Source organism: Tiliqua scincoides, chromosome 5 (assembly GCF_035046505.1).
Source record: "Tiliqua scincoides isolate rTilSci1 chromosome 5, rTilSci1.hap2, whole genome shotgun sequence".
In the NCBI taxonomy this organism is placed as follows: domain Eukaryota; kingdom Metazoa; phylum Chordata; class Lepidosauria; order Squamata; family Scincidae; genus Tiliqua; species Tiliqua scincoides.
Window position 1 is genome coordinate 60,036,681 of NC_089825.1, and position 72,089 is coordinate 60,108,769.

General features: G+C 42.3%; 1 protein-coding gene and 1 pseudogene across 1 annotated transcript; both read right to left on the minus strand.

Moving 5' to 3' along the window:
• Window positions 1–16,855: 16,855 nt before the first annotated feature.
• Window positions 16,856–33,088, minus strand: INHBA (inhibin subunit beta A). Its single transcript, XM_066628763.1, has 2 exons — window positions 32,515–33,088; window positions 16,856–17,736 (listed from the first exon to the last, which is right to left on the minus strand). Exons 1-2 carry the CDS (start codon window positions 32,900–32,902, stop codon window positions 16,856–16,858), a joined length of 1,269 nt encoding a protein of 422 aa, XP_066484860.1. The 5' UTR covers window positions 32,903–33,088.
• Window positions 33,089–60,766: 27,678 nt separating this feature from the next.
• LOC136654675 (5S ribosomal RNA) lies at window positions 60,767–60,886 on the minus strand (annotated as a pseudogene).
• Window positions 60,887–72,089: the final 11,203 nt, after the last annotated feature.

The following is a 72,089-nucleotide window of genomic DNA, read 5'->3' on the forward strand; positions in this document are numbered from 1 at the left end:
ACGTTTGGGAACCACTAAACTCGGGCCTTCTAGAATGAATGTTTGCTGATCTGAAAAAAGAAAATTGTTTGCAATATCAGAAGGTTTCCACCAATTTTAAATAAGAGCCAAGTCTGATGTTATATTATCTGCAAAAGCAAGTGAATAGATAATGTTTTACACATTTGTATGTCTGAACATTTTGCATGTTATAGTCAATGGGGTTTACTCCCAGGTAAGTGTGAATAAGATTGCAACCCCAGTGAGCAACTTAGATTGGGCTGCAGTTGTAGGCACTCACTGGCTAAACTTTTGTCCCCCTCCCTCATGCTGGTCCCAGCGCCGATTGTCTGGTTGCCAGCTCTTCCCTCCCACCTGACAATGTTTGGAGGGGAAGATCGTGGCGCCCGAGCCCACCGCAACTGACATGGGCAAGATTGAAGGCAGGGAGGGAGGAAGGCGAGGGGAGAACAGAAGAGGAGCAAAATCAAGCAGTTCCCTCTTGGCTGCCAGCCTGCGCCTACAGCCAAACCTAGGCTACAGTACTATGCAGTTTCCTGGGAGTAAGCCCCATTGAATATAATGGAACTTACTTCTGAGTAGACATGCATAGGGCCCCCCACGCTGTAGCCCGCTCATTGTAGCCCCTCCCACCCTGTACATTTGCAACCCTGTGCACCTCCTTAGCTACGCTACTGCATGGAAGTAAGTTTCAGTGAAATCAATGAGATTAGCTCTTAGTAAATGAGTTTAGGATAAAAATTGCAAAATTATAATGCTTTTAAATCTCTAGGGTAGGCTTTAAAACCTTGTAATCCACCAAGCTGAATGCAGCCCAACACACCTTCCATTTTTGCTATCAGGATCAGGAACTGAGAGGGGATGGAGTCAAGCATGTCATAGGTTTCAATACAGATCAAGTGAACTGTTTTATTTTGGTGGGTCACAAGTTGCACAGGCCTAAGCCCTGCACATCCATGTTGCTCCCATTGCTGTCTGTGTGATTTATTGTTTCCCATAGTTAAAACCAGGAAAGACCAATTGTGTATGTTGACCAACTCTACTGGATTGCAGCCATCATCTTCACATTTATTTGAAAAGCATTCATATTAAAGTTAGAAGACCTACAATTACTGAGGGACCTACCTTTTTAGTTATTTCCCAGGATAGAAGACCACAAGTCTTTCCAGGTTTGTCTCAAGAAGAATCTGAGACTGTATTTGCCCAAATAGCCCTGACAGATGTACTCACCCTGAAGGTAGAAAAAAAGGTTAGAATTAAACTGATTCCTTTTCAACAAATACAGTCAGATCTCATTTCTAGCCTTTAGACAATGCTTCATCTTGAAATCTTGCCATATAGCTATGCTAGTCCTTTGGAATAAGATCATAGAAGTGGACTGGAAAAATTAGGCTATATTCTAAACTACACAATAACTAGACTCAGAGATACAAATATCTCCTGACAAGACCTGTGATACTTACCTAAAATATTAAACAATAATGAACCTGTTCACTATGTGCAATAAATGGAGAAATTGCAAACATGAGCAAAGACCAACCTCTGGGTTTTTTTTTTACAAGATGTTCACATATAAATTGTTGCTCATCAGCATTCTGTGTGTGCATAGTGAATACTCTTGTTTCTGAACAGGGGTGGCCATACTTCCTTAACATAAGAGCCACGTATGATAAATTTCAGATGTTTGAGAGGCACAAGGGAGATGTTTGAGAGCCCAATATTTAAGACGCATTTAAATTATTAAATATATTTAGTCACCATAAACATTAAACATGTTTTAATCCAGTAGGCTCTCAGTTTATATCCAGTAAATAATTATAAAGCTCAAAATGTTTTAATTTACCTTTTATATTAATTATGATGCAAAAAGGAGTTCATCCAACATTTTTCTGAGAGCCACACATTATATGTCAAAGGGCTGCATGCGACTCACGAGCCACAGTTTGGTCACCCCATTTCTATGCATTAAGTACATTATTTTTGGTTACATTTATATCTCTTCCATCATGAAGCTCAAGGCTGCTTACATGAAGCCACCAGGAGGTTACCATCCAGACACTGACCCAACCTTGAGCTGCTTAACACTATCAAAGTGGCTGTCATGTGCCTTCAGATCATGCTCCGATGCCTTGGGCATTAAAAAAATATTTTAAATAGAATCATGTGTAAACTAGTGGCACGGTCACAAATTCATATAAAACCAACGTTAATTTGGGAAGAAAAAAAAATTCTGACCCTCAGTTTCACAGGCCTGCTTTTAAGAGAACCTCAAGTGCTTGTTAAGGGTCTGTGAGCAGTTGTTCAAGGGATAGGAAGCTCATGCCTAAACCACTTATTTAGAGTCTCAGGGACTAGGACTTTTTCTTTATGAAAAAATAAAGGATCTGATAGTTTTTTTGTTTTGTAATAAATATGTATGTGCTGCTTTTCTAAAGGTGAACACCCACAATGTCAAGGAAGCAGGTTAGCCCAGCTGAGTATACAGCATCAGAGGTTCCATGTGTGTATATTATGACTAAATTCCTCACGTTTTGCTGAAGTGCCGTTAGTTTGGGTTAGCAGGATGTGCGTTGAAAGATGAATTGGCCCATTGGCCAAGCAACATAATAAATCTGTTTGAGTGGGTTTGTCACACCCAAGCGCTCCCTTTCCTTTCTTAGCATGGAATAGGGCCTAATGCAGTACAACAGCTGCCAGCAGGAAAAAGGTGCAAAACCTGTAGAAAATGATTTATACCCACTGGTTCAGGGCTACTACAATTAAGAAGGTGAGACTGAGGGTCCCAGCAAGCAATTATTCATGAAACACAGGAATCTGTGAAACGTTCCAACTGACAGTGTAGTACTCCCTGGGTATCCTCTTGTAAGTCTGATCTAATCGCACAAGTAATTGGTGGTGATAGTTGTGGGCATTCAGAACTGACTAGATGACATAGCTGCTTATTTTGAAATGTCAGAGAAAGTAAATTAAAGTCACTTCAGGTTGTAACTGCAAAGATCCTTGTTAAGTTTTTTTTATCGATGCAACAACTAGACCTAAAGCAATGAATGGCACGTAATAGGTGCTATTAGATTGTTGACAAAGTGCTGAATGGAACAGCTACACAATGGGATGTTTAAAGAATGTGAACTAAAATACCATAAGTCCCATTCTTCATTTTGAGAGTTTTGTCACTGTCTCTTAGTGAGTCTAGTGATGATGAAATAGAGAAAACTTATGACATTGTTTCTGTGCTGTTGAAGTATCTTTAAACAATTTTCAGTAAATATAATTAATGATAGCTGAGCATAATTCACTCGGCAGTGTAGGAGGTGGATCCAGTAGCAATGGTGCATGCCAGATCCTATCCTCTCCATCAGCAGCCTGCCCGCAATCTTTCTCTCTTCGGAGTTGTGCCAGATAAAGAGCGGGAAGCTTATGGAGAGGTAAGGGAATTTAAATCTCCTTTCCCCTCTGAAACCTTCTGATCCATCCACCCCTGCTGGTTACAGCATCCTCCTTTTCCACGTGGCTGCACCAGCAGGGAGAGATAGCATTGGGCCTTCAATTTTTATCTACTGTACTTATTTTAAAAAAATGTATAATGCAGTTTATCTTCCTCAAAGTCAAACTCAAGACAGCTGGCAAAAATAACAACCAATGCACAGAGGGACAACAGAGAGAAGGGACAGATGGGACAAAAGAGTATCTGGATGATGTGTGCAAATGTAGGTACATGTACTTGGGCTCCACTTTCAACAACATAAACATAAACAATTGTTTATGGGGTTTTCATGCAGATGGGCAATCCAATCCCAAACGCGACTTTGGCGGCACCAAAAATGGCCGCATCATCCCCTTCCCCGGGTAAGCGCAGTAGCCCCACAATGGGGTTACTTGATTGGGTGAATCAAACGCCTCCGTGTCAGTCGGTGAGCCCAACATGGAGGCTTTGGATCTGGTGGAGCATTGCTCCACCGGTCCCGCCTCCCTCCCTCCCTGCTTCCTCTCCTGGCACGCATCCCCCCACCCTCTCCCTGCCTCCCACGTCCCCAGAGCGCCTCCTCCCCACCCTCTCCCCACCCTCCGCTCACCTCGCCCCTCCCCGGAATGCCTCCTCTTCACTTCCCCCATGCCCCCACTCATCTCTCCACTACTCAGCAGTCTACGCGACCGCTGAATGGTGGAGGTCGGGTGCCCGACCTTTCAGCACGTTTGTGACAGTGTGCGCCAGTGGTGGGCCAGCATGCCGAGCCCAGAATTGGGCTCTGAGTTAGGCAACTATGCAACATTTATTTTTGCCTTTCTTTCTCTTTTTACATTCCCTGAGTAGAATGGCCATGTACCATATATAGATCAAAGTAGACAACTTTGTATCAGAAAATCTACATATTTTTAGGATGCTCCAAGTTTAATAAACCAAAAGACCATGGAAAATGAAAGACAGCTCTGGGCTTCTGAAAACCTGTGGTCAGTTTTCCACTTAGAATGAAAGAAGGGGTCATGTTTTGATTGCAGGGGAAGGATTATTGCAGAAGCTTCAATTTACCCTGTGGTCAGTTTTCCACTTAGAATGAAAGAAGGGGTCATGTTTTGATTGCAGGGGCAGGATTATTGCAGAAGCTTCAATTTACCCATTTCCCTGTTTGTAATGTAAATGTACTCGCAACTGGAGGATTCAAATGGGCCACTGTTCTATGACAATGTTGCTGTCATTTCTTCCTTAAGCAAAACCACTCTCAAAATACATGGATATTGTGCTTTCCAATGTTTATCCCGATCGTCCAATTAAAGGGTGATCAGAATTTGTTTAGCCTGGCCTGGAACACAAGAGTCTCCTCCCAGTTGGGGAGTGGAGGAGGGCTGGAACTGGCTGCTACAGAGGCCTTTTAAAGGGCACAATGCCCAGCCCTCTTCCTCCTTTACACGTGGGCACTATGCGGATTAGGAGGCGTGAAATGGACTTCAGGCATGCACCTTCAGGAGGCATAGGCAGGGCAGAACCCAATTGCAGTCCTCAGGGGCTTGGTGGCACAAGGACATAGACGGGGCCCTGGCCGGGACCGTGGGGTCTGCCTCAGAGGTTCAGTGGCTTGAGGTGGCACAGCCCTTAAGGGACAGACCTGGATGATCTGCGCCGGGGCACGGCTTGTAGTCGGGTGCATACCCGCCTGGGGGCAGATGTGTTCTGGTACCGCCCAGTGGTCCCGCCTCCGCACACAGGGGGGCTTCGCTGCCTCAGATGCTGGAGGTCTCAGCCTCCTCTTCTGTTGTAACTACTAATAAAGTGGCTCTTTCTCCCATATCTGTTGTCTCGAGTGTTCATTGGACGGTGCGAAAACAAACAACTCCTTCCCCCGTCCTGCAATTTTATCTTAGTTCTTTAGAATTCCTTTTCTCTCTCACACACACACTCACACTCTGCATGGAAGCCCCTTACCCTGTTACCGTTGAACACTAGTTCTGCATCAGATAGTATACATGAACATCAAAGTATATATATACAATTTTACATTAAAAGTTTGGAAACCCCTTGTCCAAACTATGCATTCTGTATTGAATGCCAAGTTCCTTTTCCTATATTATTCATCACATGGGAAAAATTCATGATAGTATGATATTTAACCTTGGTAGTAAACCAAGGTTAGTTTCAAGAGATGGTTTCAAGAGTATGCTCATTCAGAAAACCTTGCCATTTCTGCCTATTTAAGTGTCTTCTCATCACGGTTTCTTTTTCCCTGGATAAAAGAAGAAGTGGGGACAGTGAATGGATGGTTAGAAAACTAACAGCGCAATCCTGAGCTGCCTGATATGCGGGGCTGCAGCAATGCTGAAAATGGCTGCTGCGGTATCGAGCATGCTCCAGGCAGCCACCAGCGGCTCCTCGGGAGAAGGGGACTTTTGTCCCTTCGCCCCAGGTAAAGTGAGTAGCGCCACAAAGGTCATTGTAGAATTAAGAGTCTCTGTGTTGGGTGGCCAGCCCAACACGGAGGCTCAGGATCCGGTAGAGCAATGCTTCACCGCTCCTGCCTCCTTCCCACCCCACTTTCTCCCCCTGGAACGCCTCCTCCCCTCCCCCTCCCAGCCCTCCCGCACTCGCCCGGTGCTAGCCCTTATGGCATGTTTGCAACAGTGCGTGCCTGCAGTGAGCAGGCATGCCAAACTCGGGACTGGAACAGAACTCTAAATCTGGAACAGAAGAAAGGAATCATTCTTGTCAGCCAACCTCTTTTTATTCTAATACTAATGAATGGAAAGGTTAGTAAAGCTTTGATAATCTAAGATTGAACCTTTTCATTTTGTACAGATGGAGAGATTGCTTTGTTTGTGTGGATATAATCATGTGTTCTAAAAGTGATATTATGGATGAGAAGGATCTCGACCCAGAAAGGATTCACTCTTCCTCTGCACTCTGGAGAAATGCAAGCACCCTCTGACATTAAAAGTTATGGCCTAATCCTTGGCTTTCTAATGCCCTTTATAGACTGTTGCAAAATACAACACACCATTTAGCACAGTGAGTGGCCACATCCATGCTCCAGTGGTTTGAAGATTTCTGCTGGTGCCTATAAACCAATATAGGGGATGGGAGGGAGGGGGAAAGGGGGTGAATGGGGTGAGGGAGGAGATGGGGTGGGAGATCAAGACTGGAAAGAGAGTTCTATTGGCAGCAGCGACACCACTGATATCCTATCCCCCTTCCTGGCCTTGATCCACTGACCTGGGTCCACTCAGGGAAGCACCAGTGAAATTGCTGGTAAAGGTCCAAGCAGTGACTGTCCAAGTTGACCAAGCAGGCCAGCGTGAGCTTACTCTGAGGAGGCCTTCAAGGCCCCAAACTCCAAAACTGTGGAGTACAGTGTGTGCTCTGTTAGTGCGGCTGCATTAGTGTGCAGGGAATTACATAAAATTAGGCTGCTAGAATAACTTCCCTCTGTAATGATGATTCACATTTCCAAGATGTGGAAATTTATGTTGCATGAATTACAACCAAAATGTAGGGCTGGGGGCCTTGGATTCTGACTTATTTCTCAATCTTATCATCTTGTTCTGCCGGTGGAAGTTAGAGGATACCAGTGGAAGGGACTTTCCGCTGGTGAATGCAATGGTTGGTGGGTTGCATGTATGGTCCAGCAGAAAGGCCACTAGTGTCTACTGGCAGCAGTGAGTTGGCAGTGAGGGTGGGTGATGGGAAACATGGAGTGGGGCAGGGGAGGGAAGGAGGCAGAATGGGGTGGGGTGAGAAGGGGCAAATACCAGCAAAATGGCTGGAGCAGAACTAAGGAAACCCTTTGATTTGGCATCTTTGTCTCTTTTTGGAGTCTCATTTCCTTCTAGCCCTAAGAAGAAAGAACTGAAGTCTAATACTTAGGTTTATTCAAGAAAAGCTTACAGGCTGTTCCCAATGTTTTATTCCCACCTTTCAAAGAATCTTCTCTCATCACTCATCTTTTGTTTTTTTCCTCCCAGGACAACACGGGCCAGGAATAGCAAGCTAAGCAATAGAAACTCTTTTTCTGGTAAATTCATGTAATAGAGCTAAGCATGTTCATATGTAGCAGGTTGGCCTAAGCCAAGCCTCACAACTGGTGACCCACAAAGTTGAATGCAACCCACTAGCGGCATATTGTAACCTTCCAGGTTACACCCCAAGCAGCCAGCAAAACTCGCTGCACAAGACTTCATTAATATTACCAGGTATGCTTTTAAAGTATGTGTCATGTGTGCACATGGGGTAAATGTGTTGCATGCGCAGGGCCAAGTTAAGTGGCTCATGGCGCAGCTCAGTAGAATGGCATGAGAAGAGGAGGGAGGCAAAGTTCAAATTGCAACAATAGATAGCATTTCTTTGGGAATTAAAAATACAATAACTGAGAACTGTAGATCAAAAGTGAACTATAGTGGGCCCTCCTTATCCATGGGCTTGGTATCCATGGATTTGACTCAAAGCGGATTCCGAACCTGCACTGGAGAGCCTCAGAGGACCTCTTGGACGTGACCACAAGTGCCTTCCAGTCACATCTTCAAAGTCTTCTGAGGCACAGGGAGGTCGTGTGCTGCCTCCCCGTGACTCAGAAGGCCTCCCAAAGACTTCTGAAAGGCACTTCCAGTTTGCCAAAGAACTGGGCATGGCTTTCAGAAGTGTCTGGGAGGCCTTCTGAGGCACATGGAGGCACATGTGGCCTCCCCACTCCTCAGATAGCCTTCCGGAGGCTTCTGAAAGACACTTCTGGTTTACTGGCAGGCTTCCCCCTCCCCCCACCCCAAATTTCTCTATCCGTGGAATTTGGAATTGCACTGGCAGCCATTTTCGGCACTGCTGTAGCCCCAAGTGCTGGGCAGCTCAGAATTAGGCTGCCCTTCCCTTGTAAGAGCCACATGGAACTGATTCATAAGTTGATTGGAACACATATTTGGATTATGGGCAAACGAGCTCAACAAGATTTTAAAAAATATGTTTATGAATTTATTATTGGCCCATGACACAAATGTATCTTGGACTCTCCATGACCTCATAGTTCCATGCAGATCAAAGCACAGGATGTTAGGAAACAATAACCTTGCAATGAGAGGGAAAGGTTCATGTGATTCCAACCTGAATGTACATCTAGTCTGGTAAATAATTGCACCTGGTGAGCCCCATTTTCTGATCTGATTTTAACATCCAGATCATCAAAACATTCCACTCTCCCTTTTTAATATTCTACATACATCATCATTTATGTTCTAATTCAACATTCCCCTCTCTCCCCACTAGGGAAACTCCCTTTATTTCTTGACGTGGATTTTGCTGCTATTGTTTAGAAAAAAAGCAATGCAAACAAGGAGAAAATTGTTGCTGATCCAACATATCAAATTTACTCACAATTCAGAGTCACCAGTATTATCGTTTTGCCATTTATATTATGGAGGGAGATGCACAGAATTCATTTCCTGACACTTTCTGCCTTTTCCATTATGCCATGTAGACTCTCAGTGGAGCAAGCTCATTCCTGATCTAGCTTTGCTCAAAAGGTTAGCTAATTTGAACCAGGGAAAAATTTGGAATCCTTTTTCATGTAAATACAATAGGAATTTATTGGTCTGACAATAAATGCATGGAGTTACTCCTGTCAAACCAATCAAAATAAATAAATAAATAAAGTTCATAAAGAAATTCCAAACATGTCTTTTATTTATTTAAGAAACTACCGGGAGCTGATGAAAACTTTTTGCTAACTGTACAAAGTATAGATTGCATGCCTTCCAGGTATAAAATATCAGATGGAATGCTATGAAAATAAATAACTTCTAACACAAACAAGGAGAACGTATCAAACTGTTACTTCTTAAAACATACTGTAAATAAAAAATTACCAGTCCTTCTACACAATAAATATTAAGAAACAATGACATTGTTGAAATGTACTCATATAAATTAACAACTTTAATTACATTAGCCGAATGGACATTGGTTAAAGCGCTGCATGTAGTATGCAAACAAAAAAACAAAAAAAACCCAATTATAACAACAAAACATGTTTTAAAATGTCATATCTTGACTTCATATATATATATATATATATATATATATATATATATATATATATATATATATATATACATACACACACACACACACACACAAGCATACATATATATGTATCACATATATATGTGTAGTGTGCAAGGTTTTTCCCATCTACTGTCACAAATACATAATCAGCATTATCTGTTCCGACACAACTGATCTCTTGTTAAGAGACACAGAAATAAGTATCTACATTTAAATCTCCTCCTCAGATGTTTAGTTGTGCATGTGCCTGAGATGTACCCCTCTGGAGGTTGAATGTAGGTTTTTCCCCCCCACAGCACCCTGCATGTGCAGGATCAGATCCAGAGGGGCAATCTATACACACAAACTTGTTTCAGCACTCAAAAAGCCCTTGTTGGATTTGGGGCTAGTGTATACATATATATGTACATTTATATATATATATCTTCAGTCCATCTGCTTCAAAAGAGTTTAAATACAAACTAAACCATTGCAAATTAACAAAAACTCACAGAATAAAAAAAATAAATAATGAGATATGCTAGAAATGTTGATTGCTTCTGCTTATAGAAACATGTTGATCAGAAGGTGTTTCTGGCCTTAACCCCCTCGTATACTGAAAAGCATATTAAAGAAGTTGACCAGTTACCAAGATTCAGTGTAAGTAAGAGAATCAGAATCTGGTTTATAATCTACATTGTAGATTTGCTGAAAATTTTTAATGTCGTTACTGTACATTGATTTCAGTGGGGCAAGTACCAAAATAAACAACTATGGGTGCAATCCTAACCAAATTTCCAGTACTGAGGTAAGGGCAATGCAACTCCAAGGTAAGGGATCAAACATTGCCTTACCTTGAGGAGGCCTTCGTGACAAACCCCCAACTGCAGGATGCAGCACATGTTCCACTGGATGGTAGTTAAGCCAGTGCTGGAAAGTTGGTTAGGACTGCACCCTAAAAGAGTTATCCCTAGTTAACAAAACACTGATTTGTACAAAGGTTTTGCAAGTATCTCCAGCAAAGACAGGAAGCCCAGTGTCCTCTTAGTTTTGTGATATATGTTTAAATGATCTCAGTGACTGGAATCTTGAGGGAATTGAAATAATTTATTAGCTGGGTTCCAATACAATTAAAATTGTGTTTCAGTGCTGTGATGAAAGAATTACTACAGGACTGCACCTGTTGAAGTCAAGAGCTAGGCACCCTCTCGTTCTGAAAAGTTCAGGAGTGGACCATCCATAGAACTCAGGCCACATAAATCTTCTGCAAGATTTCCCCCTTTGGCTTTGTGTTGGTCTAATGCTGCCCCATCTCCTACCCATGGCTGAAAATTGGAAGTGCCCCGAGTCTTAGAAGGCATTCCCCTGGTTGTTTTGTTTTTCTCCTGTTTCAGAGCTAGCTGCTCTTAGCATTATGTCTGCACCAGATATTTTGCTATACCAAACTGTGGTGTGGCACTAACTATGGTGAGTGCAAAATACTGGTGCAGATGTAACATTCTGAACCAAAGGGAGATGGGGGAGCATACACAAGACACGAGGAGAGACATGCATGAGAAAGTGGACAACATTATATCTGCACCAAGCCATTGTAAAGCATATAGACCAATATGTCCATATTTTCATCTCATTAGGCAATATTGCACACTATCAGGTTCTTAAAGAGTTTAAATATCTACCTGCCATGTTTCTTGATAGGTTTGGACACTGCACTTAGGATGGCCTGGAAAACATCTGAGCCTAGCAACAGATACTGAACAAATGTGTTACTATTTTAAAACCTTCTTAGGGCCCAATCGTATGCATGTCTACTCAGAAGTTAAGTCCTATTTAGTTCAAAATGGTTTACTCTCAGGGAAGTGCATATAAGATTACAGCCTCATTCTCTTTTTACTGTTACCTTGAAATGGCTATTTTTGCCAAGTCTGTATGCCCTCTAAGAACTTGTCAAATATGATAGCAATCGAAAACTCTATTTTAAAGATGTATCCATTTAGTTAAAACAAATATCTGGGTGTTTGTTGTTTTTTTTTGGGGGGGGGGAGGTTGTATTGGAACCACAGTCAGCCTTGATTAATGGCCCAATTTCTTATTTTAATTATTAGTATATATTTCAGCTCCCTCTGCTTTGAATAACTACAAATCAAAAGCAGAAAATAAGGAAGAGAGAAAGCCCTATATAGTTGGAAACAGACTATACATATGTATGAAAGCTACTGGATAGGGATGAAAAACACTTGTTTATTAATTTAAATACCTCCCACTCTTTCCAATATGCATATCATAACATAACCAACCACATCTAAACTTTTATTTTTGCATTCATTTGAAAATTATAGATAGATTAGATGGAACGATTTGAAGAGCCGAGATATACGCATATATGTCCAGTTCTCAACCCTAGTTAGTGTCTATGACAGAAGGAAGAAGTGGTTGCATTCAACTGGAGCAGAATTAGATTTTCCCAATATCTTTTCAGCAAAACTAATAAAAATATGGTCATTGCTAGCATGAATTTGCCAATGCTGTTGTCCATGACAATGAGGTACTAATAATCATGTGATTAATTAATAAAAGAGAAGTTTGTTAGTACTGGATGTGGCCTTGTTTATGGATGTTATTGATAATTACTTCTAAAATAATTTACTCTTATTTAACCTTACAACTCTCATGTGAGTTAGGTTAGGCTAAGCTTTAATGACTTGCCCAAGGAAAGCTGGGTAGAGATATGAACCTGTTTTCCATGCACAAATCTCACATTAGCCATTGCAAGTTGTACTGCATTGGCCAACATCAACAGCCTCTTTCCCCCTATTCTGAGTTGCTCTCCATTCTAACTTTTCTTTATGTAAACAGGCTGTGTTATATATATATTTATTTATTTAGTCATATTGAAGACTTAGGAGCTACTCACATGAGTTGGAACTACTAAGGATTCTGGGTCTAGTTCCTGAGAGGACTTTTTGAGCTTCACAGGAATGATAATTCCAGCTGATGTGGCCTCTTCTATCACTACAGCACTGCGATAAGGAATATATGAACTGAAATTCTCCCCTGTGTACAATTCTTGAAGACGCTTAGGTTATCTCAGGACCTTGATCTGTCAACCTTGATTACTACACATATAACTTATAGACCAGATCAAAATATAATGAAGTCATTTGAGTACTTCCATTGACATAAATATTTCAGGACAGTCACCTCAATTTCAAGGTTATTTTACCTAAGAAAATTTGAAAGACTTGATATCTTATGGAATATATTTTACGCGATCCAATTACAACAACAATCTCATTAAGTTTTTTGGGATTTTTTTTTTTGCTTATTTTACAAATTATTTAAAGGTGTGGTATAAAAAAGCCCCAACCCTAATAAATCTATAAACCGTTAGCTGTAATATGCAGACTAAATACTGTGGAATAAATTAGACTTAGCTATAAGCAAGGGTTTTGATCTTTACCAAAAAATGGAATACATATTTTCCTTTTTTCCTCAAGACATACAAGCATGTGCAGGCACTTGGAAACACCCAAACGTGTGCCACACACACTGACCCTGAATGAGGGAATCACAAGTGTATCTTAAGGCTGCTCACCTGCATTCATGGATCTGCTTTCACCACCTAAAATGACAGTGCTGGTACCTTTCTGGGTATATGATCCTTTTCTGGGTATATGGGAGGTAAAAGGGGATTTGCTTCTTCCTCACTGCCCTATACCTAACAGGTGCATAGGAGTGACCATGGCTATCATATGTTAAGCACTAGTTGCCACCTATGATTTCCACATGCTAGATGCAAGACTCTAACCTCTTCCCCAATCCCAACAGGCTAATATACTGATAGTGTAGCCAATTTATGGGCAGAAAGAGGTTTCTGGCTGCACACATTGTCTTCTTTGGATCATGGTTAACTAAATTTTGGCTACCAAAAAAGGCTCTGACGACACTTTTTTATCACCCTTCTTGCCCTTAAGGTGCTAAAATGCTATTCCTATCAATGCAGATAAGACATTAAAATCAATTCGACTACTCCCAGAAACAGGAAAAACATTCGTGCTTAAGCTAACTTACTGTTTAAACACATCCTAGCAAAACCTGATAACATATACTTATACTTCTCATTTGTAAGTAAAACTTAGTGATATAGAGTTATCTAAAAGAGAATATTTTTGTACTTATAGTGTTGCTTATTATTTGTAGCATTTGACTCTTAACCCATTTCTCCCCAGCCCACGGGTGTACACATTGGATCCCTGTTGCGTATATGCAATGTTGGGCAGAAATGGCTTATGGTAAATACTTTACTATTGCTGAAGTCAATTTGAGTTGTGACCTTGACATCACTGGGATCAGAATTTTCCTTACAGGTTTTGTTAACCAAAAATATCTTCCTTTTCCTCTAGAACTTTTAACTTAGACAAATGTTTATTCTTTTAAATATAACAATGTATAGCATGTTGCTGTAGTGTAAGTTGATTGGTGAATATGCATATATACCAATGATTGTGCATATCCACATGAAGGTATGAAGAACATGCACACACTGACAATACCATCGAATAATTCCATACATTACCCAATCAATATAGATAGATCATCAACTAGGGATAGTTGAGAATGTGAATTGATCAGAGATGCTGCCTAGTAATATGCTTAGCCACCAGGTTAATGTTTTACATTGGCTGGGCACTGTCCATTTCTACACATTTTCCAACATCTCTTGGAAACTCTGCATGTTGATTAAGCAATGTGCAAAATCATGCCATCAGTTTGGGCACGTTCTCCAGGGCTTCAAATAAATTCGCATAATCAACAGTTTATGCACATTCTTCATTCAGCTCACATTAAACTACACAACATATATATTTTTAAAGTTCCGCAAGAGATACTATAGTGAAACTGGGACACAGGACTGGAGAAGGGTGCAAAGCTGGATTTAGATCAGACCTCTCTATGTTTATGCTGGAGATTTTATTCCTTTTCTAAAGAGTGGTATGGTCTTAAATAGGTTTCCTCCACTGGGAAAATATATATATATATATTTAATATACTGTGCTTGGCACACAAACATTCATTGTTTTTAAGAACATTAAAAGTGTAGCCTGAAGTGCTTAAACTGTATATATACATACATATACAAATATAGATTCCCCCTTACACAAAGTTGTTTTCCAACAGTGTACAGCTGCTGTACATAAGAAGGATTCACAACTGAACTATTGGTGGGCTTGAAATAGAACCCTGATTTAAAACACGAGGGTTTATCCAAAGAAAGTTGTGGCCAATCCAAAGAAAGTTAGGGCCCAATTCTACACTTACAATATTGGTGGCATAACATGCTTTTTGGCTGTTGCAAACGTGACATGCCAGAGAGCATGGCCTGGCTGCCATTGGAAGTGGTGAATGTCTGGGTCCATATGGCAACAAACCGGGGATGTCTGCCACCACAGGTAAAACCATACCTGGGGTGGAAGAGGGTGGAATCGGGTTGGGATGAGCATAACTAGGAGGTGACAGGAACAAGGTGGGCAGGAGGGGGGCAGGTTCAGGGGCAGCAGCGCCCACCAAATCCAAACCCTCTTCCAGAGCCCAATTCTATGGTCCACGCAGACTTGTGTCAGTGCTATCTCTAGCGCAGGGCCTCATTGACCCATGGGGGCAGTGGGGGCTTACCCCAAGGGAAGGAAACAAATGTTCCCTCTTCTCAAGAAAGACTCTGAAGGCCAAAACTCCTCCACAAGATACAGCAGATGTCGCTGCATTGCCGTGCAGAGAGTTAGCCCTAGCTAAATTGGGCTGTTAGTCATGGCTAAGCACCATTGAAATCAATGAGACAAATTACAGCGCAATCCTGTGTGTATCTACTCAGAAGTAAGCGCCACTGAGTTTAATAGGATTTACTCCCAGATAAGAGTGCAAAGGATAAAGAGATAATTATGAAAAACAAAATAATTTCAATAGGACTTAGTCATAACTGACTTTCTTTGGAAATAACACACTGATAGTTTAGGGGTGTCTGAGATGCACAGCCAGATCTGGAGTTTTCTGTTCAGGGCACTAAACAGATTCATCTAGAAACCATCTACATCATTCCAAATGCAACCAGCCTCACTGATGATCTTTTAAGCCAGATCCTAACCTATAAATGACACTAGCTAAAAACAGACTGTTTAGAGGCTCACATAAGTGTCTTTGGTGTACACATCTATTCTTTAAGGTATAAAATAATAATAATCATAATAAAAATAACTATTTTTGTGTGCTGTAGCAGTTCTTGTATAGCTCACAATAAGTGCAGCTCTTGACTCCCTTCCAACCCTAACCACATTCCCTTCCCTCCCCTCCCCACCCATAATTGTTAAATAAGGATTAGACAGGTTGAACATTGTTGTAGTGCAAATAGTAGACAATTTAAAAATTTTTCTCTTTTTTTCTCTTTTTTACAAAATATAGAAATGTTTTGCTCCAGTAACTGGAGAAACATGTTCCTTTCAAGTATCTCTCATTGAAGAACAAAATTAAACATGTTACTTCTCCTTTTTTTTTTTAAGTCTGGGTATTTTTTCTCTCTCTCTCTCTCTCAGGTAAACAGTTTCAAACCAACTTGGTTGCATAGTTCTAATGTCATAAGCACCTTTACGAAATGTAACTTTGTATTTTCTTTCTTTCTTTATAATTTTTCAAACTTTTTTTTGCAAAAATAGTGCAGAAGATAAAGGTGAGTACACCTGCGCATTATTGTCCCCTGTACCAATATATATATATATATACACACACACAAGTGTGCTTGCTCTCTGTATGTGTACGCCGTAAGAAACCTGCCCACACACATCTGTGCACACTCACTGTGTCCTTGGTAAACTGATGGGTGTAAAAAGTGCCAGTGAATGTACTGTTCATACACATGGCTTTTCTAGAAATGTTAACACCATTTGGACTTCGCATCCAAATTGCTGCCTTTTAGAAGAGCTGCTGTCAAGGCTTGAATGCATAGGTAACGTAGAGGAGGGAAACATACCTCCCTGTGTTGCTGATAAATGTGAAAATACTATGTAATAAAATATGGAGCATATAAGATAGGAAATGCCCTTGCCCACTCCATCTGAATGTTTCTCATCCAAGCCCTGGTGAACAATGCCATTCTTCCTTCCTTTAAGTCATATTTTAAACATCTTTTTTCTTTTTCTTTTTTTTTTATAGAAATGCGATAGTTTTGTTTGGAAAGAATGAACCCACTGGGTTTTTCCTCTTTCATGTTATACTTAAATAGTCTTCTTGAAATTGGTAGAGAGTTTGTCCCAAGCACATATGCAGGTGTAGATGTTCAGTTTGCATTCCTACCTATGAGCAACCACACTCTTCAACAATCATGTTCTGAATGTCCTTTTTGATGATGTTCTGCCCATCATCATAGTACAGCATAGACATGGGACGCAGCTTGGTAGGTACACAACATGACTTGAGGTTGGAAAAAGGACTGTGGCCTCTCATGCGGTAGTGGTTGATAACAGTGGAGTGGAAAGAGAGAGTTGAGCCAGATGTGCCTGCAATGTGACTGGGGCAGTCTCCTTCACAGTAGTTGGCATGGTAGCCTGGTGGGGCGATGATCCAGTCATTCCAGCCAATGTCTTTGAAGCTAACGAAGAAGTGCTTCTTGCAGCAAATGTTGACTTTCCCATCACACTCAAGACCCCGTCTCCGCCGTCTGTGCTGACGATCCTCTGAATGTCTGGCAAGCATCATCAGGAAGGGCCTGTGTGATTGTTCCTTCTCCTCTTCTCCTGTGCTTTCACTACCTTCCTTCTCTTTCCCTTCTACATCTTCTTCCTTTTTTTTCCTCTTGCCAAGCAACACTAAGCTAGCTCCAGTTTCTTGACACTGATCGCAAGCGATTCGCACATCCAGAGCATTCTTTCCTTGATCCAGGAGGCGCTGAACACTACTGGAGACTGGGAAAATGTGCCAAGTACTTTTGCGAGTGTCCACTGCTTTTTCAGAGATGAGAATTTCACCTTTCTCTCCTTTTGGCCCTCCATCCTCTTCTGCATCTTGGGAGTTGCGCTTTGGCAATTTCTGCTGCTGATACAGCCGGATGGTTACCTTTGTCCTGCTCCGATTGGCTTTAGAGACTTTTAGGAACAGCCACACATCAGCTTGGGCCACCACTGATAGCTCACTGCCTTCCTTGGAAATTTCAAAATGCAGCATTTTCTTGGCAGGACCTACAATGTGTAGAATACACAGAAAAACAAATAATTACAGATCATTTACATTTCTGAAATTTAATTGACATTGTGGCAAAAGCATTGCCTAAACAACAGGTGTGATTCTCTCTGCTGAGTTTTTTTTTCCTGCTACTGACTAGGCGTGTAAATATATGGGCAAATTAAAACAAGCTACAGAGGATGGGAAAATCACTTACTAGTGTAATGGCCTGGCATTTAAGCACCCAATTAGACAAGACATTGGAGATGTATGAATGCATTTGTGGACAGTGGTGCTTCCCTACCTTGTCCCCATCTCAAAAGGGTAGCTTCACAATGTAAGGTGAGGGAAATGATGTAAGAGATGTGGAGGCACACAGAGACTTGGAGGCTTGAAGTTTGGGGAAGTTGGGGAGAATTTGAGGAGGGGGGCTATTTTACAGAGGTGTTAGGGTAAGGAATGGCTCAGTGAGGAAGCTAGGAGATTTGGTCTCATTAGCCATCATGCATGAACTCTGGGGTGGTTTCTTTTGGCTTGACTCAGACGGATGCCTTTCTGCTCAGGGTTCTGCCCTTCAGAGTGTATTCCTTGGCAGCTATCAGATTGCCCTTAAGGGGCTTTAGTTCAGGGGTCAGAAGTAGCAGTATCTGGAAGGTCAACAGGGACAGCTTCAGGATCCCTGAACCCTTTGCCTGCCCATGACCTTGGTCCTTTATCCTTTGCTATGTTTTTCCTCCTCCTCCAGCCTTCTCCACCTCTTTTCTCTCCCTCCAAAGTATCCTCCTTTTCCTTCCCTTTATCTGCCTGTTTTTAGTGCTGCTGTCTCTAAGCCCTGTTCCTGCCTCTGTCCCTGTTGTTCCTCTCTGCTCTGAAATGTTTGGCCCTTTCTCCCATTCACTTTGTTCCATTCTTTTCCTTCTCCTTTCCTTCTAGCCCCACTTCATTCTCTTTCTCTTAACCTCCTGCCTTCCCTACTTTCCTTCTCCCTTTAAAGTTGCTTCCCTCCTGTTCTCCTTCTGCACGATGACAGTTGGCTGTGCTTCTGACTGCATCTCCTGAGAATTTGCTGTCCAGAAATGACATCATCACTGGATGGAGCAAGCAAAGCCCTGTGTTGTGGCTACTTCCCGTGTCTTCCCTGGGTGACCCAGATCACATCTATAACATCTTTTTTTTTTATTTTGCTAAAAGGTACCTCATGGGGGTTGGGATAATTGGGCCCATGGCACAGGGGAGGGAGGAGATAACCCTTTTCTCAGTGCAATCCTATCTTGCGTTGGAACAGGCAGGCCAGCAGGCCTGCGCTTTAAACAGAACCCTTAAACAAGGCACCGGACAGTGCGGAATCTTCCTGATTGCGTGCTTTTTGCATACGTGGTATCCTGATTAAACTGGTATTAAGTTATTCTGTGGTGGTCCAGCATTCTAAGAGCCCAATCCTATCCAACTTTCCAGCACTGGTGCAGCCTCAAGGTAAGGGAACAAATGTCCCCATACCTTGAGGAGGCCTCTGTGACTGCCTCCCCACCACAGGATGCAGTGCATACCCCATTGGCACAGAAGCACCAGAAAATTGGATAGGATTGGGCCCTAAGAGTGCTGGACCACTTACTCTTTGAAAGCCTCCTTGAGCATTTACTTTAGGGAAGGCAGGTTATAAACTGTAAGAATGGCTTCAGTCAAGACTAGCCCAAACACCCAGCAAAATGTACACCCATTCCAAGTTCATCTGGCACAGTAGGCTGCTCACTCTGGAAGGGGAAATTGCACAAAGAGGTTGCTCAGACTGTATATGTAGCCTGTGATCCTACCCTTCATGAGGTCTTCTCCAGATGTGACAGTCCTACCTTGCTGGCTGAATGTGGAAGTGACCGTATGTTTGGGTAACTTCTCTGAATGGACACATGCAAAGCAACCTATTTCCTCACAGTCCTCTTGTTTTGGAAGTCACCTGTCACATTATGGACACATTCCCAATGGCTTCAAGCACACAGTTTTTTTCAATACATTCTGAAGGAGAGAAAATTTCTCTCTACACGTACTGTATGAGTGCGGATATCAGCTATCATCAGCACCGACATGTCAAATACTAATACTATTGCATGTCTGGTATCAAATGTTATCAGATATCAACTGCCAAATCCCACACTGAATTCAAATATAGATTTTGAGATTAAGATTTTGAGAATATTTAGCAAATGTATGACCAGTCAGAATCTATCTGGAAAATAATCCCTGTTAAAGGAAAGGAGCATTTTGAGCATAATCTCTTTTAGCTCTAAATAGCACCTTCTGCACATGTTACAATTAAGATACCCTAAGAAAAAATCTAAAATTCTTACCCCTGAAATATTTCCCCAGACAATCTATTGCGTGACCATGGAACCTTTTTTTACCGAATTACCTATAGGTTGGCTAAGGATAATTTCCACCACACAGTGATGCAACATAGTAAGCTGGAGCAACCAACAAGGCAGTGTATGTTAAACACAACAACCCAATAAAGCAGTGTTTCTTAAACTGTGGGTCAGGACCCACTAGGTGGGTCACAAGCCAATTTCAGGTGGGTCCCCATTCATCTCAATATTTTATTTTTAATATATTAGACTTTATGCTCCCACGGCATGTGACTGCATTTGGGGAAATGTTACAGACCTATATTTTTAACAAGCTACTCTGTATATTCTTTTAACAATGATAGTCAATGGGACTTACTCCTGGGTAAGTGTGGATAGGATTGCAGCCTAGGTTTGTTAAAAACTTTCCTGCTAGATGATGTCACTTTCCGGTCATGACATCACTTCCAGTGGGTCCTGACAAACTCTCATTCTAAAAAGTGGGTCCTGGTGCTAAATGTGTGAGAACCACCCAATAAGGTATGAATATGAGTGGTGTCAGTTTGTCAATTGGTAAGCAAGACTATTAACTTCTATCTCCTGTTAAAACTGGCTATGGATTATCATGGTAGTTGTGACTTAGGCCAGATTAGATGTGTTGACTGCAACGTGAAGGCCTTTTTAAATTGTTCCACCCAATAGCTATCACAGTGTTGTGGAAAGCCATTCATGTGCAGCAAAGACAGTGAATCGACTTGTGGTCAGAGTGATTTTCTTCACACATACTTCAAAGTGTTCATTTGGAACATAAGTAGTGGCACAGAAAAAACTACAGTGGGCCCACTGTATCCGCAGATGGATATCCCTGATGTCATTATCCATGGGTCCCCAAACTCACAGGTCAGACTCACATGGACCACCTGATGGTGTTCTGAGAGCTGTGTGTGTGTGTGTGTGTGTGTGTGTGTGTGTGTGTGTGTGTGTGTGTGCGTGCCCTCAGAAAGCCTTCTAAGCCTTCAGGAGGCCTTAGAAGGTTACTTCTAGTTTTTTTGAAAAACCAGAAGTGACCTTCTAAGGCCGCTAGAAGACATTCTGAGAGCCAGGGAGGCTGTGTGCAGCCTCCCTGGCCCTCAGAACATTCTCTGGAGGCAACAGGAGCACAGCTCCCGTTGCCTTCAGAGGATTACAAGCCCCCCAAAACCACTGACTTTATCATTTGCAGGTTTCCTTATCCACGGGGGTCCCGGAATGGAATCCCCGCAGATAACACAAAACCTCCTGTATATTATGCCATGTCAAGAGAATGGATATAAAAGGTCTCTTAAATCCAGAATACAATCATCAAGAAATAGCAATTTGAGCAAAACCTGAGGTCATGATTAAATTTTATTAATCCCCTACTTAAATGCCAGTGGAGTCAAACAGCAACAATTGAATTCAATTCTTATAATAATGAACTGATAGGTCAGTCCTATCTATTCCCTGCCTACTGATGCAGCAGCAGTCGTACACCAACAGAATCCCAATCCTTTCCAACCCTCTCAACACAACATACAGACACTCGAACCAGTAAACTGCTGAACACAGCACCTGGCAAGGGAGATGGACTCATGATAGACCATTGTGAATCCCCCTCCCCGTCCCTGCAATCGTGGCTGCTGCAACATCTGGAAACGTGGTGCACAAATCTTGGAGAGACTAACTCCTCCCACCGTGTCCAACCAGGTCTCCATAATACATACCAGGTTGACTTTCTCATCCAGGATTAAACTTGCGTTCTGCGGGTGCTAACTGCCTTGTGGCAGTTATGTAAGTGCTTCCAGCACCATGCAGACTTGTGTGCTGCATAGCACTGGTGGGACGGCCAGAGCCTCCCTGAATGTTATGCCAGAGCAGCCACCTGGATCCACCAACATAGGTAAGGCAGGGGGATAGCAGGACAGGGTGGAGGGAGGGTGGAACGAGGGTGCGGAAGGGTGAAACAAGGTAGTGATAGGTGCAGGAGAAGATGGAATGAGGTGGTGACAAAGGTGGGGGAATGCAGGTTGGGTCTGCAAAGGGGGTAGGTTCAGCAACAGTGGTGGCTGCAAAATCCTAGCCTCCTTTTCCAGGCCTGTTCCCATGGCCTGAGCCCATGTGACCTGCACCAATGAATCTGCTAGCACTCATCTGATTATTTATTTATTTATAGAACTTATATCCCGCCTTTCTGTCCCAGTAAAGGGCACTCAAGGCGGCTTCATGCTGTGGAGGCTTACCCACAGATCTCCATGACTGCCCGGATCTCTGCCACCTCTTTAGGTGAAGCAGATCCAAGTAGACCCACTGGGTCTGCTGATGCGTTGGCCAGGATAAGGGGAATGAATTCCCCTTGCCCTGGGCTGAGCCGCAGGCAGCCCCAACCCTGTGCTGGATATGGAGCAGGCCGGCCAGCCTGCCCGTTCCAGCGTGGGTTAGGATTGGACTGTAAATCTGATTTTTTTTAAAAACCCCACCATCTGAACTGTCCTGTCACCAACTGCTTGTGATCACGGCCTGCAATACCAAAGGCCACAAGTGGGCCCTACTTTTCTCCGTAGAGAATGGAGGGGAAAATTTCTATCTGTTAAGCACAATTCCCAGTTATATTTTCTGAAAATTCATATAGGAGGGGCTTGAAAATGCAGGGCCCAGTCCTATTCAACTTTACAACTCTGATGCAGCTGCAGTGCAGCCTCAAGGTAAGGGAACAAATGTTCTCTTACCGTGAGGAGGCCTTCATGACTGCCCTCTCACTGCATGATGCAGTACACATCCTGTAGACATCAGTGCTGGAAAGTTGGATAGGACTGGACCCGCAGATTTGGATTAAGCATAAAATTCATTGCAACTGTTTATGATAGTTAGTATGCTCAGATGAAATTCAAGCCCCAATCCTATCTCCTACCACCAGTGTGTGTGGCATCCTATTGTGGAGAAGCATCCCGAAGGCAGATGGGAGGTGAGTAAAAAATTTTTACTCACCTCCACTTAAACCCTGGGGCAGCCTATGGGTCTCCTCGGACATATGCCACCTATTTTGGTAGTGTATGTTTGAGGAGGGAAAAGAGATGGGAGGTTTTTGAAACAGGGGGTAATATCCAGTGTGCATCATTGCCACTGGCTCCACCCTCCTCCTCCTTGCCTCTTGGTTCCTCCTCCAGAATGCCCAGTTCCATTCTGGAGGAGGAACCAAGAGGCAAGAAGGAGGAGGGTGGAGCCAGTTTCCTTTCTTCTTTCCCATCCCTTTTCCCTTCTCCTTCCTGCTCATGATCAATCCTGCTCCCCCACAATGCAGCAGCAATGACACTCAAGTAGCCACTGGTGGCATACTGTGTGCACTGCTATATAACATGTTACAATAGCAGACCTATATTCCACTGTAGGAACTAGCCCAATAGGATTAGGGGTAGCACTTCATTCATTCATTCATCACATTGCATGCAACCGTGAAGCAGAAAAGGGTCCTATTCGCACAGTCAAATGTGTAGAAACAGTGTGTAAAAGGCTCTGTGTGCTTATGGGTGCAATCCTAACACGCTCTTGGGCCGATGCAAGTCCTTTGCGTCAGCCCAGGAGTGTCGCAAAAGTACTGTAAAGCACTTTTGCATGACTCAACAGGGAGACACGCACTGGCCTCCCTGCGCTGATGTGAGCCCCAGGGAGAGGGTGAGTTGCGTCAGCTGAGCTTGGCTGACGCAGGGGTCCGGAGGGGCGTGGGGATGAGGCATGTGGGAGGTGTTCAGGGGCGGGTGGTGGGCATTCCTGGGGGCAAGCAGGTGGGGAGTGGGTGGTGGGGCCAGGATCCAGCGGTTATGCCGAATCCTAATCCTGTTCCCGAGCAGCCCAGGGCAGTCCCGGTCTGCTCGAATTTGTGCTACATTTTGAGGTGTCGCAGATCCGAGTAGCCTCATTGGGGCTGCTGTGGCTTTACCCAGGGTAAGGGGAAGCGATTCCCCTTGCCCTGGGCTGAACCGCTGTCAGCTCCAAACCTGCCTTGGATGCAGTGCAGGCCTGCCAGCCTGCCTGGTCCAGGGCAGGTTAGGATTGCGCTGCACATGAATCTTTTTTTAAAAAAGTAAATGGTTCACTATAGCTCATTTTCCTCATGCCCTTTAATCATGAAGTACTATGCACCATTTATTTATTTAGGCTACAATTCTAACCACACTTTCCTAAGCCCCACTGAACAAAATAGGACTTACTTCTGAGTAGACCTGGTTAGGATTGTGCCCTCAGTTAGTGAGATGTTTACCTGACACTTTGGTCCAAGCCAATTCAATGTATATCCAATTAATAAATGTTATGCACAGCTGATCACTCACTCCTCCTACTTCTAAAGTTCATGGGAAGCTTTAGTATATGTGGTCTAATTCTAGAGACTATGTTTTGTATTTTGTGGAATTCTGGTCCTTTTCTATGGAAGGTTCTAATCTCAGATATTTACCTCTTCCTTTTCTGCCTTGGTTATTTTAAAAAGCTCAGACAATTGTAGGTTGTAAATTAGAAAACAATTAAAGAATAGCTGCTACATTTAAAAACAGTCCAGCATGGAAGCAGTTCTGTTTCTTACTAGTATGGTAGAGCCTTAAAAAAAATTTATGCATACTAAATTTGCCAAGGAAGAAGCTATTCAATCTAAGACAGTCCTACTACTTTAAATTTTCATTATTCATTCCTGTTTAATTCTAAGTTGTTCTATTTTGCACTGTAAGTGAATGATTTTTCCCCCATAAGGCAAGCTGTTGGTTTTACAGTCATTTACTTTTTGTCTGTGTTTAGGCATGTATAAACACGTATGTATTTATAAACATGTGTATGCCTAAACTATGTAAAGGCATCAGAAGAACCCTTTGCTGAATTCCTCATCTTATTCGCCAGGAGACAATAACATATGTTTGATTAATACATCATTTCTTATTATAGAAGAACAGTTATTGAGAAATAATCATTCAGAATAAATGCCAAGGACAAACCTGTACAGACTACTGCATGCTATCTATCCAATAATGCGAACCTTTCTGGCAATATACAACTAAGGAGAGGCCAGATTCCTCCATCTAGTGACAGGCAGGAAGGTTTTAGCTCCACCATAATGGTGTACCCAACTGCGGCAATTACAATTTTGCACACAAGAACATAAGAGGCATTCCATTATTTAGGAATGATAAATATGCACCTGACTCTTCAATTAACTGTTAGAGTGGGAGCAAACCTGGCTTTTGACCCTGGTGACTACTTCTGGGAGGGATGGGTTTTCTCAAGGACTGTTGCCAGTTCATATACTTTGATCTACAGAACTCAACAGAACCAACTGAAAGCTCCATCCCATCATCTTCATAGTCCTATCCTACCATTTCACTGTCATACTGTGAGTGTGACAAAGTATTTTAGGAACTGGCTATTATACATATGACTGGAGAGATATCTACAAGCCATATGTATTATTTTCCTGCTTTTTGATGGGTTTGATGTAGCTCTGTAGTGCAAGTTGCCAGGGTCAATTATTATTATTATTACTATTATTATTATGAGAAGATGTAGATACTTGACTGGGAGCCGTGCTATTGGCATGCATGGTTATGAAGAAACATCAAACAAAGTTCACCTATAGTGAACTCAAGCAACTTCTAGGAATCAGCAGTTAATATTTCACTTATTACACAGGCTCACAGAGACACTATGTGCCCACAAGCTTGAGTAAGTAGCAAATAAATATCCTCTTACTCTCTCAAACGGCTCAAACTATTCAGTAGCAGTTCATAAATGAGAAGGCTAAATGGATAGTAATACCAGAGAACAGATAGCAAAGCAGGGAACATAGGAACCTAGGCTGAAACATATTCTGTGGTTCTCACACTTCTGACTCATATGTCATGATTGCAACTCTGCAAAACAGCAGATACATAGCACAAGGCCTCTCACTTCCCATCCACCCCATCTGTCTTATCCCTGAAACATTTTGCAATACATAAATATTCTAAATGTTGTTCCTGCTCTTTCCTTGGTTTGTGAAGTGGAAGCGGATCCTCAGGTCTTCACTGCAATGCATTTTAAAGAAGACCACAGCAGGAAGCCAAATGGACATACTATTCACACTCTGGAAACTCCACATAACTGCATGACAGCCTTTGGCTATCACCCTATTTTGTATTTTATGCAGGAGAATGATTAATGTACAGGACATTCTCTTCAGTAGTAAGGAGGCTTTTAACTCTAGAAAAAAGCAGTGCAACAGTTAAGTCACACTGAAACTGATGAGAGTTAGGGCCCAATCCTATTCAACTTTCCAATGCCAACGCAGCCCTGAGGTAAGGGAACAAACACTCCCTTACCGTGTGGAGGCCTCCATTACTGCCCCCCACAGGATGCAGCACACACCCCACTGGCATAGCTGCATTGCAGCTGGAAAGTTGGATAGGATTGGGCCCTAAAGTTCGTTGCAACAAACTTCCTTGTTAATGTTAGTGGGTGAGGATGGATAACTGCATCTCAGTTTCTGCACTCTGTTTCTGTCCTTCAAAATTCTAACATTGGGTTGGATGACACTAATTCCAGTAATATCTACTTTTCTTTAAAGTAAGCTAAATCTTGAAGTGAACAAAAAGAGTTAAAAATTACTTTAAAACAATCTTAATTTAGCTCCATATCAAGTCATACAGGTCAATAAAGGGTCAGCAACACCTGCCTTTGAAGGTGCAAATATACACATTCCAAATAAGAACAATTGTAAACGTCTGTGAACATAGTGTCTTACAGACATTGGTTTAACATTGTTGGACAGGCGGTCGGATAGACAGAGTTACACACTCTATTTTTATAGAGCCTTATTTCTTACAGGTGGTCTGTGGGTCCCTTCCATGCCTTTGTCTCTCATTCTCTGACAGTGCTATTGCTTTAATATTTTCCCGCTGTTCCCTGCTCCCGTTGTCTCAATGCTGGCTGCCATGTTTCCTTACATGCACAGTGTTACAACAGCACTAATGAAGAAATTGCTCTAAATGAAATTTTCCCTTCTGTGCAATTCTTAAAAGTATAAGGGTTCTTTCATTATCTGGACCTGGAAGAGCACTGTGAGCCCCAAGGAGCAACAGCTTGGGAATCATAAACTAATTTGCCTGGATCTTGCCTGGATTTATTGTGGAGGAAAACAGGCAGCGCAAACCTGGCCTCTGCCATTCTGGGCAGGCTCATACATGGGCATGTGAAAAACCAGCATGGCAAATGGCAGCAATAGAATCAGCATGAGGCTTCACTTACCTCCTATCTCTCCCCCCCCCCCAATGTCAGTATCCATTTTATGTCTTTGGAGAAGCCAACAAAGGATGGTGGAAGAGGAAAGAAGTATACCAGGCTTGGGCCCCACTTTTTTCCCTTGGGGCTACATGTCACAGACAGGTCAAAATGATAGCTTAAGGCTAAGAAAGTTAGCATTATAATTGCACTCTGTCATAAGCTGATTATTAATATGAACAGAATGTCTTATATAAAAGGTGTCTGGTGATTGAAGGAACTGTCTGCTTTTTAAATATATACAAATAAAAAAAGATTCCTTCAGAGTTGTGAGCCAATTTCACTGGAGGGAAAGCACCTTCCTAGTCTATATGCAGTGATCAGGTGAAATTAGCTTGCCAAGAGTGAAGCAAAACCCCTTATTTGAGTTTCCTGAAATATAACATTGTTCCTCTTACACAACACTAAAAATCCATCAATGCATTTATATACCTGCATTGGCATGCTTCCACATACATGGCTACACAAACATGCACATACAGCCTCAGTTGCATGCACAGTCACATATTCTTTGAAAAGTACTTACACAGTGCTTGCACGTACACTCTCACAGCATCATTCTCCAATATTTTTTCTAGCTTATCTCTCTCTTCCTCAAATTTAAAAAAGCAACCACTTCTGTAGCAGTTTCAAATTATGTTTCAGTTCAGTGAATTCATTAAGCAATCTTTCCCCCTTACTAAACTGGAATAAACTTGGAATCTTTGGGGGGGGGGGGGAATTAAGATGAAAAGCAAAGGAGACTGATTTTGTAAAATAAAAACCAATCAGTAATATCTATAATCACATATATTTCCCAGTGTCTTTAAAAGAAATAAAAACAGCTTTTGACCTTAAGAGGTGTCTAGTATTTTAGCCTCTGTGTTTGTCAGCTTTATCTTTTCCCTTCATTTCTTCTTTGCTTTGTTTCTTTATATCACATTCTTCCTGCAGTTCACCACGTCAGTGATTTTCTACCAGTAATGCCAGATGAGGGGAAATAAGACCATCAAAGAAGCTACAGAGAAGCACTACAATCTTTGTGCCTCTGAGCCAATTGCGTAAAAAGAAACTTGTAGCAAGCAAGGTTAACTTGCTTGAAGCAGAGCGGGAAAAGCCTTTGGAGTCTGCCCTCTAGTGGTTATTTTCTTCTATCTTCAGTATGCAAAGGCAAACCCCTAGAAACGTAGTTCTTTAAAAGCAATGAATGAAATCATTTTAAGAATTTCATTTAAATTATTTAACCACTCCCTTTTTTTCTCTTTTCACTATTACATTGTTCATTCATTTTAAAAGGATATATCTGTATCTACCTTTCTTGTGTGTGTGTGTGTTGCTAAGTGTTAATTAAGCAAAACAGATATGGAAGAAAGATTCTAATAGTATATACATTTACATGGAACTAAGCCCCACCGAAATCAATGGGACTTGTTTCTCAACAACCTGCTGGCTGTAAGTCATATAAGCTTTGATCACAATTGCCCATTTTTCTTGATGAAGAAAATGATCATAATCCCTAGAATGTCAATGCTGCCATCTCCTTACTAATTTCAGCTTGTTACTGAGTGGCTTTAACAGCGTTTTTCTTTGTTCATTGCATTGCCAATGTCTCCATGCAGATCCAACAATGTCCAAAGGAGGCAGTTCAGTATCTGTGCATAGTTCCATTGACCAATTTAGAGCCCAATCCTATGCATGTCTACTCAGAAGTAAGTTTCATTATAGTCAATGGGGCTAACTCCCAGGAAAGTGTGGATAGGATTGTAGCCTTAGGGCCCAATCCTATCCAATATTCCAGTGCCGGTGCAGCCATGCCAATGGGGCATGCACTGTATCCTGTGATGGAGGGACAATCACAGAGGCTTCCTCAAGGTAAGGGAACATTTGTTCCCTTACCTTGGGGCTACATTATGGCAGCACCAGTGCTGGAAAGTTGGATAGGATTGGGCCCTTAAGCAGCTACTGAATTGTTTCCATTGGCTAATAAGCTCTCTAGACATTTTTTTAAAAGCCGCCAACAAAATTAATGTATCATTGATTGTTGTAGTAGTAAACAATTATTGGTTATTCTTGACAAGGAATATTCCTTCTTTCCCCTCAATATAAGAATTTTTGGCAGATGTACCTTCACTGCAAAACTGGTTGGCTGGCATTGTATGTCCATTTACCTAATGAATAAAAAGTTGTAAATAATGTTCCATTACACATTGTTAATTGTATTGTTATAAAGGATGTAATTTTAATGGCTTGTTAGAATGGCATTTTCTCTTATCCATATTAATTTCTCAAAAGTCTGCCTGGAATTCTAACAGCACCTGCCAAGAATTTGCCAGATCTTCTGGGTGAGAGAACACTTGTCCTTGGGGATGAATTCAGTACATTAGCATTCAGGCTTCTTCTATCACTTTCCACTCCCTGTATCTTTTAGAATGTTGCAGAATGTAAAAGACAATGTGGTCTTTTAACCTGTGTTAGTCCAAATGCAAACTGAAGATCTGCACACACTTGTTGACCACTGATCGCATCTATGTATATGACACCTTAGTACAAAAGGGAAAATGTTTTTTTGAATATTAGTGACTGCAATTGCTGCATAATTTCTGAGAGCAATAGACAGCTACATTAGATCAATGCCCTTCCCCGTAAATCAGAAAAAACTAAAATGACTGTTGCTGTTTTCATCAGTATTCAGCTGACAAATCTTAAGAGAATATTTCCATTCATTTTGATTTATTCTCTACTGCCTCCCCAATAGATGATGGCTACTTTGAGTAACAGCAATTCTTTCTCTTTCTGCTGTAGAAAATGTTTTCTATACCATACTGTTTTACTTTACTAGCATTGGAATATGTCTTAGAATTGGTTTGGCCACTCAGGACCTTCCATGGATCTCAGTCCTTTGACAAACTTCCTCCTTGACCTAAGGTGATATGCTAGATTTCCTGTTACTTCAGTTGGAGTGATAAAAGCTTAACATACTATTTTAGAATCTGACATCCATCTTTGGCAAGCAAAAACATATGACCAGAAGCAATGTGGGAACTGTGAATGGAGGCAAAGGAAAAGAAGAAATGCTTGAGCTTGTAGAATGACATTATAGAATGTTACAGAACAAGGAACAGCAAGAGTGACCCAAAGTTGCTGGTCCTTTGACCCATAAAACCCATTACATGTCTAAGCTGTGAACAGTATTGTTTCTCTGGTTTGTTATTGACCTTCAGATATCCGTGTTTGGAAAAACTGGCAGAGGGAGAAAAATTGGCAGAAGGAGATGGGAAACTACATTTTAGATAGGATGTGGCATATATTCTGAGTTGGGTTTTCAGAAGAGCTGAAGGTACATCTGTGAGGCAGAAAAGCTCCGTGTACTGTACTGACAAGAGGAAAAGTATGAAATTAATGTAGTTACCAGAACTAATGTTTCTAAAACACACAAGCAGAGGTTGTATGAATATTTGGTAGCTTGTAGCTGAAAGAAAAAAATGAGTAGCTGGACTATTGGCCACTTTCTGGGCAATGGCACAGCTAATATTAATCATGTGACCCTGTCAGCCAATTGGACTGAGTGTCACAGTTTAAGCATGTCACAGTTGCCTTTGGAGCTGGTTTATGCAGACACAGTACAAACTACTAGAACTCACACAGTGTCTAGAAACCACAGTTCATTCCATGTGTCTTTTCCCTCAGCTTAAGAGAGAGTGCTGTGCTAAACTGGATACAGTGTCTGCCTATCAGATGGTATCCTAACCTCTTTACTTCTGAATGTTCATTCCTTAAATGAGGACTGTCACAGTATTTCTGATTATCATAGACATTCTACCCACTCTTTGAAATGAAGAAATTGATTTATTTGTAATGACCCCTTTCCCAGTAAAAGGAATAAATGGATAAGGGCTACGGTGACACCAATCACATCAGGGATTCTTGTGCAGTTAGAGCACTTAGCAGCAAAAATGTCGGCTCTTAAAGCCATGCACACTTCGCTGCATGTCTTTTTCTGCAAACAGAACATCTGAGTCAACAGGTTTTCAGGATTGGAAACTCTGAGAGTTGCCTTAATTGTTTATATTGCTGCAGCAAACTTTTAAACAAAAATGCTCAGTGTGCCTGTGCATACTTTGCCTACCATATGCTGTGCCGAGGAAAACAATGACATTCTTTGCAAGCTGTCTTGGCAACAGCAACATGCTTTAACTAGGCAACATAATTAATTTCTAGAAAGTTTTCAGTCACTGCTTTGAATCTATGCAAATTATATGGTATATAGCTATAGGTATAAACAGGTAAACCTGAATGTGTGTGCATGCATATACACATGCATGGTACACACTAGTGCTCAATATGAAACATAATACACATACAAAAACTTGGGATATATCTCTTAAAAGCAAACTCACTGCTTATTCTTTGGGCATCCTGTTGCACTTATGAATTGTTACTGAGTAATGTTGCATATGATAATGACTTTTATTTTTAAGAATAGTTGATTAGTTCAAAACACACCCTGTCAAAGCTACATTCTTTGGCAGGGAGCTCTTGGGACACCATCTTTCTCTCTTTTTTTCCAGTGTGCAAAAGTCAGCATTACAATTTGGATTGCCTACAACTATTTGTCCCAGTTACTACTGAGGTTTTCTGACAGTAGCTGTTAACACTTTTATTGCCCTGAAAATTCACTGGAAATGAATAGCAACTATTTAGGAAGATAAATTTTTTTCAATTTGACATAACAGCTAACAAGATTTATAGTAGGTTGGATCATAAATTAATTTCAGCTATTTTTCTTTGCCCAGAGTATTTATAAGAGCCGCACACTATTTCACTGTTTCTGTGTTTCCTTCTTAACAAACACCTTCAATAATCTAGCATTTATTATCATCACTGTGTTCTTTTCACACACATCTTAGGAAGAAGTACCCAATAACTCAAAATTTCAGCCCAAGGGTGATTTATAGTTCCCCATCCCTTGACTGCTGGGTTGAATAAGTGTAAGCAACTCATCTGTAGCCAAGGCTAAATTCTAAAGACTCAAATTCCTTCATGCTTTCACTCTCTCCTTTCTCTCAACCTGTAACCTCACAGAGAGTATTTCTGTTGCAAAGAAAACAAGTTAATTGCAATTCTTACAGAGACCCATTCCAGTTGAATTGCCCCCCCTTTAGCACCCACCTGATTCTGCAAATGTTATGATCTCTGAAGTTTGTTCCACAAGTTCATTCATTTCTGTTCTTCTTCCAATGTCATCCTCTATTTCCACATAACCATCCTCTCGCACTTTTCCCACATGGAGTTTCTTAATAGCATTTAAAAGTGCAGCTTTGGGCACCGGCTGAGTGATGTTAGGTCTGTCTCTCAAGTGCAACATATTCAGTATGTGCTTCTTTACTGCTTCCACCATCTCCGGCTGGGAGCTGGGCACATCCTTTGAGAGCGTGGCAAGGGCACATGATGGACAGTCAGTGACTGAGCTGTGCCCCTCAGATCCTGGGGTCGGGGAACTCCTCACTGTAATCCAGCAAAGCACCAACAAAAATCCTCTCTTCAGAAGCAAAGGCATCCTGGCAGGAAAAGTTGTTGTGATTCCTTCTTTAAAAGGCACTGCTTTTTTCCCCTTCTACGACTTCACACACAGTTTTTTCTTCTTTTCTTCCTCTTCAGCAAATTCTCTGGAACAAGAACAAAAAGTTTTCTGTGAAGTTTTGTTTGCAGGTTTCCTCTCTGAATTCAGTAAGTGCTATAGATGTTTGTGACTGTCAGTGAGAGGAGTTCTGACTCTGTCTCAGAGTGGGAGAGACACACACTGAGAAAAATAGAGAGAGAGGGGGAGAGAGAGGAGGACGGATTGGCCTAAAGTGAGTGAGTGAATGAGAGAGGGAGGGAGTTTTGTCTGTGAGTAAAAGCTATGATTAGGAAGGGGGAGGAACAGCCCATATTCTGACAGGCTGCCTTCCTTATGCTCACTGCACTCTAACATACACCTCTCATTTAAATATCACCACTTGTGTTTTCTGTCCTAGCTACCTCCTCTTTAAATGCTTCTCTTTCTCTTGTAACATTTATCCTGTGCTTTTCTTCCCAGCCTCAACATCTTAGCTCTGTTTCTGTTTCTAGTTTCTTCAAAGTGCCTCAGGTTAACAGAAGAGGGTGAGAATGAAATGAAAGAAAAAGACAGACCTTCAAAACACCTTCCCATGAGTTATGGGCTATGCCAAGTAGACTCTGAGGAAATGCTGTGTAGAGGGTGACCTGAGCAGGGGGAGAACATTAGGGGAAATATCTTACTGTGTTCTGAATGAAGCAGAGAGGAGATCTCATCTGTCTGGTCTTTTTTAGATGCTTTTTTAGAGTTATCAGCACTGGCAGGAGATCTGAAGAGGGTGAAACAAAACTTCTGTTTAGGGCCTATAATATGCCTCCTATTTCTGAGCTGCAGAAAACAGAGGCACACTGAAAGGCCCAAGTGGAACCTATTTGTGTTCTGTTCTCTAGTTCTATGCTTCAGTTCTTTGCAAAAGTTGCCAACAAATACATTGAGAATTAGGCAGGACTGCCAAATCTACACACTGTTGCCAAACGTTAAAGTCCTTTCTCAGTTTTCAGGCAAATTCTTGATTATTTATTACAGAGAATTTTGCCCTCACTGAAAAGCTGAGTAAAAGTTTGCTAAGGTCACATGCTTCAGTCATTCACTCCACTCTAATTTCTTTCAAAAGTGACCCCTGATTTAATGGAAGCTATTTTTCACTAGCTTTCATTGTATTTCTGTGATATAAGAAAAATACTGGTGTGGGTTGAATGGTGTGGGTTGAGTCCCTTGAAAAAGTGGACTTCCATAAATTTCTGTGCTGTATGTTTATTTACAGAGATTGAAGTCCTTGTCTGATATTTCCAAATGCTTGTTTCACACATCATGCTCCCCCCCATAAGACAGTGCATTTGATGCTTAGAAATTTGTTTTTTATCTGTTTAATAAATTTTAAATTAAGTTTTTAGGTATTTCAGTTATAAACCTATATAGTGCTATCCCGTCTCTTTTTCACCTCAACAGTTTATTATATGACAACCAAATGTCTCAGTTTAATTGAAGTCTATTAATTATAAACAAAATAAATGCCATATATTTTCAGAAATCAGCTAGAGAAAGAATAATAATATAATCTGTTATTTGTATAGAAATAATTTAGCAAGCCAGATGAGTGTCACAAACTGTGTATTGTCCTTTCCTTTCGTTTTACTGTTTATAGAATGGATGCTTTCTGACAATGAAGGTAAAATAGAGGACTTGTCTTTCCTTGGCATATCTCTCTTGAGTTCCCCTAAGGCTATCATTTGCTAGGATTTGATGTTGCAGCACCAAAGAAACTTTACTTCTTTAAAGTAAAACTTTAAAATTTAAAGTAAAACTTTACTTCTTTAAGTCCTCTCTGTATCTCTTCTTAAATAAATATATTTTGAAACAGTTCACTATAATGGTGTTGAATATATTGCCTTTCATTAATAGCCCCAATTAGTTGTAATTGCTGTATATGTTGCTAATGAGCCTGGTATAAACTTTTGAATGTATAAACATATTTGGTAATTTTGGAGTTCAATAGTTGGGACAAACCTATAATATATATGGATGCATAGCTAAGCTGTTGATGGGACATCTCCAGGTATTTATCTTTAACTGCTGATATAACACCAAGCACATGGGTATGTCCATATGCTTGGTGTAAATTAAAAGACTTCCACATTCTATATTTATACATATAATGGACATTATTTGCATAATTTACCTAACATTGGTATAACAAATCCTTAAATTTTTTAAAGTCTGTTTTAAATGCAGTCAGAACATAACATTAGACTTAAAATATTAAATGCATTGTGTGTGAATTTTTTAAAGGAAACTTATAGAGTGTTAAAAGAGTAGAAAGAAGTTTTACCTGTCTGAGCCTAAATATCTCCAGAAGCCTTTCTCATGATCCTTTCAGAACACTTGAAGTTTTTGTAGTGGGATTCGGTGTACAGAGTTTTAGATGGTACTTTCCCATGTGGACACTGACTTACACATTCTTTCATTCCATGACGTGGGATGGAGTGAATTGCACTGGATTGGCTAGTTCCTTATTACATCAACATATGAGTGTTTTTTGTTTTTTTTCCTCCTGTATGAGACATACTTTTAACCATTTCTAATGGAAAGTCCTATTTGTGTGTATGACATAAAGCATTCTATGTTCATGTAAGGCTGCATTCCTATACACATTTACTTGGGTGTAGGTTGTATTGAATCCCATGGGGTTCAATGAGGGATCAGTCATTTAATAAGGGAATAACTTTATACACTAATTACAGACAAGTCTCTGGAGAGCCTGAAAAAATGTAAAATTAAGGAAGAAGCTTTCTTGATTCATTTTGATTCTGTTTAAAACAATTTTATCTTGGGGATGATTTTTTGCAAGCTATTTTCCCCCCTTCTAACAAGTTGTAGTAGAAAGTTGTTGAAAACAGGAGAGTTGAAAACGATGGAAGCGGCACAAGCGAGTAATTTGATGAATAGCACTGATCACATTATATTTAAAAGCTTTAAAATCTGTTGTATAATTAAACATATACAGTAAAATGGGTTGGGTTTGATCCATTAGTTCAACAGTAACTCTGGTGATGTCAGTGAAGTTGATGTACAGGCTGTTTCTGTGCATGTTCTCACAGAGGTAAAAGCCTTTGAGTTTAATGGGGATTTGGTTGCATAGGACTGCAGCCTGAGACTACTGTATTTAGGATTGATTTTAAGGTGTTTACTGCCTTTCAGTTTTGTGTTATTATTTGTTATTATTATTGAAGTTGCCTCAAGCAATAGGCATATTAATGCTTAATAGAAACAGGGTAGAGGAAAATCTCCAAGCAAAATGGATATTCAATAAGAATTGAAGCAGATATGTCTTGGCTTATATAGAAATGTTACTTTTGCCAAAGGACCAAGCCCTGCAATCAATTTTCATTTGGTATACCCATTTAATTCAAGGAGAGGCCAAAAACAAAAAAAAACAACAAGGATCTCTTGCTTCCAGCCTGAATTCCTTGTACTTCACCAATTTTTTGGTGGGTTTAAATGTAGGAATGAGTTATTTTTAAAGCAGGAAAGAATTGAAAGAATATGAAAAATTTTCACATGGCCTCAGTACAAAAGGAATGGTTACAGCATCATAGACTCCTGTCTGAAGAGCACCAGGCCGGGGGGGGGGGGATGAATCATGAGCCAGTTTTTCATGACAACTCTGGTATAATGAGCAAAATTTGAGAGGTAATGAGAAACATATGACTAGATAGGTTGTCTCGTTTTCAGAGTTTAATATGCATAAAACAAGCATCTGACGGCATCATGCACTTTATACAGAACAATTGAGTGTCTTCAAGTAGGAATGAGAAGATCCATTTTAAATATTTTAGTGAAGGAAATCATTAGCAAAGGACACTAGGAAAGTTTTTCATTTCTTCACACCTGTGAGCTTATTCTTGAGACAAATTATCATTATTACAACAAAAATTTATATACTGCTTTTCAACAAAAAAGTAGTTCACAAAAAGCAAAATAGATCAATAAATGGTCCCCTGTCCCCAAAGGGCTTGCAGTATTAAGAGAGATGCAGAAGGGACACTAGTAACAGCCACTGTAAAAGATGCCATGCTGGGGTGAAGAGCGGCAGTTGCTCTCCCCCTTGCTAAATTTTAGAGGACACCGCTTTAAAAGATGCCTCTTTCCCCAGTTAGCAGGGACAAAGTTAGCAGGATTAAATTCTTAACCTCTAAAAATTTAAAATGAATCAAGGGAGCTGTCCAAGACCAGAATTTTATTTTTGCTTTAGAAGAACCTTCAGGTTTTGCGCTTTTCAGATATTCAGAGATAGCAGTTTTCAAACTTTTTAACTTCAAGGGGACCTTTCCTCCTTGAATTGTCTGCTAAAATATGACCACACATATGACTCAGTTCCTCTATATAGATTCTGCAAGTGTTATAGGGCAGTGGTTCTCAAACATTTTAACCCAGGACCCACTTTTTAGAATGCCAATCTGTTGGAATCCACTGGAAGTGATGTCATGAACCTGGAAGTGATGTCATGGCCAGAAGTGATATCATCAAGTAGGAAAATTTTTTAACAATGCTAGGCTGCAATCCTATCCGCACTTATCCAGGAGTAAGCCCCATTACCATAATTGTTTAAAGCATATGCATTGTCTCCTGTTAAAAGTACAGATCTCCAGTGCAATCACATACCATGTTGGCATCAAGTCTAATATACTAAAAATAAAATATTGAAATGAATGGCGACCCATCTGAAATTGACTTGCAACCTTCTAGTGGGTCCCAACCCACAGTTTGAGAAACAGTGTTCTAGGGCATGCAAAGTTCACACAGAATGCTGGTTATTGGGCTTCATCATTGCTGTTCATTAATTAAGCATATACTGTCCCAGATGCCCCTGTAGCTATACCTTGCAGGGGCAGGTTGATAGTAAAGGGCAACCTGTCTTGTAGAGAAGCTTGACTTCTGCTACTTATCTTTTAATTGAGGAATCCCAATAAGCTTTCAAGGAACCTGAGGGAACACACTTGAAAGCTATTGCCCAAAGGTCTTGGATCCAGAGTTCACTCCAATATATTAGTAAGAGCCCAATCCTGAGCTCGTTGTGCTGGCGTAATGCTGGTGCTGAGTGTCACAAACATGCTGTAAGTCATGCCTGCGACACTCAGCACCAGGTTCAGTGCTCCAGTTGCCAGCCACAGTTTCCAGCCACATGCTGCCCAGAGCAAAAGAAGAGCTCAGGACAGCAGAGAGGTTTGTCGGGGCAGTGAGGAAGACATTGCAGGGGTGGAAAGAGAGTGGGAGGAGGGTGGGGTGAGGAAGGGGTTGGGAGGGAGTGGGACTGGCAGACCTCTGCACCTTCAGATGCAGAACCCCATGGCGACCCACTTGAAATTGACTTGCAACCTTCTAGTGGGTCCCAACCCACAGTTCCAGCACAACCCAACCTTCCAGCCCAACATGGGGCCACTCAACTCTGTGCCTGCAAAATAGTCGGCACAGATTTGAGAAGCCCCATGGCAGGTTGGGGCTTTTCCCTGGGGAAGGGGACAAAAGTCCAAGAAGTCCTCCAGCTGGTTCATGGTGCCCACTGGATGCAGCAGTAGCCATTTTAGTGCTGCTGCTCCAGCGGGTGCTGGGAAGTTTAGGATTGGGCTGTCAGTCAGTTACTTATAGTACAATGGCTGTCTAATTTTGGCAACAAGTGCAGTTTACTTGCAACAAATTCCATAGCATAGAGTATTCTTTTATTGGTGGACAATAGTAAAAAGAACTGTATCTACTCATAGGGTGAAAATAGTAGATTTTAAGTTCGCCATCTGCTGTAATTCTTTCTATATTTTGTGTCCCTACTATTCAGGCACCCTTCAGTGTCAACTACTAAACTGTGGCACCTGCAGAATGAAGAACTGATTTATGATTTCCAAATAGACCATTTTCAAGTTAAATTTGGGTTTTGCTCTCTCTTGCTTTCTTCTGTGTAGAGCAGTTCACTTGCTTGAGACATCTAGTACTCTTTACTAGGCTCTAGTACTCTTCTTCTAGTGAAGTACAGTGTGGACTACAGTATAGTTAGTGCCAGTAGCAGGTAAAAGTGGTCACTGGAGCAAAGCCTAGTCCTGAGTCACCACATAGCATGCATACCCACACCTCCAAGCTTACCTGCAGTTTCACAGATAACAGTTCCTCCCCCTCCATTAGATATATGGGGGCTTCTTTTGCCCTCCCCATGGGCCAATAGGAAAATCCTCTACTAAAATAATAGAGGGGCTTCTGGAAGACACTCCTGTTGGCTAATAGAGGGTGTCAGGTGAACAGCAACAGCACAAATCTCTTAGCTGACTCATTCTGTCACTACCACCAGACACTGTGGCAGTGGACTTCAGGGGTCAGCTAGGTGGACTTCTGATAGGTGTGGGCTCTCAGCTGGTGTGGTGCCTGGCTGAACCCACTACCCCTAAGTTGAGTAGTGAACTCCTGTAGTGAAGGAGTCAACAGAATAAGCTGGGAAATCTCTGGTTCAAATCTCAATTAACTTAGTCAAACCCCACTCTTTCAACCACTGCCTCTTATTTATAAAATAGAAATAGTAATATTACTGATGTACCTTAAAGAGGTTTTGTAATGATGAGGAATATAATGTATGTGACGAATGTTGTCTACTTAGAAAAAAGCCAACTAGATTAATACCAAGTATTAATAAAGCACAGTGTTCGATGGACTACACGTGTTCTTGTTCTCTTCTGAGAGCTGAACTTGGGTGTATTTGTGAAATGTAGAATTATGTCCTGAGCATGCATAGAATTCACAGGCAGAGCTATTCGCCTAAGAGCCCTGGGGGGAAGGAAGCGACACGATCCCCAGGATTGCATCGCTCAGGGGGGGCTGCAGGGACTGGGATGCACTCACCAGTCTCTGCAGCAGCCATCCTGGGGTGCGGGAAGCCCTGCATGAGCGTCTGTGGGGTTCCCAAGCCTTCCAAAAGTGAAAGTGGAGCGATCGCTCTCCACCTCTGCAAAACCTGAAGTGGAGCACAATCACTGCACTTTCACTTTTAGCAGGCTGGGTGTGGGGATTGAGCCAGATTTTGAACAGTTGAATTCTGCCATAAATATGCCATGTTTCACTGTGATCTGCCAAATGTCACAGCAGGTGTGGCGCTGTGTTGTCTTTTACACCTTCCTGCCTCCCTTGGGAAAGGATGCAGGAATCAAAGGGAGGCTTGTGCTTGAAACACAGAATGTTGCCCTGTATATGGATACCTGTATATGGAACTTTTATTTTAGGGTTTCCATTTTCAAGGAAGATATTCCATTGTGTTTTACTAGACTTGTTCTTTCCCTGTGAAACAGTGTGGAAGGTCAAACTGGTATTCAAACTTGTAATGCAGAATTATGCCCTGAATATGTATACCAAATTCTGATCTCATTCATATTTACATCTCATTCGTATTCATGTTGTTCATTTTTAACAAACAGTTTTATAAACAAACAAATAAATGAACTAACTTATAAAAGGAATGCTGAATAATTAGCACTCACATCTTTGGCCACTTACTCTTGTATTCTACCTGCTTCCTGCTAATGAACTTGTGTGATCTGGATGGCACCATCCAATTTGTGGGGTAGGGCAACGTGCTCACCTTGTGCCAGGGGATTATTAGACTAGTTGGGCTTTTGATAGCTTCAACACTGTTGAATGATTTTGTGATTTTAAGGCAATTCCAGGCACAACATATAAGACTTTTTTTGTGGAGAAAGATTGATGATGGTGGAGTGCATTATTATTTATTTTAGAGCATGCTCTTTATTCTGCCAGGGAGCTGGAGTACAGCTTTTCCAAATGTCTAATGAGTTCTAAATCTGATGACTAATTTTTTTTAATCATTTCTCTCCCTCTCTTCAAGGTTTTTTCTTTTTTTACCACCCCCGTACTTCTCTTTGAATTTTTTTTTTTCTCGTGGACTCATTGTCTTCTTCTCCTGTACCTACAGCAGCACCTGCTGGCAGTGAGCCGGAAGGACCAACTTAAAAAAACCTTCCATGTCAGCTGCCATTAAATTCTGCCAAGCATACTAATGAGCTACCTCTGTTTTTTCCTCTTTCCACCAGAAAAGGTGACTATTTGTGGGTCTCATATATGATGGATATTTGTTTGGCAGCACAGGAATCTAGAGAATCACTATTCATTTAGTACAGTTGAGACTTCTAATTCAAACACCATTATCCAAATATTGAAAGCACGTATAAACATATAGCTGAATGGCCCAAGATGTAGCTTTCAAGTACGCTCCTGTACTAAATATGCTCACAGAACAGAAATGGAGACATAGCAACAAATGGTCTCATTTTTGGTAATAAGTTGATTTTAATCTTTCATGGCAACAGCAAAACTATTTGTTGTCATTATAGTAATCACCCAGCAGGGGTTGTATGGTTTTCTGACACTTTGGGAACCCAGAATTGAAAAAGACAGGGACATATGTGTGCACGTACATATCAATTTTCATTTTGATGAGTGCTCACTAAAAAATACACTGGCAAAGATCATTGTGTGAATTAGCTGGAATGTTGCAGCATTTTACCCTTATTTTTTTAGCACTATAATTACAATGAAAAAGATGCACCAGGAATGTAATGTCAGAAGTTCTGTGTTTTCACTTTCATGTAAATTTAACCAATTAGGGCTTGTGATGCTTACATGATAACTAAGAAGGACTGTGCTTTTAGCAATAATTGCCAGCTGCTGAAAAAGTCAGCCTGGGGATAAGGCCTCAGTTCAGAGTGAATGGTAAAAATTATTTTTTCTTTTATCTCTTTTGTTTGCAAAATCTAAAGACTCGCATCTTGGAGACCAACAGCCCAATCCTATGCATGTCTACTCAGAAGTAAGTCCCATTAGTGCCAATGGGGCTTACTCCCAGGAAAGTATGGATAGGATTGGGCTGTGAGGGCCCAATCCAATCCAATTTTCCAGCACTGGTACAGCCTTAATGCAGCCCCAAGGTAAGGGAACAAATGTTCCCAATACCTCAAGGAGGCCTCTGTGACTGCTGCTCCACCACAAGATGCAGTGCATGCCCCATTGACAAGTTGCACTGGCGTTGGAAAATTGGATAGGATTGGACCCTAAGTTGGCTATCAATTTACTCCAGTAACTTCTCTCTATATTTAATTGTTTACAGTGAAAGAAAGCTGCAAATTTAGAATGTAAGCTGCTTGAGGGGCTTGTGCTATTGCTTATGTTAATAGCAGCACAATCCTACTGGTCACCACATCTCAAAAAAGACATAGTAGAAATGGAAAAGGTGCAAAAGAGAGTGACTAAGATGATTACGGGGCTGAGGCACCTTCTTTATGAGGAAAGGCTACGGCGTTTGGGCCTCTTCAGCCTAGAAAAGAGGCGCCTGAGGGGAGACATAATTGAGGCATACAAAATTATGCACGGGTAGGATAAAGTGGATAGAGAGATGCTCTTTACACTCTCACATAACACCAGAACCAGGGGACATCCACTAAAATTGAGTTTTGGGAGAGTTAGAACAGACAAAAGAAAATACTTCTTTATTCAGCGTGTGGTCGGTCTGTGGAACTCCTTGCCGCAGGATGTGGTGACGGCATCTGGCCTGGATACCTTTAAAAGGGGATTGGACAAGTTTCTGGAGGAAAAATCCATTATGGGTTACAAGCCATGATGTGTATGTGCAACCTCCTGATTTTAGAAATGGGCTATGTAAGAATGCCAGGTGCTAGGGAGGGCACCAGGATGCAGCTCTCTTGTTATCAGGTGTGCTCCGTGGGGCATTTGGTGGGCTGCTGTGAGATACAGGAAGCTGGACTAGATGGGCCTATGACCTGATCCAGTGGGGCATGTTCTTATGTTCTTATGTACTGAGTATTTATGATAGCGGATGTCATGATCCACTGCCATAGACCCTATAAATGTCATACCACTGTCATGTTCATTGGAGCCACCATTACCAATGGTAGGAGGCTCTGTGCACCCACTAGAGTGCACAGATTCAAACAGATCAGGTAAGGTGCTGGTGGGGTCAGAGTTTGGGTGGTTCAAGGGAATATTGTGGCAGGTTGTCGGGGGCCAGGGTGGTTTAGAGGTGGGAGAGGTGGATCTTGGTAGCAGCAGTGTTCGTCAGACCCTATTCCTGTTTTTCTGGCCCTATGTACATACTGCCCCCCCCCCCCAGACTTAAACCAGAAAAGTAGCATAGGTCCAAGGAGAGCCATTGATGGGCCAGATGATCTATGGAAGGGTAAGTAAAAAAGAATTTTACTGTTTCAGACTACGTGGATCCCTCCCCCCACCAATAGTATGCTGGATCCCAACCCCCATTCCCAGGGAGTTCAAGCCGCTCCACTCTCCTCGGACTTGTGCCACTTCAAGAGGTGGTGCAAGTCCAAGGAGACCCATAGTGGCCAGCACTAAAGTTTCCCCTTACCTCTGGCTGTGGCGCTTTGGGCCCCTATCCTGAGCTGGATACAGCGCAAGCCTCTTGGCTTGCCTGTTTCAGCGCAGGGTAGGATTGCGCCCTAAGTCACACACTGTCAGAGCACCTTTTGCGGCTGGCACTGACTGTTTTATGGCAGTCAGTGCCATTGCAAAGGAGGAATAGAGATCATGTGGATCACCATGGTAAGTATTAGATTGGCTGTTCGTTATCTTGCATAAAGCAACACACATTGGGCTACACATGAAGACCCTCTGGAAACTATAGTTGCTGCAGAATGCAGTTGCCTGGCTACTGAGAGGTACCTACCTGTATCATCATCTAACACTTTTAGTGCAGCTGCACTGGCTATCAGTTTGCTTCTAGACGCAAATAAAGATTTCGGTTGTCACCCTTAAAGCTGTGTCACCCTATACAGCTTCGGACCAAAATACCTCAAGGACTGTTTCCTCCCACATGAACCTTCCCATTCTGTTAAATCCTTCAGAGGCCATCCTGAGATTACTACCTTCTTCTGAAGTGCAACTGGTAGTTACCCATGTCTTCTTAGTGGTTGCCACCATCCTGTGGAACTTGCTACCTTGTGAGTTTCAGTACGTACCCTTACTGTCACTCTTGCACCACGGACTGAAGACCTGCCTTTTTCAGCAGACTTTGCATCAATATTATGAATATGGCTTGGTATTTACCTCCCCGATTTAATCTATCTTTGGCTTTTGTTCTGCTCCTGATTTTGAAACTGTTTTTTATTGATTGTATTGAATATATGATTCATATTGTAAGCCCTGCATCTGTGGAGAAAGGTAAGGTAAAAAATTTTTTAAAATAAATATTGTATTGGGTCAGAGTAACTCACAGCCCAATCCCGGAGCTGGTAGCTCCACCAGGTACAGCTGTGCCAAATCAGCTACCGCTGCACCCAGCAGCACTGCTAAGGCCACCAGAGGTCTCCTTGAGGGAAAGTGACTTTCATCCTCAGGAAAACCCAAGCCCTGCAATGGGGCTTCTCATGTCTGCACCGGTTATTTTGCCAGCGCAGACTTGAGACTCCAGGTCTTTCAGCCTGAAATGGAGTTCAGGATGTGGCGGAGCAGAGCTCTGCCAGTCCCAAGCCCCCACCCTGGTTCCACCCTCCTCTGCCACCCACTCCCCGCATCCCTTTCCCCCAAAACTACTTACCACTGACTGGTACTGCTGGAGCATTGGCCATCCCTCCATGAGGTGCAAAGGTGCAGTGTCACAGCCCCTCCTTTCCGGATGCCGTAGATATGCCTTAGCGTTGGCACTAACGCTTAGCTAGCGTGTCTTAGCACTTAGTACCTGTGCCTTAGTACTGGTGCTGTGGGAGTTCAGGATTGGACCCACAGCTTTTTGGCCCAGTAAGGATTTGAACCTAGGTTTTCTACATCCAAATCTGGCACACTACAGCTGTCCTACTGGATCATACTAAACAGACTATTCCTCTCAAATAACATTTTCTTTTTCCTAGCTTGTATATATTGTTGTCTTTTGTTCAGTAAGAAAAGATAATAAAACGATTTGAATGCATAAGGCAGGTAACATAGAAGATGGCATTCCATTTAGATGACACAAATGTGATTTACAGCCATAGTGCTTAGATGTCCCAAGGGGAAGGTTTGAAATCTCTTTACAAAGAGCCTTTTTTTAGATTGAAAAGTGTATGGAATTGTGTATGAATCATGGGTAGAATGTAAAGAACTTAAAGTGTTCACATTAACTGTTTTGTTCTCATAAAAGGAAAATAAATTACAATACCCTGCTTTGCTGTTTTCCCTTGAAAAGCCATCAGAGAATAGAAAATGATCAAATTAACATTTGCTTCAAAAGTGCCCAGAGACCATGACTAATGGTCACATTGAATTGGTTAAATTTGCCTGTTCCCTGGGAAAGTGTCATCTTCCAGATTCTGATAGTTACAACTTTGGTGTAAATTTTTTTTTTTTTTAGATTTAGCAACTGTTACCCTGCACATGCCTGATCTTGTCTGATCTCGGAAGCTAAGCAGGGTCAGGCCTGGTTAGTACTTGGATGGGAGACCGCCTAGGAATACCGGGTGCTGTAGGCTTATACCATAGTCTTTCGAGACTGAAGGTTGCCAACCAGGGCCCAATTCTGAAGAATATGTGCCGGCCTACTGCTGGCATGTACTGTCCAAATGTGCCGTAAGGCATGCTTGCAGCAGTTAGTGCTGGCCCAGCACCAGAGCAAGCTTGGTGCAAGCCCAAGCTAGGCTGGTTCCTGTCTGAGGGTGGCGCTCCGCTGACCTGTGTGAGCATCGGGCGGCAGAAAGTAGGGGTTGGGGGTGGCATTCCAGCTAGGATATTCTCTCAACTCCACCGTGAAATCTCCCATGCTGCCTGGGCCTTCCTTACCACTCTGTTTTTATACTTACCTAATCTTGAGGGTGTCACCTAACTTACAACATCTCTCTCTTGACCACCAGTGTTTGCTGCGCTGGTTTTTCTGAGCATCTGATGCTGCTTATCAAATGTCTATAATCTTTCTCATTCCATTTATTTTATTTTCTCCTTCCATTCTGTATCTCAGTTTCAATCATTTGAGTTTTCACAACCACTATCTCCTGTTGCATTGCTTAGAAAGGAATTGGATGCCAATACATCATGGAAAATCATAGCTTGCTTTTTTGGCTCTTGCTCCTCTTCTCTTTTCCAGTCCAACACATTTGCCAGAATTATGTCTCTGTTGAAGTTAATGACAACTTTGAAGCTTGTGGCAGGTGAAAGGACAAACTTTGATAGGAATTGAATTTTATTCATAGTGATTTGGGAAAGTATTTTTGGAAGTCCTGAGCACTTGGCTAATTCTGCTGCTGCTGGAACATGTATTAAACCTTCTTTAGACTACAGCAATTCTAGCAAAGGTATGAGTTTTTTCAATCACTCAATGAGTTCCTGGAAAGATGGGAATAAAAATGGTCTCTGCTGTATCTACTCCCAACCTTCATATAATCAGCCAATATTCTAAATAGAGCAAATGAACATTCAGGTTGTACATGATAGGTTCTTTTCACATGATCAGGAATCCTCCAAAAGCCGGTCCCTCTAATTGTACATTTATGCACATTGCTACATTCAGATGAACACATGCAGGCCAAGAGAGGGCACAGCAGACACAATACAAAATCCCACCTTTGTGTTTACTGAATGTCTGAGAAGAGTGACGTTTCTGAGGCTAGAATAAAATCAATCAATTAATTGTGGTATGCAAGAGTTTGACTCCAGCATCACTTCACCAAAATCAGTGCATTTACAGAATATAGCAGCACACTTTCGCATCTGGCTCTGGAATTCTCATTTTGGCCCAAAAAGGTCTATTTTACTGCATGTACACAATGGAATTTGCTCAGTTAAGGGAGGAATGCTAAGAGGATTTCTAGGGGAAAGAAAGGGATCTGAAAATGTTAGTGAAAATGTATTTCTGTGCTGTGTGTCCCTGCAGCCTCATTAACAGGAACTAGAGAGGACTTGTGAGCTGCAGATCTGAATGCAGAACCAAATTCCTCTAGAGTTCAGGAATGTTTAGACCCAGGTGTTTTGTACTGCCCATTACAGATATAGGGGACAGCTGCAAAGCTCAGTTCCAGATCTGCAAATGAACTTTCCCAAAGTCCAGAGATGTTTGACTATGGGATTTGGCATTTGTCCATCTGCTATGATTTTCTGAAGAAACTCCATATATTGTGGGTGTCATTTTACTCCTACTTATCATTACCGGTGAAAATAACAACAATAACTTCTATCAGAAAAACCTGTTCTAAAACTCAGTGACATTCTCCAAAGTGAATACAACAGAGTATTTTGGCTTCAGTGCACAGTTTTGGATCAGGTGCGTCTATTTGTGTTTAAAAATTTTTTTTTAAGAGTTATTTCCAAAGGTTCATTTTCATTCAATATAAAATGCAGATGCAGCTTCTTTGCAGGTACAAAACATACTCCAGCTTAATTGGCAGACAGATGGAACTTAAAAAATGTTAAGATTTTAAAGTTTTCCTAGATAAATGGAGGGTGGCTGTGTAGACAGCCACCACAGTCATTTTCATAGTATATCAGTTCCTCTTGAATAACTTTTGTGCTCCAAGCATGAACTTACAGTTATTTTCTTTATTCATTGTCTGCTTATTGGTGTCATGCCCTCAGGATGACTCCTACGGTGGCCTGCTAAGAGGGGTGATATAAGGTAGCTCAGAATAAAGTTTTTGTGCGCACTCATCAGTGTGTCCATGCACACATCTTTTAATTGCTCCTTTGAAAAGGCCCATGCAGGGACAATGACCAAGAATCTAGGAAGTACAGTATCTCTTGCATGGAAAGAATTCAGCAAAGCAATATTCAGAGGTTCTTTACAAAGCAGATTTTCCTTGACTGATGGCCCAATCCTAAGTGGTTGCTGCACTGGCGCAAAAGTGCCATAAAATATGCAGTGCAGGGAGCCATTGTATTGGCGGGAAGGCTATGCCTTTCCCCTGTGCACCAGCGGAGTGAAGGATACCCAAGTAAGTCTAGTGCAGGGGTGGGGGCAGGGGGTTGAACAGGGCGGAGGAAGGCAGCAATATGGATGGGAAGATTGGGCACAGGTGCACACTGTATCCAAACCCCCTTCTCAGGCCTAATCTGCTTGCACAAATCAATACAGACTTGTGCCATCAATGGAGCTGGCGCGGGTCCGGGTTAACCCATAACGGCTGCTGGAGTTTACATTTGAACAAGGGGACACACATCCCTTTAACCCGAGGAGACCTCTAGCAGCCAAAAATCCCCCATGGAATGAAGTGTTGCCCACACCATTGCCGCTACATCGCTGTGTGGGGATTTAGTTAGGGTTGGGCTGTAACTTTGTTTCCCTCTTTAACAGAAGGATCTATCTTGTACAATTGGTGACTTACAGCCCAATCCCAAGCTGCCCAGCACTCAGGGCTGCAGCGGGGCCAAAATGGTTGCCACTGCATCCAGCGGACACCAGGCAGCCAGTGGCAGCTCCCAACGTCTCCTCAGGGGAAGGGAAGAAGCCCCGCAATAGGGTTACTTGACTTTGTGCTGGCTATTTAGCCGGTGCAGAGTAAAGTAGCTTCATGTCCGGCCAGGAGGCCCGACCTGGGATTTGGATTTGGTGGAATGTTAGTCCCACACCCTGCTGCCCTGCTCTCTCCCCCACCCCACCTTCCCCCCATCCTCCTCTTGCCCTGGACCACCTTCCCCCCTGACCTACTGCTCTGCCACCTGGTGCTTGCATGGAGCACTGGATGGTGCCTGACCAGGCTCTGACCGCTGCTGTCCCAGCACTGGCTCACCAGTACTGGGCTGGCGCTGACTGTTGCAGGCATGCCTGTAGAGGCCTTCCCCTGGAGGGGCCTGGAGCAGGCTTGTTCCACCCCAGGGAGGCCTCAGATTGGCTGGAGGGGGAGGGGGTTCCAGCACCCTTGTCCTCCTCCCTAGCAGAGCTGCCAAACCTGGCCTAGGGGCTGTTTACCTCACAGCTCCCTGCTTCACTCAGACTGCCTCTCCTCCCTGGCCTCCCTGTTTTATGGAGCAAGCCTGCCCCCTTTGGCCCCTCCCCTTCCTCCAGGTGGGGCAGAAAAGGCCTTTCCTGTTCCTCCCTTGTTTCCTATAGTGTTCCTTGTTTGCCCTGCCAGCCCCCTCTGGCTGGCTGAGGTGAGCCAACCTGCTTTGCCCCCTTCAAGGGCAGGGAAGCCTCCCCACCCTGGGCATGGGGTGCCTGCTCCAGGGTAAGTCGGGGATCAGGGCATCTGGGAGGGGCCCTGACATGCCTTATGGCATGTTTGTAACAGCGCACACCAGCAGTGGGCTGGCATGAGACCTTCAGGATTGGGCTTAAGAGTCAATCCTATGGGCTTGAGCAGCAGCAGTACAAGCGTACTGCCGGTGCTTGGTGTTGCAAATGTGCTGTAAAGCTTTGGTGTAAAGCTCTGGCATCTGACGAGGAATGAGCACCAGCGCTGGGCTAGAAGGAAGTGCCAGCACTGGACCTCAGCACTGGGAGGACGCCAATGAAGAGCAGCTAATGATAAGAAGCATGTCTGGACATTGGTGTGGTTTTTTGGGGCAGGGGGATGGGAGGGAGGGGAAGGGCAGAATAGGGTAGGGGCTGACGGGGGGGGGTGGGACTCCTCCGCCAAGTACTATGTCCGTTGTCAGGCTACAAATCCCATCTTGGGGCTTCTCAAATCTGCACCAGCAAAATAGCTGGTGCAGGCTCAAGTAGCCCCATTGCAGGAGCCGGGCCTTTATTTGAGGAAGGGGATGAAAGCCCCCAAGGAGACTTCTGGTGGCCTTTCTGACCCTGCTGGATACAGCAGTATCCATTTTGGGGCAACTGTACTTGGCACTGCTGGAGAGGAATAGAATTGAGCTGTAATTCAGTGGTCTTATGAATAAACTTGATATTTCAATTCAGGGATAAGTCATATTAAATGAACATCAGGATATCTCCCTTTCCCTACATTTGAGTGAATAAGAGGTTCACACACTGCTAATTCAGTTTCCTGAGAGAACTAATGAAGTTCCCAACTATGGCTTCCTAATTTGGATACCTGGTCATTGCTAGTAATATGGTGACTTAGCTTGCATAAGTCACCAATAAATTCTCATAGATGTATCATTTTAGTCACTTGACCCTACATGGATTTGAACTGTGATTCTAGATGTGGCCAAGATTCAAAGCACTGGAGTCCATTACTAATCTCCACAGCCAGTCATTCTTGGTTAATGCTTTGAAGATTAAAGTGCTTTGTAAGTGCTGACTACTAATATTGTTATTACTATTGATTACCTTTGATCACAAGACAACTGGAAACATTTCTTCAGTCATTAGAGTTTTTTAGAAATTGTGCATCAAACTCTGGTTAAGATGAAAAGTTAGGAGAACGTTTTTTGGTGTTTGAGACAGTTTTGTCATAGTATCTGAGAAGTGGCTCATCCTCCAGGGTAATTGCAGACTTCTGAAGTTCAGATACGAGGAGTATAATCATTTATCTTCTGGGAAAGAGTCTGCTTCATATGCTGGAAAGAAGCTGGCATTTGTCTTAAGTGTTCATCCTAAACCCTTAAGACAAATGCCAGTTTCTTTCCAGCATATAATGGAACTAGAAAAAGTAAGCTGAAAGCAGTAGTATGGTGTAGTCTAGCAGCTGGAATGTAATCTTGTTTGTGAGCCAGGAGCCACAAAGTCCCCCCTTCAAATTTCTCACCTCACTTCAACTCACCAGCTGGTCAGTGACATGCCACTGTCTCTCCACTACAGCCTCTACTCAGATCTCCATTGTGGGAAAAATACTGGTTTACCAGTATTAAACCAGTAAGCAGTAATTTGGATGAGGCTTTGAACACTCCAGCAGCCCAATTCCTAAGTAACTTGTAACTCTGCATCCTGCAAGGGAATTTCAAGCCGTGAAAGCCTCCTCAAAGTAAGGGAATATTTGCTCGTTTTCCCTTGCCACCCTATGTCAGCTACTTTGCTGACCTGGGTAGGTGAGCCAAGGCCAGGAAGGGGGATAGGATATCAGTAGCACTGATATGCCTTAATCCACCATCCTCCCTGTCCCCTCCCTGTTCCTCCCACTCCCTGCCCCATTCCTGCTCTGACTTACTAGTGCTGGGGGGGGGGGTGTGGACCTCTGGAGCGTGAACCCAGCTGTTCACTGCTTGTAGTGGTAGCGAGGCCGCACTGTATGGCATATTGTGCTTTGCAACAGCCATAAAGGAACTACGCAGCTGGAACATTAATTCCAGAGTGTAGGGCCTGTCTGTCCAAATATTCCAACTCCCTTCTAATGCCCACTTTTTGGCTAGTTAACACCCCCTTGTCTCTAGAAACAACAGCTGTGGTGTGCAAAGGAATGAACACAGAACTCCTTATCAGTTGAGCAATTAACAAGAATTTATTGCTACAAACACATACACTCCCTGCAAGTCCTCTTGTCCAGAGGCTTCCCCTCCCCAAAACTCTACTTAACTCAGTGGGTAAAGGTCTGAAGCCTCCAGTCCAAGTCCACGGTCTCCAAAGCACAGTCCAGTCTTTCCATTCCAGTCTTCTGCAGTCCCTCCTCTCCAGCAGTGGCTCCTCCAGCAGAGTCCTGGCAGTCCTCTCTTCTGTGTCCTCCAGCAGAGTCCTGGCAGTCCCCTTTTCCCATAGCTCTTGGTCAGGTAGCATCTCCCTCTGGGTCAGGGCAGCTCTGTTTGGGTAGCTTTGCTCCTTCTGAAGCTGCCTTTTATCCTTGTATGTCCCATTAAGTCCAAATGTAGCTCAGTTGTGAGCTACCTCCTTAGCTCCTTGTTCAGTCCAAATTAGGCTCAGGTGAGCCATCTCTTCAGTCCATGTCCATTCAAAGTCCCATCAAGGTCAAATGAAGCTCAGGTGTCCGATGAGGCACAGTGACCCTTGACTGTAAAGTCACTGGATAGCCCAGTATAAGTATAAGCAAAGAAAGAATCATTTTAAAAGCAAAAGCCACGCTGCAAAAGTATAGAAAAACACAGAATAGAAGAAGCTGTTTGACTTCATTTAAAGGCAAAATTGTATTCTCACAGAGCTGCTTAGGCGTAAACACCTTGGAATGCAAATAGATAAAATTGCTAGGTAACAAGCAAATAGGCCCCAACTTGGCAGAAGTATACCTGTCTTAGCAAGGACAGTCTACCTGTGTTCATTTATAGTTTTAAACTGTTATTCTTCAATGCTTTCAAAGGAAAAGACAAATATAGGTAAAATAGTCTTTGCCCTAAAGTGTAACCAACATATATGGGGACATAGTAGTCATTAGAAGTAAGTCTTTTTTTTTTTCAATACTTTATTTATTTATTACAGATACAGGTAAAGAACATTGGATAGACTTAGGGCTGGGACTGCACAGGTTACACATGGGGGTATTGGCCATCGATTACAACCTACATTAGTCCAAACGAAATTATTCATCAGTACAAAAATCATCATATTCATTAATCTACTAATTAATAATTAAACTAAACAACCAATATTTTTTCTCTAAAATTATCTATCCAATCATAAAAAGGCTTCAAATTTTCATTTATACACCCTTCTTGTCACTAAACTAATATTTAAAATAAAATTTTTCTTATCTAATTCTTAATTTCTGATGTCACATTTAAGAGGAATATCTCCAGTTGAAATGGTAATACACACTTCAATATCTCTTATAACCTGTTGTATATCATTTTCCAAAATTTCTTTACTTTTTCGCCTATCCACCACATATAATAAAAAATTCCCTCAATTCTTTACTCATCCCACATTTGTTTGATGACCCAGGGTACACTTTTACTATTTTTTCTAAAATAAAATACCATCTATAAATTCAGTTCAGTAAGACCTTTATTGGCATAAAATACAGAGAAAGAACAGAACAAGACAGGAATGTACAAAGACAACACAACATAAGCAAAAACATCAGTCACTGCCCAGAGTCCCAGGGCTCTGCCTGGCTATTACCCCAGATAAAAAGGAAGCAACATTATCCAGAGTCTCAGGATCAGGAGTGGAAAGGAGAGACTGAAGCATGGTTGAATCCTCCCAGCCCTGCATCCTAGCTAACAATGGACCTAGAAATTTCTTGCGTGACACAACATGTAGCGGGCAATAAAAAAAGGTATGCATTAAAGTCTCAATGCAATCCCTACCACACTTGCATTTCCTCTCTAAGTAGGGGATACCGCTGAACCTGCCCGTTAACAAGGCTGATGGAAGAGCGTTACACCTTGCCAGTGTAAACGCTCTCCGGGCCTGTGGGCACACCAGGTGGTAAAAGAAGGAGGCCGGTTTCCCAAAACTGACTGGAATATGAAGATGGAGTGGAGAACATGTGGTTCTGGCGGCACTAAACAGCTCTTGTTGTTCAATATCTAGAATTCTTCCTTTGACAATTCTGTAAGCTGCATCACAACCAATCATACCTAACTCTTCAGTGTCCAGCCCTATTGACTTAATTTTAGTTAGAAGATCAGTGATCTCAATAGGCAGGACTGGATCCGATAATAATTGTTGCATTAGATCAGAAGAGGTGGGGTTAAATAAAATCCTAAACCAAAATTTCAAAAGTCTTAACCATACAGTAGTCCTTAGTCGAATTAACCCCACCTCGAGACACAGGACCGAGTAGGGAACGCACCTGGGTAAGCCCAAAATCTTCCGTAAAAAGGAGGTTGGATGCATTCTAGTGATTGGTTAATAACCTTATACCAGGCAGGAGAACCATAAAGAACCTGGGAAAGAACCTTTCCCTTAAACGCCTCCAGAGCAGCCGGAACATAACCATTTCCGCAGGTGAAAAAGAAACGGGAAATGGCTGAGGAAGCTAGTTTGGATGCGTTCTGCACTGCCCTGCGATGAAAAGCCCAAGTGAGTCTGTAATGGAAGTTGATACCCAGGTACTTAAAATGCTTAACCTGTTCCATTTTGTTACCATTACAAGACCACTTAAAAGCTTTCCATCTATTAGCAAATACTATTATCTTAGATTTAGCATAATTGATCTGCAATTTGTTGGTCAAAAAATACTCTGTGGCACGACTGAGCAGACGTTTCAGGCCAATCCTAGTACGAGATATCAGTACTGCATCATCCGCGTACAAAAGTAGCGGCACTTGGCTTGTGCCAAGCTTTGGACAATGGCCATCTACTTCCTTCAGGGAAGGGGCAAGATCATTTAGAAATAGGTTGAAAAGCATGGGGGCCAAGACACAGCCCTGTTTGACCCCTTTGTTAGTGATGATGGAGTGAGTTAGATTCCCCCTCCAGGAGCATCTAACCCTACACGAGGTATTTAGATGGAGGGACCTAATCAGCAGCAGTAATCTTTTATCAATCCCCATGTCTTCCAACTTGGCCCAAAGAAGCTCCCTATCCACAGAATCAAAGGCACCTTTCAAATCGAGGAAGGCTACATAAAGATGGGCCTTACATATCCTGACCTGCTTATAGGCCAAATGAGACAGGATCAGGCAATTATCCAAAGTTGATTTGCCCCGACAGAAGCCAGATTGCTCAGGGCCTAAGATGCCTTGCGAAGTAACCCAGAGAGTGAGTTTATTGCAAAGATATTTAGCATAGATCTTACCTAGTACAGAAAGCAAACTAACAGGCCGAAAGTTTCCTGGTATGGTAGGGTCACCCTTTTTATGAATAGGCACGACTGTTGCTGTAAGCCAGGCATTGGGTAATAGGCCAGAGCTGTCGATCATTGTAAAAAAGTGGGCAAGTAACTGGGCCCACCATTCTGTGTCACCTTTTAAAAGCTTGGGTGGTATTTCATCTGGCCCTGCGGCCTTCCCTGGCTTCAATTGCATAATTAGCTCTTTAATTTCATCAGGGGTCACAGGAGGCCAGATAGGCAGATCCACAGAGGTAAAGTCTGGGTTGGTGTCCGGGGATTTGCTCTTATCATAAAAAAGATCTGTAAAGTGTTGAACCCATGTGGACGAAGGGTCGTATGTTTCTGATCTACATGAACCCGCTACAACTGCCCAAAATTGTTTATTATTTTTGTGTTGAATCGCTTGATGCAGCTTGTTCCATTGAGTTAAAACAAACTTTTTCTTTTTCTCTGTCAGTAAAACTCTGAGTTGTTTTTTGAGAATGGAGAGTTTAACTAAACAACTGGGGTCGTTGTACTTTCTAAAATCTAAATAAGAAGCCCTGATACACATCTTAAGATCCCTACATTCACTGTCAAACCAATCCTTTTTGTCAAAAGCACTGCATGTCTTAACTGACATGGGCCTGGTACTCAGGGCCTTAAAAATGTATCCAATAAAACCTTCAAAGGATTTGATTTGAATAAAGGGATCAGAGTCCTGTCGAATGGCCGATAAAAAATCTCTGCTTGCTAGTTCCGTACATAAACGATGGAAGTTTGAAGAAAGAGCACTGTTAGCCACAATTTTATACCTACACTCTAGATTTGGCTCTACCTCAGCTTGTGATGGAACACTCCCAGAATGGAGGTCAAGGACCAAGATTAAAGGTAAATGGTCACTATAGGTTACATCCCCAATGGTAAAATCCTTCACATGGTGCTTCATTTTAGTGGATACCAAAATGTAATCCACAACGCTGGCGCCACGAGAGGATACAAAAGTAAATTCATCAGCATTGGGGAATTCTTTTAGACCATTAAGCCAAATCATGTTAGTGGTAATGGAAAACTTAGCAAGGGCCATACCGTTGGCATTATAGTGTGCATCTTTGGACCACCTCCTTAGTGCACAAAAGGGGGGGAGGGAGCTGTCATCATCCACATCCCAGGCTCTGCGGAAGATTTCCGCTGAGTTCCCTACCCTCGAATTTAAATCGCCCAGCAAAAGAATTTCAGCATGGGGATGGGCCCTTTTAAGCTCATTCATACAAGTCAATAGATCATTCCAGAGCTGGGTCCTTTGTAAGCTACTAAGCAAAGGAGGAATATAGGTGTTGACGCAGATTAAGTCAATGTCTGCAAAAGACACCCTCAGTGCTTGTATCTTACAACAACCTGGAAGGATGTCTAAAGGGCATGACTTAAACCGCTTCAGTACAAGGCTGGCTAAACCCACCGAAGGACGACCATTAGAGGTGGGTTTAGTTGCAGGTACTGCAAAAGCCTTGTAGCCAGGGATGTACAGATGGTCCACAACCCTTGTAGCCAGGGATGTACAGATGGTCCACAACCCTTGTAGCCAGGGATGTACAGATGGTCCACAACACTTTAGTTTCCGCAATATTTGTATTCTAAGCTTCCATTTATATCTACTTTGATTTAATATAATTAATAGAATACTCTTCATTTCTAAAAAAAAAGTTTGGTCCATTAATTTCTACGAAAGGAAAGAAAAAAAAAGTTCTACTTGTTGTTCAGCCATTTTAACTTTATCCTAGTGCTTGCTTTGTTCTCTGTCTTGTTGGTGTTTTCCTTCTTGCTCCTCCCACTACTCCTTCCATTTCTTCTTTTTCTTCTTAAATCTCTTAAATTTCTTAGCCCCTCTCTTTTTTCCTTTCTTTTTCTTCATTCTGTTGTTTTTAGGTTTAATCCAAAAATAGTAATTCTTCTTGAGACAGCATGCTCCCTGAACGTTCCCCCCTTTTTTCTTCCTTAAAACTCTTAATTCTTATAGTGATGGTTGCTTTTTCCGTCTCCTGCCTCATTTCAGGATACTCCACTTCTTTAGTTTCATCCGACATTTGATCCATTCTTTCTTCTTGTCTATGATTTGTAATCTGTTCCTGCATGCTTATCAGGGAGGACTTTGTTTGCTTCATTTGCTCAGATAATTTTCTGACCTGTTGCTCCATTCCACTTCTAAAATCCATCAAGAAATCCATTAATAAGGACTGGCTTTTACTAACATCCTTTGAATTTTTAAATGCCATTTTTGTCAATATCAAATCCAACCACTTCTTGTAGGGCTAATTTCCAATTTTGTATCCAAAAGGGGTAAGTCAGTATTCCACATCCAGTCAATAACAATGTCAAATCAGTCAAACAATTAAAGAGTCATCCAAATCTTTATCTTGCATCCCTTCTTCCAAAAAGTATGGATCAGTAATCCAGGTCAATAACACTGTCAAATTAGGTTAGTATGCCTTTAAATGACCAGTCTTCTTGCAAGGAAAGTGAAAGTAAAATTTTACTAATCAGCCGTTGAAAATTAATTGTTCATTTCTTTTCGATGCATACTATTAAGCAAAGTAATCTTATATTTGCTCCAGCAGGGGTTTCTTAAGCTCCAGATTTGCTCATTTCCCCTCTAGGTGGCTACCAGCCAATGTAAATCTTAAAATTATCTTTTCCTCCTTCCAACCTCTTGATTGTAGTTCTTGTTATAGCCTTTAAGCCAAGGTTACTCACGTTTTTAAAGCTTTTTTCGCTGTCATGTTGTTGTATCTAGGCCATGGGAGGTAGAGTTCTCAGCTTTCCGGATCGTCTCCAAGATGGTGACCAGGATACGATGTGATTCAACATAGAGCAAACAGGGAGAAATCTTTGAAATTGCCTGTTTCAAAAGACTCCCCCGTTCAAGGTCTCAGCTCTTCATACCATCTTCTTGGCAACGAAGCATGCCTGAGTTGTTGAGGCACATGAAAAACACATCTATTTAGCAGTCCCCCCGGGAGCCCTCTGAGGTTCACTGCTACTTCGCTGAGTGTTGGCTCCGTCCCCATTAGAAGTAAGTCTTAAGCAACCTTTACTGCTTGATTTTAGAAAAGTCTTAAGGACAGACAAAAGCTTTAACATTTCAGGAAGACTTCACAGGTGTTTCTATGTTGACATTAGCATAGGAGAAAGGCATGCAGAGGAAAGATAACGGTACCAGTCAGAATACATTGTGTCATCTCTTAATGAGGATGGTACGGAGACCTGTCAAGGAAGCCCCTAATTGGATTGATGGATGCAAGTAAGGGTCAATACTGGGTCAGTACTGGATAAAATGATATTATAGCAACCCCTGCTGGTTCTTGAAAACTTCGTAATTCAATATGTTTAATTGTTTAATTAACAACTCCTGCTAATTGGGTAAGAGGCACTTTTTCAATGGGTGCTCCTTTATTTAGCAGGGGGAGAGTAACTGGCCCACCTCACCCCAGCACTGTCTGTTCTAGTGGCAGTCTGCTGGTATTCATCTGCATCTTTTTAGATTGTGAGCCCTTTTGGGACAGGGAGCCATTTAGTTATTTGATTTTTCTCTGTAAACTGCTTTGTGAACTTTTAGTTGAAAAGCGGTATATAACTACTGTTAATAATAATACTGTTAATAACCTGAAACAAGCCTATCAGGTGTCTCTAAAGTTATCTATAGCCTATTAAGAGTTAGCCCCATCTATGATGTCAGCCAATGGGAAGTTCAGATTTTCAAACAAAGGACCCAGAATGGTATCAAGGGTCCAGTTAACACTGGGAAATTGCTGTCATGCTTTGAGACATTAGTCCCATGAGATGACCGTTGCTTGCAACAAAATAAAGCCTGCAAACGATCACCCTTTAGTACTGAGTCTTGCTTTCTTGAACCCTGCAACATCCATCAGAGTCTTCATTGGCCTTGATTGATTACAGCTTTGGAGCCAGCCCTGCCCTTCCCAGAGCTGTCAACACCACATCATCCACCTGATGATCTTCTGATCTTCCATTACAGGGCCCTGTTAGGATTGGGATGAAAGGCACTCAATATTTTCCAGATTTTTCCATAAACTGTCTCCTGTATGCATATGTCTTGAGATGAGATGCTGTGTGCCCCCACCTTCTGAGATAAGGCTGGTAAATACAAGGAGCAATACCTTTTCAACAGTGGTGCTCACTCTGTGGGATTTATTACCTAAAGTGATTCACTTGATCTATTTCTGCTTTGCTTACAGAAAGATTGCAAATGCATTTCTGTTCAGAGGACTTTTGGGCTGAACAGCTCTTCTCTTATGCCTTCCAGAGGGCACTCGAGAACCTTTGGGTAGCAGTTCCTTCCACAGCTATAGGCAGGGTCATCAATTTGATGTTCCGTCTTTGGGAGCAGGGACTACACCACCCTCCAGAACAGCCCTACCATGGTCATAACCTAATTTTGGAAATAAATTTATCTCGGATGTGTTTTCTCCTTCCCCTCTCCTCTCCCTAGTCAGACTGAGAAGGAGAAGGGACATGGGAGCAGAGTGATGCAGCTCTCAGGAAGTTGTGGATATCTCCTGCTCCAGCCAGCTGCAGAGATGGCAAACAGCAGAAAACGTCTGTCCATCCCATGATCTGGGGAAGAAGGACAAAGAGGCACAAGGAACACACCCATGACCTGCAGGAGCTGCAGGAAGAAACAGTGAGCCTCCTGCTCCCACCAGGGAGGTTGAGGGAGCCAAAGAGGCCTCATTCATGGCAAGACATGTGCCGTTCTGTCCCTGCACCCAGCCTGGGAAACGGGAAGCATTATAATTGTAGGAGTGGCGCTTTGACTGGCACAGAGCTTCTCAAGCAAGCCTTTCTCATTGAGTTTCAAGGAGGAAAAGCTTCTTCAATGACTAGCCTGGTCAGTGTTGTGGCGGAGGTCCACATCCATACCACATACTCATTTTTCTTGGTTCTTTTTTCTCTCAATTCAAAAGTAATTACCTTTCCCTTCCTTATGCTTCAGTAAATTGACTGAAGGGACAGAGAGTCCTAATGATTTCAGGATGGAAATGGCTGGTACTAGTAGATCTGGTCCGCATTCTGAACTTACTCCAAACCTCAGCAGGGGGTGAAGAGGGAAAAATTCCTTTCACAGTTGGTGGCCCAGCAGTTCAAATAGGCCAACCCTCTCCTCCCAAGACACCAACCTGCAGATCCAGGCCAGCATGTTCACAGAAAAAATAGATGGCATTCCCTAGATGTACAATGGCTGCTGAGATTTTACTTGGATAGGAGTGCTGAATAGCACTGGGCTGAGGCCCTGTTTGTTCCATTCCAACAGCAAACATTTAGGAAAAAAGTTCTCTTCAGGTGAATGCTTAGGGAATGCATTGTTTGGCCTACAAAGCACTGAGAAAATTGCCACTAGGGGATAGTATGGTCTGTTCCATCAGGGGGCTGGCTGTATCAGAGGCAGGCTGTGGTTGTGCCTCTGTGCAAGTGATTTACCAAGCAGCAAGTTGGGGTTCCACCTACATTTTCTTGAGACACTGTAAACTAGATAAATAGACTTCAACCAACACAGCATTTAGGCATCAAGTGCTTTGGAGAGTAGTAGATGGTTGGCCTCTGGGAAGTCCCTCCCAAGGAGGACATTGCTCTTGAACATCCTGAAGGTTCTGGAGTGCTCACTGGAAAGCACAGGAGAAAGGAAAATTTCTTACCATTAATTTCCATTCTCTGTGCCTTCCAGAGGGCACTCCAGTTGCCCCAGCCATCTGTTGGAGTCCAACAATTTTAATGGCTTCTGTCTTCACCAGGAATGTAGGGAGGTCACTAGGGAGTTTGGGGAGGGATGTCCAATTGGTTCTGATTCTGTTGCTTGTCTTGACATTTTTGGGCCTTTGTCAGAGTGGCATCTGATTGATGTTCAGGACAGGATGTTGTGGGGTACAGAATTATTGCTGCTTTACCAGTTCTATCTGTTTGAGCCTCCCTCCTCCTGAAGCAAACCCTTTGAGGACCTTGCCTATGGTTGCAAGGCAAAGTGCTACCTGGAAGTTCTAAAGGGCCCTCTGCAAGGCAAAGAGAAACAGAAGCCACAGTAAAACATTTTCCTATCTTCTTATTTCTACAGTACAATTTCTACAATTTCCTTTCTTCTTATTCCTTCAATATTTATATCTTGCAGCATAACTCGTGCTAGACTAGATGGTTGGTTGGTTGGCAACCTTCAGTCTCGAAAGACTATGGTATAAGCCTACAGCACCCAGTATTCCCAGGCGGTCTCCCATCCAAGTACTAACCAGGCCTGACCCTGCTTAGCTTCCAAGATCAGATGAGATTGGGCATGTGCAGGGTAACAGTTGCTGATAGCTAAAATAGATGCTATATTTTGTTTTAAAGGTGATTGCTAATAATCTGCTTATATATGAAATGTAGTGTGACTTTTTACTTCCATTGAACTGGTGGTGTGATGCTAAGGGAGAAGGTGGTGGAAATTAACAGGATTTATTCAAATAACCGATAGTCTGAAATCTATGTAATGATGAAATCTAGACGCTAGTGCTATACCCATTGTGTTTTTGAGCCTCTCTCCACCTTTTCTTACTTGCTTTGTTTTACAGATGATTGTGGCATTTTGTTCAGCCATTTTTTTCCCACTCAATTATTTATTTATTTGGTATAGCTTGCCAAGCCAAAGTAGTCTTATGTGTGAATTTTTGTAATTTGAATCAGTATTGTTTTTGGTAGCAAAATATTAATTGCTTCAAAATCTGCTACCTGGGTCTCTCTCACTCTGTTCTGAAAGATATTGAATTGGCATCAATTATAGAAAATATAAGTTCCAGGAGCTGCCACTGAATTTCATCTTTAAAAAAACTCATACAGGCGGCACTCTGTATCCACTGATCTGGTATCTACAGACTCAGTTATTCGCAGTTCTGCCTCCCTATAAATCCCTTCACCCATTAGCATCGTTTAAAGGTTTACCAGGCCGAATCGTTCCTTGCTTTTACAGGTCACCATAATCTTGCAAGCTTGCAAGCAGGTTGCCAACAGCCTGAATGCTTGAAGAGACTAGATCAAAGATTAACAGGAAGCAGGAAGTTAACTGCTTCCTGTTAATGTTCAGTGTAGTTCTTCAAGCATTCAGGCTGCTAGTAGCTTGCCTGCACGTGCTATAAACTTGCAAGCTTATAGAAATCTGTAAGAGCAAAAATCACTTTGCCTCAGTAGGACTTTAAACAATACTTTTACTTTAAACAATAGTAATGGGCGGGGGGGGGGGCCTTGAATGGATCCCTTACTGCATAAAAATTAGTTACAGCATGACTTTGCACGTTCCTTATTGCTGCAAGTCTGTGAAGTCAGCAACAGCAACTCCTCCTGGTTCTGTCCTCTCACAACAGCTTTTATCAGCTTCAGTGTCCCATCCAAAACTCAGCCAGGACAATTCCTACTTAGCTTTCTTCCAGCAGCAACTCAACCATCAGATCATGCTTCTTGCCCCCAGACCACGTCTCCTGCTTGTATTTTAAACATTAGCATATATTAAGGAGCTAGTGTCATGATGACTAAGGGTCAAAAATCCTTTCTCCCCACACAATTTTTCTGATGAAATCACACCCCTCCCACAGCTGCTGTTTCCCCAGGAAGGAAGCTGTGTAAATCTCAGTATTACTATTAAATTGAAACTCATGAATCTGGAGCAGTGTCTTGCACAGGTGAAAATGAATCATATGTATGAGTTGCACAGAAATTTGGAAGGCTTTCTATAAGGTCACAGACTTTTCTTGGAAGGTGGGGTGCTTCTATGCATCTCTAGGAATATATTTCCATCCTGCAAGACATGTTAGGGTTAAGTCTCAGCACTACCAGACTATTGCATAAATTCAGGGACATTAGTCCTGCATAAGTGTCACTGGAATCAGTAAAACAAGTTAGTTATGATTAACTTAAGTCTCACTGAAATTAAGTACAAGCTAGGTGTGGATGACTTTCTCTAACCAGGTCTACTCAGAAGTAAGTCCCATTTTGTTCAATGGGAATTACTTCCAGAAAAGTGAGGTTAGGATTGCAGCCTGAACCTGTAAATGCATAGCTACCCAATCCGCTTTAAGGCACATCTGTGGGCCCTTCCACAGGTGAGCACCCAGTCATTAAGCAGACAATCCATCAATCTCTCTCTCTCCAGGTGCTTAGAAAGTCTTCACTCAGAGCCAGCAACCCCTCCCTTCACCCACAGCAAAGTAATTATCTTTCTTTCACATGCTCAGGGGGAAGGTAGGGGTCACTGGAGTGAAGCCATTCTAAGTGCCTGGAGAGAGGAAGATGGATGGATTGTCAACCAGCTGCCCTCTCTTGCATTAACGAGGCGATCATCAAATGACTTCCTTTAATTTAAAGGGCCCTTCTCATCAAATTGAGATAGAAAAATCCATGGACAATTAGGTTATACCTGTAATCACTTGCATGACTGTCTCTCTAGAACAGGGGTGCTCAAACTTTCAACTTTAGGAATGCTGGACCTTTAACAAGTGTATAGAAGAGAGAATTGCAGCAGGTGCAACTTGTCATCCCACAGATGACAAGCTGCACCTGCTGAAATTCTCTCTTCTATTCACTTGTTAAAGGTCCAGCATCCCTAAAGTTGAAAGTTTGAGCACCCCTGCTCTAGAACAGTAAGAAAAGCAGGTTTTTTAAAACTGTGATTTTAAAGGGACACGTTTCCCCTTCTCCAGGGATCAGCACATTCCTTCTCATTTGCAGGGGCCATTTGTGTTGAGTCAAATCCATGTATAAAAAATTCGTGTATAACAAGGTTGGACCTGTATTTAAGCTCTTAGTATGTTAAAATTCAGATTATCCATACTGCATTTGATTGTTCATATTACTGAACGGAAAAAAATCCTATGAAACTGTGCTTGGTCTGGGAATCACTTCCTAAAGTTGTGTTGTATTCTCACAATTGTTTAGATAAGAAATACTACTCATTGACTACCTCACAGTCAGATGAAAACAGAAGAGTTGTAATTGGAGGTAGCACTATTTTTTTTGGTCACTGATAGTAGCAAAAGTCCAAAGTATCTGACCTGTAAGACAACTCAGAGTTACATTCAGGACTGCACAATGGCAGTCCTGTTTCTTGGCAGGGCTGAACATTCAACTTGTGCTAGCAGTGCTTCCATAAATGCATTTTAGTTCAATTGGTAAATATTTCCAGGTGGCCAGGTCTCATTTTTGGGAGGTCAAGTTTGCTAAGATTAAATAGCAAGCAGGATTTCTGTAAGGCACTATCAGTTTGGAAAAAGAAAATGTAATTAAAACCAGCATTCTTCTGGAGATTAACTTTCTCATTCTGCACTCTGTTTAATTTTTTTTTTTTTGAGTTGCTATAATAATCCACACTCCAAAGATACATTCAGTCCTTCTAGTAAAGACAAACAAGAATTAGCAATGGAGAAAAAAATAAGCAAATGAGAAGGGATTAAGAGGTAAACCCAATAATATGTTAGAAGAGGACACAGGATACTTTTTGAGCCATATTTTTAATGAATGAGGGGGAATGTGAGAACATCCCATGGCCAACCAAAACATCATTTGACTGTAAAATTAAGCAGAAGAATTAAAATGGTGGCTCCTATTCAAAAAAAGGTCCTCCCAGTTTCAAGAGCCCTTTGTTTCGTCAAATGCTGTTAGCTTCTTGTTAGTCATCGCTCAAGAAAAAAAAATCACATGTACATATACACAACCAAACTCTGTTAGTTTGCTCAGCTGCTGTTGATGTCACTCTTGCCCACTAAGGGTAAGTTCCTGCAATAATCCCCTATTTTATTAACAGTGATTTGAAGGAAGCAGAAATGGGTGACATCATTATTCAAGAGAATTGCCTAACTTCAGCTTTAGTCAGCTTTGTGAAAACATTTCTCATATGTCATATGAAAGTGATTACTACTTGTAGTCTGACCAACCACTCATTTTTCCCATATATAGACCTACAAGTTTCCCCTTGGGTCAGGTTCTCATCACAGGACTGATCTGTTCAAGACTGAGATGCCTTAATCTAGAGTAGTGAAGTCCAGTGTAGTCATAGTGAAGCCCACATGTTAAGAAAACATTTGTTGAAATTTGCTTTATACTCTGGATTATATTAAACAATATAAACTAATTTCACTGTTATATACACACTTTCATTTTGTAAACTGATATCCAATATTTATATTTTCTGCTAAGCGCTAGTTACCTCAAATATAAGATTACAAATTCTAAAACAATTTTTAAGATTACAGGTTGTGCCTCATTATCTACTGGGGTTCTGTTGGATAAACAAATTAAGTGGATACCAAATCAGTGGAAAAAATGGCTTTAAAGACCCACTTCCAGGTTTCTTGCTCCTCCATTGTTGCCCCAGAATGCATTGGTATAGGCACTATACCTAGTGGCTATAACCACTAGATGGGGTGAATAATAGAATCTAATGGAATGAAATTATGACTGAATGTGGTATAATGTCTATACTCATGCATTCTGGGGTGACAACGGAGGAGTAAAAAACCCGGAAGTGGGTCTTTAAAGCTATTTAACCTTAAGAAGCTTGCAGCCAGTGCTATTTAATATCACAAAGGTAGGAAATGGGATTTTGTCACTTCTTTTCCTTGTTACAAGGCATTTAAAGGTGAACCCTGGTATCAGTGGTGAGTCAAATCAGAGGATGCCAAATCAGTGGATAACAAGGCACAACCTGTACTATGCTGTTGAAATCAGGATCTAGTAATAAGTAGTAATATCGTATATAGTGTGATATGAAAAAGGGGACAGATATGCATCCTCTGGTTGTCCTATTTTACTGATTTTTAGACCAAACTGTACATTAAAGCTGTAGTTTGCCCTCTCATGTCAGTTTTTTTTTTTTAGTTTTTAGTTTGGTTTTGTTTGTTTGTTTGTTTTAAATCGCAGCAGCATTGGGGGAAGATGATTAGATCATTAGATACAGGAATGGAATTTAAACCCTTTATCCCTTCACCACAGTTTTGATTGTGTTTCCTGAAGTCTCACCAATTGCCACATATTTATGGGGCTTGAGACTCCTGGTTCATCCAGAGATGTTTTTATTTCAAAAAAGTATCTTGAGAGTGCTGCCAATCACACTGTTTGGCTATTTAATTCCTAATTGGCTTCAATGGGATGGACAGCCTGATCCAACACTGCCCTAGTGCTGGCGCTTTGACAGTGCTGAGTATCACAAAAGTGCCATAAGGCATGTTTGCGCCAGGGAGTAAACAGCACCAGCAGGGAGGGGTTGGAATAGAGTCCTGGCTGCAAGTGACACAGATGTGTGGGGGGAGGTGCTCCTGAGTGGGGGGGTGGGGTAGAGGGAGAGTGGAATGGGCGGTGAGACCAGCCTGGGAGGAGGGGTGGGACCAGTAGAGTCCTATCCACCCTCCTGGGCTTCTTGAGTTTGCACCTTCAATTTAGCCAGCGCTGCTCTGAGAAGCCCCATTGAGTAGGCTGGGGCTTTACTCCGGGTAAGGGGACAAATGTTCTCTTACTCCGAGGAAACCTGCTCAAATGCAGCCTGCTCAAATCCAGCACAGGATGCAGTGGTAGCCTTTTGGTGCTGGTGCTGCTGTGCTGGATAGGATATTAGACAGCCCAACAGTGTACCAAAGGAGTTAGTTATCTTAAACATCAACCAAAGGAGTTAGTTATCTTAAAATTTTTGCAAGACCAATTTCTTTAGGTGAGAGAAACTAAAAATTCTTCTAAGCTTCTCAGAATTCCCCCCACACGAAGATTAAACAACACTCCAGAAGGATATTCAGTTCAATGTTTTGACAAACATTTTTAGATACAGTTTAATTTCTTTGGTATTTGAAGAATAGATTTTTGTGCTGTACATGCAGAAAAGCATAGCTGGCCAGACAGTCAGGCCTTAACTTGTAGTATCTTTAGTGGGCAGGAGGAGATGCAGATAAGCTGTATAGGATGAAAGGGTTAGAAGATGAGATATTGAGGAAGTGATTCATCTGCGGTGAGAAATGAGAATGAAGTGACTGGCAGGTAGACAGGAAGTCATGAATGACCTAACACTTGGCATAAGGAAACAGAAACAAGAAGTCCATTAATAGTAATGTGGGTTGTAGACAGTGGATGCAGTGAACAAAACAAGACTGACTTAATTCAGGAAACCAAAGCACTTGATTTGGCAAATGATTATTTATTTGTTTGTTCCCAGTATTTATTCTGCCTTTCAGTGGAAACATCAAAATAGTTCACAGTAAAAAGAAAATATTATTTAATAAGTAATTACTTTTTGTTTCTTACCTGTGAGGTTATGCTGACAGATGAAAGTTTTCCTAAAGCCAATTGAGCTTCATTGCTTAATGACATTTGAACATTGGAAGGTCTGTTCCACAACTGGCTTATGAGCTTGTTACATTAGGAGGACAAATAAGAAGGGTGTCCGAGGGTGCAGTCCTATCCAACTTTCCAGCACCGACCTCAGGGCAATGCAGCTTTGAGGTAAAGGAACAAACATTTCCTTACCTTGAGGAGGCCTCAGTGACTGCCCTCAACTGCTGGATGCAGCATGTGCCCCATTGGCACAGCTATTTTCAGAGCGGGAAAGGTGGTTAGGATTTGGACCCTAAACACATAAGAGACATATGGGACTTCTAAGTTTTATACCTAAACTTAGCTGAATCCTAAGTGGGCTGTATGATAGTGGAACAGTGTATCAGCTGTCATAAATAGCTTTAAGGTTGTATGCTGTTTGTGCTACTGACAGCTGTTCCAGAACCACCACTGCAATTAGCTGGCCCACTGCCACTGTTGGCTGCCAGCAAAAATGCTGGTAAGCTGGCACAGGGGTGGGCAGTGGGTGGGACAGGGAGGGGGGGAGGGGGGAGGAAGTATCTGGGTGTGGAGGGGGCAGATGGAAAACGGAATGGAAAGAGAAGGGGAAGATCATGGCAGTACCAGTGTGGGTCAGGATCCTAACTCTATCCTTTCTCCCTTAAGAACATAAGAACAGCCCCACTGGATCAGGCCATAGGCCCATCTAGTCCAGCTTCCTGTATCTCACAGCGGCCCACCAAATGCCCCAGGGAGCACACCAGATAACAAGAGACCTCATCCTGGTGCCCTCCCTTGCATTGGCATTCTGACATAGCCCATTTCTAAAATCAGGAGGTTGCACATGCGCATCATGGCTTGTAACCCGTAATGGGTTTTTCCTCCAGGAACTTGTCCAATCTCCTTTTGAAGGCATCCAGGCCAGACGCCATCACCACATCCTGTGGCAAGGAGTTCCACAGACCAACCACATGCTGAGTAAAGAAATATGTTCTTTTGTGTGTTCTAACTCTCCCAACACTCAATTTTAGTAGATGTCCCCTTGTTCTGGTGTTATGTGAGAGTGTAAAGAGCATCTCCCTATCCATTCTGTCCATCCCCTGCATAATTTTGTATGTCTCAATCATGTCCCCCCTCAGGCATCTCTTTTCTAGGCTGAAGAGGCCCAAACGCCGTAGCCTTTCCTCATAAGGAAGGTGCCCCAGCCCAGTAATCATCTTAGTCGCTCTCTTTTGCACCTTTTCCATTTCCACTATGTCTTTTTTGAGATGCGGCGACCAGAACTGGACACAATACTCCAGGTGTGGCCTTACCATTGATTTGTACAACGGCATTATAATATTAGCCATTTTGTTCTCAATACGTTTTCTAATGATCCCAAGCATAGAATTGGCCTTCTTTACTGCCACCGCACATTGAGTCGACACTTTCATCGACCTGTCCACCACCACCCCAAGATCTCTCTCCTGATCTGTCACAGACAGCTCAGAACCCATCAGCCTATATCTAAAGTTTTGATTTTTTGCCCCAATGTGCATGACCTTACACTTACTGACATTGAAGCGCATCTGCCATTTTGCTGCCCATTCTGCCAGTCTGGAGAGATCCTTCTGGAGCTCCTCACAATCACTTCTGGTCTTTACCACTCGGAAGAGATTGGTGTCGTCTGCAAACTTTGCCACCTCACTGCTCAACCCTGTATCCTGGTCATTTATGAAGAGGTTGAAGAGCACTGGTCCCAGGACAGATCCTTGGGGCACACCGCTTTTGACTTCTCTCCATTGTGAAATTTGCCCATTGACACCCACTCTCTGTTTCCTGATCTTCAACCAGGTCTCAATCCAGGAGAGGACCTGTCCTCTAATTCCCTGACTGTGGAGTTTTCTCAGTAGCCTTGGGTGAGGGACTGTGTCAAACGCCTTCTGAAAGTCCAGATATATAATGTCCACGGGTTCTCCCGCATCCACATGCCTGTTGACCTTTTCAAAGAATTCTATAAGTTTTGTGAGGCAAGACTTACCCTTACAGAAGCCATGCTGATTCTCCCATGGCAAGGCCTCTTTGTCTGTGTGTTACTTACTCTTCTTAGTTCTGCACTAGTAAAGTAGCTGGCACAGATCCAAGGAGACCCATTGGGATAGCAGAAGTTTACCCCAAGATAAGGGAATGAAAGTTCTGTTACTTTGAAAAGATCTCCAGACCACCAACATCCCTGGATGAATGCAGCACATCAGAGGCGTAGCTAGGTCATTTAATACCCGGGGCCCATAAATTTTTGTCACCCCATACAACATAATTATTATCTTATATTATTTATTATTAATTGATTGATTGATTGATTCACATTTTTATACCACCCTTCCTCTAAGCAGCTCAGGGTGGTGTACATGGTTCCTCCCCTTATTTTGTACTCACAACAACCCTGTGAGGTAGGTGGGACTGAGAGATAGTAATAGTCATGACATGAAATTAATAATAATAATGGCCAGAAAATAAATGCAGTGAATATTTCCCCACAAGCGGTGGATGAAATTCTGCGTCAAATGGTATATCACATGATGGTATTATTCCTAAAAGCCACGGTTTCCAGAATTTTGGCCACTAGGGTGTTACCCCCCCCCCCTCCGGATGTCTCATTGGCCTGTTTGGAGTTAAGGCAGTGGTTCTCAAACTTTTAACACTGGGACCCACTTTTTAGAATGGCAGCCTGTCCAGAAACCACTGGAAGTGATATCATGGCTAGAAGTGACAGCATCAAGCAAAATAAAATGTTTATAAATAATTAAATTAAAGAAAAACAGATAAATAAGTGGAAGCCAGCCCTGTTTCACCAAGTGAATTCTCTCTGTAGCTTGCCTGCAATAACACCCCCCCACACACACACATACACACACAAATATCAGTGTGTTATTTCAGCCCTCCCCAGTGCCCACCTTACCAACTCAAGCCTCTGTTTTATTCTTGGGGGTGGTGCTGCCTTCTGGATCAGTTGTTGAGCTCCACTTTCATCAGATGAGTTGTTGAGCTCCACTTTCATCAGATTGGGAACATGCAGCCAACCTTGCATTCTCCTTTGCCTGACTTGACCACCAGCCAAGGCGCGTTTGCTTACTCGTGAGTAAATGCGACCATGTGACTTGCTTTTGCTTTCCATAGAGCTCAATACATTCACCTGCTTGGAGGGAGGGACTTCCTTCTAGGGTGTTTTTGGGGAGCAGCTTTCATTGGATAGGAACCATTCTGGTGTCTTTGCATTCCTCTCAGCCTGCCCTTTCGGATGGACTAAGGCATGTTTGCCTACTCGCAAGTAAATGTGCAATATGGCTCGGTTTAACTTTCCATAGAGCTCCATGCATTTTTTGGTTTCTGGTTTTTTGGCTATAACTTTTGATGGAAAGGAGATAATTTCCTCCGGTTTCTTGCATTGCATTCGACTGGAAATTCCACATCCAGCAGTATATAGCATGATGGGGTTATTCGTAACCTCCATGATGTTAGCAATATGGGTAATTTGTGGTATCACCCCCGCAAGGCTGGTACCAGGGGCGGACCACCCCCGCCCCTTGCTAGCTATGCCACTGCAGTACATCATCATCATCATCATCATCATACAAGAGCTGCCGCCTTGTATGCCTGAAGATCTGAGGCTGCCAGATACATGGTGAGCAAGAAGAAGCTGGAGACAGCCTTGCAACTTGTCAATCCGCAGAAGAAATCTGGTGCAACCATGTCAGGCCTTCCTGATACTAAGTGCTCTATGGTGCTACTTACACCATATGGGAATTACATATCAGACAACAGCACTCTTTGTCCTGGCATGATTGACAGTTATTCTAGCCAGTGGGAGAAGTGCATTCTGGGAAGCATGGGACCAGTCAGCATCAGTTTCCCGCCTTATGTTTAACAATGACTCCTATTGATGCTGTTTCACACAGCACTTGACTTCTTGGAAACATATTCCCCATGTTATTGAAGGTATTTCTGTACTCTTTCCTCTCCTATATGCTTGATATTTTTCTTGATATATTACATTGATTACAATACTAAATAGGTACATTTTTACTCAGAAATAATAAGAAAGATTGGATTTGTATCACTGATTTGGGTCAACCTATGAATTCATATTGGTGGTATGGAGTACAAAGAATAAATTCTAGAGTGATCAAAGGATTTTAGAACCAGTCTCATGAGGTTAGAAAAGCTGACTGGGCCCATTTGGAAGGGATTACATCAGGCTTAAATCTTAGTTTAAAGAACATGGGTACAAGAACATATGGATATAAGCTGTGGATTCATAAATTTAGGTTACTGATCAGAACCAGGTTTTCAACTGTCTAAGGAATGGCATTCTGGAATAATCTCCCTAAAACTGTTTTGTGATAAAAATGAAACTTGTTAGTTAAAAATGTGAGCTGAGTAAAGTGAATGAAAGATATTGTATGCGAATTTTTAAATGATGCCCCATTGCAATCAGAGCATTGTACTTCTCTGTCTTTCAGAGGTGGTTCCAAAAAAGTACTACGATATACCTGTGAGCCCAATCCTATGTATGCCTACTTATAGTCAATTGGTTGAGGTGTGTGGCTGCATCTGCTGACACTATATCATCTATATAACCTACCTTGTACATTTTTAAAGTGTTTAAAATTAATAAAATGAAAACTTGGGAATGAGAACTTGGTATAAAAACACATAACACCGCTTTCTACCTTTCAAATCACAAAATCTGCTAAAGAAAAAAAAACATTTTCAAACACCCTGTCAATAAGGCTTACTCTCAGGTAAGTGTGGATAGAATTGCAGCCGGGCAGCCCAATCCTAACGGGTAGCCCAATCTTGAGCTGCCCAGGGCACCCCTGCTTGGCGGCACCACGAGGGCTGCCGCCGAATCCTGTGCTTCCCGTGCTGCCGCGGGAGGCACCTAGGGAGTAGGGAACGTTCGTCCCCTTTCCCTGGGTAAGGGAGCCAGCCCCGCAATGGAGCTACTCTCTTTAGCGGCACCCTTTGGGCGCCGCTAAAGTAAAGACACTTGTGTAAGGCACGCAGCCTCCACGAGCGCCTAGGATCCTGTGGAGTGGAGCTCTGCGGATCCTCCTCCCACCCACCCCCAGGCACGCCTCTGGCACACACCCCTCCCCATGTCATGCCAGCCTCTCCGCCCCCCTCCCCGCATCACACTGGCCTTCCATCTCCCTGGAACGCCCCCATCCCTGCCCCATTTG

What these genes read in the sequence shown, in the direction of transcription:
- INHBA (XM_066628763.1), bottom strand. Translation starts at nt 32,902, where the DNA reads ATGCCTTTGCTTCTGAAGAGAGGATTTTTGTTGGTGCTTTGCTGGATT. An exon ending in CATAACATTTGCAGAATCAG is followed by an intron (nt 17,737 to 32,514) that starts GTGGGTGCTAAA and finishes TACACATTGTAG; the next exon opens with GTCCTGCCAAGAAAATGCTG.